This window comes from Bidens hawaiensis, unplaced genomic scaffold (genome assembly GCF_021521415.1).
Source record: "Bidens hawaiensis isolate Kalapana, Puna unplaced genomic scaffold, B.hawaiensis_p1.1 tig00026006_1, whole genome shotgun sequence".
Lineage (NCBI taxonomy): Eukaryota > Viridiplantae > Streptophyta > Magnoliopsida > Asterales > Asteraceae > Bidens > Bidens hawaiensis.
The window spans coordinates 210,878-282,966 of record NW_027494185.1 but is presented as its reverse complement, the minus strand read 5'-3'; the positions used below and the strand labels follow the sequence as shown (position 1 = coordinate 282,966).

Here is a 72,089-nt window from a genome sequence, read left to right as displayed (position 1 = left end):
GAAACATGTATGATTGCATGAATGCAAAAGTACTTCACTTTCATGTTCCTAGGATGTGTGTGTTGCTGGATTATTACTTCGGCTATAACCTCATATAAGATTACCGAATCATTAAACTCATAAAAATTAGCATTACCATGAACCTGAACTATGAATAAAATATCAAAGACAAAATCAAGTGGTTTTGCCATAAATCATACTTATATATGATCTTCATGGTCTATAAAAAGCTAAGTATGCAATTAGAAACTTCGTAAAGAAAATCTAACTGGAACTAGTGTGACATTCGATATTTAGATAATAAGGATGATATGTGATCAAATAATCTTCCACACACAACACAGGACAAGGCATACATATGCAAAGCAAGCAGTTATCCAAGCAAGATGTATTTATACTCGTTATTTGATCAAATCATTCAGCAAATTGCACATTGTGTTTATTATTTATTGTTTAAAGCCCAAAAGTTACAAAATCATTACACTCTTGCAATTACACATATATAATGACTACTATCATACCATGTTCCATGTTTTATTCATCGTTAACGATATGAAAAGAAGCTGATTGTTGGTACACACAGCAATCACCCTTCACTAATTATGGTTCATATTACAAATTTAACACATGCCCTGTTCATCCAACTTTCCCAATCCTTAAATAAACCGGATACGTGAGGCACTTTTCGCCATTATCATCTTCTTTCCAAGCATTTCTAAACTCCTCGATCACACCATCATTCAACAACTCCACACCCTTCTCTTTAGCTGTTTGGTACGCTGACCACGACCTAATATACGTACAGAACTCATTCAAATTCATCACCTGCTTTGTTTCAAACTCAAACGGGCCAGGGTTATCACATCCATCCACCGGTTCAAAAGGAAATTTGACACTGGTATACTTGTCATCCACCAATCCGCGTTCTGGTTCCCAATAAGGTTTAGATTCCGAGTAAAATTTTTGGAACACAGGATCGAACTGGTCGTCTATTTTTGGAATAGTGTAGCACCATGCTGCGATTACACCGTTCGGTTTCTTCAGTATCCATTTGACTTGATTGTAGAAGGCGTCGTTATCAAACCAATGGAGCGCTTGGGCTACTGTAACCAAATCGACACTTGATTCTGTCCCGATCTTTTCTTCTAGCTCAGACCTTGAAATATTGGCGGAAGTACATTCGTAACGAACATTCGGGAGCTTTGGAGCGAAATCTAGTTGCGATTTGCTTGTATCGGTGCCAATTACGGTTTTGAATATGCTCGAAAGCTATGAGGAGCACGCACAATAGATCACAAAATTCAGTTGCTTGTAAATAAATAGGGATGAGCATTTTATTTAACCGAATACTATATAGTGCCATACTCGACTCAACAGTCAACATGAGCTAGTGTCATTCGTTTTTCATGTTTTTGGTTTTGGTATTTTCAATGATAAATGTACGCATTGGTACCGAACTGAAAAATTTGGTACCGTATTCGATTATAAATTCACTCGGGTTGGGTTTCTCTAACTTTTGGTACGATACCGGTTCAGCACCTGTACCGTACCAAACTATGTTCGTTTTCCATCTTTTTACAGTTTTGGTACCATTCGGTTTCAGTTATTTTTGTCATTTTTTATACTGGGACCCACCGATGTCAAGGTGAGAAAATCAATACGCTATTCGATTTATACTCTCGTTTTAATATGGTATTGTGCTGGGGATAAATAGGTGGAGTTTTAGTAATCCAAATTATTAATAATTGCATAGAATACTTTGTGATAGAGTGGGGAAAGTTTCATGTGATAGAGTGGGGAAAGTTTCATAATGGTGAGAATCAAGTAGTATAATTATATTTACAAATAGTGTGTAATTACATCGTACTACACTATGTTGTATATATAATTGCACCACTTGATTCTCAAATTTAACATGTTAATTTTATTTATATTTGATCCAAAGCTCTGATAGAGTAAGGTGCTTGGATCAATACAAAATTGAATTAATGCGGGTGTGTTTATTTTTGAACTATAGTAGTTATAAGTTATAACTATATTAATTTATTTTCTATAACAAAATTACTTCATTTCAAAACTGTAATATAAATTATATTAATTATTTATATGTTTAGTAGGTTAATTTTATTTGTACGGATCTAACCAAAAGTGAGAGAATTAGAAATTAACGGCGGTGAGGTGGTTTTGATTGAATAACTTACGGAGGTGGCGGCCTGACCGCTGCCAGTGCCGACGTCCCAAACGACGTCGTGGGTGGGGGTCTTGGAGGCGATGAAATCAAAGAGTTGTTGTGGATAGCTTGGTCGTGTCTTCCAGTATTGCTTTGCTTGCTTCAAGAACAGATCAGCCATAGTTAATTAGGAAATTGGGTTATCTCCTCGTGTATCTTTGTCAGCCGCCTCAAATTGAATTTTATGATATTTTAGAATTTATAGACACATAAATTATAGTCGTGAAGATACACAAATTGATCTTTTCTTTGATATCGATAAAACAAACATTACCTTGTCGCCATTCAAAAAAGTACTTTGTATATAAAGAAAATATGGGTATATGAGTTGTCGTTCAAAGAAATTTAATATACGTATAAAGAACGGTAATTTTTTATTGCTGACTCAAGTTTAGCTTTTACTTTTTGCAACCGCTTGAAGCCTAGCCTTCACTTGATGATCGGCTAAGAATAATATTTACCCATGGTTTACACATGTGTTATTTTTATTGGTTGTTTTTATAGAACCCATTAGGTTTTTTATGTCTATTGAAACCAATGTTTTAAAAACCGGTATTTTACTTGTATTGGATTAGGCTAAAAAATGGTACAATTGGTTAAACCGGGTTATACCGGAAGTTTCAACCGGTTAAATAGTTTACCTTTTAATTTCTTATAAATGTAACTTAATTCAAAAATAACCTAAAAGTAAATGTGTCCATAACAAAAAATAATCAAAAGTTAATCCATGTTAAAAAAATAATGCAAAAGTATTCAGTTTTTTTAAAAAATAGTCATAAAGTTTACACGTGTGAATGTTAATTGTTGGGTTAAAAGTAATTTTGAAAAAATATGTGCCGCAAATATAAAAAACTTCTCAGACATAAAACCGGTTTTCCGGTAAAAATTGGTATTTTAGACAAAAACCGCTGGTACGTTGTTCTAGAAAACCGGCCAAAATACCGGACTCAAAATACCGGCCTATTGTGCGAAATCCGATTTAACCGGTTCAACCGGTTTTTAAAACACTGGTTGAAAACTAGCTACCTTAGCTTCCATTTTGTATTGTCCAAATGTGCCGGTTTGTATTTGTTTATTATAAACGCGGCTTGAATTCAATATCTATTTTGTTAATTTTATGAGTAAACAATGGTTTTCGTTCCCATTGTTTGTCTAAATCTGCGATTTTAGTTAAATAGTTTCAAATTTGTGATTTTCGTCTCTAAGGTTTCATTTCACTTACAATTAAACACGAATTCATTAACCTCGTTAAGTCTGTTCGTAAAACCCATCAGTGTGCCCCTCACGTGACGCGGCTTTGTCTTTTTTTCTCTCAAATAAACCACAGTCCTAATTAGGAAGCTCACCTGAGGGGCTGGATTGTATTTGAGGAAAAAAATGACAAAACTGCCCCTCACATGAAGGGCACACTGATAGGTTTAACGACCAGACTTAACAGGATTAGTGAATTCAGGTTTAACTGCAAGTGCAATGAAGCCACATGGACGAAAATCGCAAATGTACGTGAAACTATTTGACTAAAACCGTAGATTTAGATAAACCAAATAGACGAAACCACAGTTGACACTAATTTTACATGTAAACTTGTATATTCTTGTGATTTTCCTTTATTTTATCTGCAACCATGTTTAAAAATCCAAAATAACATTGAATGACAAGGAAAAGTATAGAGGTAGGGTACCAGAGAGACCCAAATACCCCTAAACACCACCCGCAGGTAAGAGGGGACTCCCTCATATATCCGCGAGACATATAAATCACCCGCATAACTCAAGACAAAGGAAGAGCAACAATATATCCTAAAGACCATGTGCGGGAGGATCTTGACGCACTCAGAAGTCATCCGCAGGGTACTGTTTCCACTTGCAAGGATGGCCAGAAGGCAACGTCATAGGACAGCTGTAATTAACCAACTCCCTTCTAGAAGATTTACCAAGATCCTTTTTTGAGAGCACGTGACCCAACAGCCAATAGAAGGAGGACAGCTGGCCAGGTTGTTATAACCATGCACATGGCCAAGTTTAGCTCGTCCTATCACATATGGACACGTGTCCAGGTTATTATAACCATGCACATGGACCGTATAGTTCACCCTATCATATGAGGACACGTGTCTAGGCGGTTACGAGAGCATCTTCTGGAAATGGACAACTGAGCCAATCATATTCCCACATCCCTCGGCTATAAATACCTCCACAATTTCCATGAGGTTTTCATTTACTCCCAACTATCTACTCTAAATACTTGAGTACTTTCTCTCTGCCGGAACTATACTTATTCTCATGCCGGAGGGTGGTTACGGGAGGACCTCCCCTCTTGTTCTTCCCGTAACGACCTCACGGTGGTTGTTTTGCAGGTTTCTGTCATTGGACTTTGGGAGATCGGACTCGTATCGTTAGTTGGATAGTATTTGACCCGTACCCCATGGATAAACTGGATCTAAGCCCTTAGGGGAATAAGGCCGTGTTTCTTCATTGGCGCATCCGTGCTTGTGCTAGAATTGTGATATTTTTTTGTTGGTTTAAACGATATGAGTCAATCTTTCGAAGGGCCGACGGAAACTCCGGCAACTGTTAGACGTACTGTCGATGTCGAAGCACCTGGAGGCCCAACTCCGGGTGACTTAGGACGTGTGACGGCGGACACCCGCCGGGCCCGCACGGAATTAGGTCTGGAAGACGGATCTGATAATTCCGAGCCGACGACATTTCACCACCGTAACTCCAGGGCTGGAGGAATTTAATCCCTCGAGGATTGGTTATGCATTCAGCAAGAAAATGCTCTAGCTGAATAAGAGCGCATGGTTCGTGAAGAGCGAATATGTGCCCGTACTTTGTCTTACGACGAGACTCCCAGGAGATCTCAATCTCCTCCCTCAACGGTGTGGAGGAGTCAGATGCGTAATAGCCTTCAGACGGAGAGGTTTCCTGAGGACGATTTGCGAAGGAGGAGGCGTGAGCGTCCTCTCATGGACACGTGCGAGCCCTCCTACAGATATGAATACGAAAGTTATGATCCAACATACCGTCCAAGTGAAGTCATTTATTTCAGCGGAGATAGTAGAATTCATAGACAAGAGGGAACTAGTCGTTCGCGTGCGGTAGTTCGCCATACTGAGTACCACAGTGATGCCGAAGAAGACTTCACAAAACCGTATCGTCCCACAGCCTTTGCTGAGAAGTTAAAATTGATAGCGTGTATTGCAACAGCTCCATTCCCAGTTAATGCGAAAATTCCTACGTCATTAGGAAAGTACAATGGGATGACAAATCCTAGCGATCAACTGTTGAATTTCGTTGTAGTAGGAGGAGTTAGTGGTTGAACTCTTCCCTACTGGTGTCACATGTGCGCGTTGACATTAACTGGAGCGGCACATGAATGGTTCGAGAAATTACCTGATGGGCAAATCAAGAGTTGGGACGACCTGGTGGCCAAATTCTCTCAACACTTTAGTCAACAAAAGAAGCACACCCGCGATCCTTCTGAAATATTGGACGTTGTTAGACGGGACAATGAGTCTATTGAAGACTTCATTTCTCGGTTTAACGAAGAGAGTCTTAACATAGGAGGAATTAGTGAAGACATGTTGAGGGGAGCCTTCCGCAAGAATGTGCGGAGTAACGCCTTGATCCGCACCTTAACTGGTAGAGATGGAATGCCCAAAACTTGGGATGAAATAATGTCTGCCGCGAAACTGTTTGCAAGAACTGAAAAGACCTTGGGGTCTGACAGCCCAAAGCAAACTCCAAAAGTAGAAATTCAGAATCCGCGGCTGAATAGACAAGCCAAGGGATCGATTTGGTCAAGGCTTCAACTTTCTGCGGATACATCAAAGCAATTTAATGCAAGGTCGTTGATTAGTAACAAAAACAAAGTCAGCACCTCAACGCAATTTACCAACAATTGGACTCCATTGACAAAGACTCCCTCAGAAATTTTGACTACTGAGAATGTGAAGTTCAAGAAGCCTCAGCCAATCATGAAAGAAAATTTCTCAACCCAAAGAAACATTGCACGTTTCATGATGACATTGGCCATTACACGGATGAATGTTTGGCCTTGCGGGGTAAAATTGAAGCAGCAGTCAAGTCCGGAAAGCTAGGACACTTAGTAAAAAATGTGAGACAAGGATCTGGCAAAGCTTCCGCACAAGACAATCAAGGCCCGCCTAAAAAGCAGGTAAGAGATTTGAATGTTCACATGATTCAAGGAGGGCGAATATATGGTAACAAGAGGCGAGAAATTGACGAGGAAGAATGGAAGAATGAGCCCGTAATTTTCCCGCCGGTCAAAAGGGGCCCATGCAATAAAAACCCGCTGATAATCACTGCCCTAATAGGTCATTACCGTTCACATTATGTCTTCTTTGATACTAGAGTACGTCAGACATAATGTATTAACAGTGTTTTGAACAACTTGACGAGGAAGACAAGGTGAGGCTGAAGCCAATTCACACACCTGTTTCTAGCTTTGGGGGTGAAGTGATGCACCCGCGAGGGGTAATTTCTTTTCCTGTCACACTCAGTGATGGAACACATTCAAGAACTGAAGACGTCGAATTATTGGTCCTACCGGCTACTTCAAAACACAATATTATTTTAAGGCGTGAAGCGATTGGTGATTTCAATGCTCATCCTTCCACAGCTCATGGTGCGGTAGGGGTTTCGACCCGCACCGGGGTAGCGATCATCCACATAAACCGTCATTGTTTCACGAAGGAAAGTTCCAAGCCAAGTAAGGTACCAAATCAAATTGAAAGAACCGAACCAGAGAAGTGGGTGTTGAACAAGAAATTTCCAGATCAAACGATAACAATTGGGCCTGCTATCTCCGCGATAGTAAGGACATTTCTGAAATAATTGTTAACGAAAAACATGGACATCTTTGCATGGCAACCCGCAGACATGACCGGTATCCCGCGGAGGATCGCAGAACACAAGCTGCGGGTGAATCCGACATTCATGCCAGTGGTCCAAAAGAAGCGCAAGATGGGTCCAAAGCAGACCAAAGTTATGAATGAACAAGTCCAAGACCTGTTAAACACTGGAATCATCCGTGAAATATAGTACCAAACTTGGGTTGCTAATCCGGTCATCGTTCCCAAGAGCAACGGAACATGGCGAATGTGTATAGATTTTAAAGATCTAAACAAAGAATGCCTGAAGGACTGTTACCCATTGCCATAGATTGATCTTAAAGTTGATGCAGTAGCCCCGTTCAAGTTTAAATTCTTCCTTGATGCCTACAAAGGTTATCACCATATCCGCATGGCGGCAGGTGATAAGGAAAAAACAACATTCCGCACAGATCAGGGCACATTTTGCTACAAAATGATGCCCTTTGGATCAAAAAACGCGGGTGCTACATATCAGCGTTTAATGGATAAGGCCTTCAAAGGTCAGATTGGGCGAAATCTAGAAGTTTATATGAATGATTTGGTGATAAAGAGTGTTGAAGAGGATTAGATGTTACGAGACATAGAAGAAGCATTTGATACTCTGAGAAAGATCAATATGAAGCTCAATCCCAGTAAATGTTCCCTTGGGATGGAAGGGGGAAAATTCCTAGGCGTAATTGTAACGGGTGCGGGATTTAAGGCAAACCCAGATAAGGTTCAGGCAGTGGCCCGCATGCCCACACCTTCTTCCCTCAAAGAGGTACAAACACTTAATGGAAGCCTTGTTGCATTAAACAGATTTTTGGCCAGTCACGCGGCCAAGTCTTACCTATTTGTGTCAACTCTAAGGAATTGTCTAAAGAAAGCACATTTCAAATGGACCGCGAAAGTGGAAAAGGCATTTTTAGAAGATAAAAAGTGTTTGATGGAACTGCCTACCCTGACAGCACCGTATGTGGGAGAGCCTTTGACATTATACTTGTCAGCATCGGATATCGCCAATCGGGCCGTGCTACTGACAGATTGGAAAAACCTCCAAACCCCAATTTACTATATCAGTAGAATGATGGCAAGTCCAGAAATCAGATATTCAATGCTTGAGAAACTGGTTCTGACACTGGTATACGCCGCCAGGCGCCTCCGCAGAAACGTACCGAGTAAACCAGAACTGTCCGGACGATTGGAAAAATGGGCCATAAAATTGGGAGAACACGTAATCGAGTACAATCCCAGGCTCGTGATCAAGGGACAAGTGCTAGCGGACTTCGTTACGGAAGTCCCGCAGGACAAAGAAGAAGAGGCCTAATCGAACAACAAACTTCGATACCCCCTGAACGAGACCAGGTTTGGTCACTGTTCACAGATGGAGCTTCAAGTAACGAAGGATCGGGCGCAAGCCTCAGATTGGTTAATCCCGAAGGCCACGAATTCACTTATGCCATAAAATTGGACTTTAAAAGTACCAATAAGGAGGCAGCGTATGAGGCTTTCTTAGCAGGTCTGCGAATAGACAAAGAGCTTGGGGTGAAACATTAGAAGCACGGGTGGACTCAATGCTAATCGCAGGACAGATCAATGGGACATACGAGGTGAAAAACGATGTGATGGCTTAATACCTCTCACAAGCAAAAGATTTAATTTTACAATTTTCATCGTTCAAAGTAATCCACATTAAACGAAGTGAAAACAAGTCAGCAGATTCTCTTAGCAAATTAGCTTCAAAAAACTTTGAACATTTTGCAAAAGACATCCGCGTAGAAGTCCTTGATCGACCTTCTGTCCCGCAATATCAAGTACGAGTCATACAAACCGGTGTTGAATCCTGGATGACACCGACTATGGCTTATCTAATATCAGGAGTTCTCCCGAAAGAAAAAGCTTCAGCCCAGAAGATCAGACACAAAGCCCTAGATTACTAAGTGCAAGATGGTATCCTATACCGCAGATCCTTCCTCGGCCCACTCCTGAGATGTGTGGACGCCGAGGATGCAAATTATCTGTCAAGGGAAGTTCATGAGGGTATTTGTGGTCTTCATGCGGGTCCAAGAATGGTTGTGTCCAAACTCATGAACATGGGCTACTATTGGCCGGGGATGCACATGGACGTAGTGCAAGAAATCAGAAAATGCGATTCATGCCAACGCCCTGCGCCTAATACCCTGTGTCCAAAAAATGAGTTAGTGCGGGTAACATCCGCATGGCCATTCCAAAAATGGGCAATTTATATCATGAGTCCATTAACAGAAGCTCCGGGACGTGTCAAATTTTTGATTATAGCAATTGATTATTTTACCAGGTGGGTAGAAGCTAAACCGGTTGCCTCCATCACCGCATCCAGCATTAAGAAATTTCTGTGGGAGTTCATCATTTTCCGTTTTGGCCTCCCATAGGAATTAAAGTGATAATGGAACCCAGTTCGCGGATAGTGGGCTACAAGCATGGCTGACAGAACTTCAGGTCACCCAAGTATTTACTTCTGTAGCCCACCCATAGGCCAATGGTCAGGTCGAAAAAGCTAATAGATCTATTAAAGAGGGAATCAAAGCACGGTTGGGAACTAAACGAACTGGATGGGTGGATGAATTGTCCCATGTATTTTGGGCTTTTCGCACTCAAAAGAAGTCAAGCAACTCCGAGACGCCGTTCAGTTTGACTTATGGTACTGAAGCCATGATCCCAACTGAAATTGGAGTTCCATTCGCAAGAATGTTGACAGACAATGATAATGAAAAAGAGTTGCAGATGAACTTAGATCTCCTTGAAGAAAGGAGAGAATTGGTCCTGATCCACGAGCATAATTATAAATGCCAGTTACAAAAATATTATGACTCAAGGGTTAAAAAATGCAACTTCAATGTGGAAGACTTTGTCTTCCGCAACAATGAATCATCTGGTCAAGAACCTCCGGGTAAATTGGCCCCAACTTGGGAGGGTCCTTACAAAGTGAAAGAAGTATTATCAAGGGGTGCCTACAAGTTGGAGAAACTAGACGGGACAGAAATCCCTAGAACCTAGAACATTGCACAACTAAAGAGATATTACATTTGAGCAAGACTTGGGTTACGTTTTTTATCTTTTCGGCCTGCGTGCCATGATAGTTAGTAAAAACGATGTCTTATGTCATTACTTGTATTATAAATCAGCTTGCGTGCCTCTCTTATTTAAATACTTGATTAAACCAATGTGCGAGTCTTGTGTAACAAATTTCCTGGCATGCGGGCCAGAAAGGACCCGCATGTTCTTAAATATAAAGTTCCTGGCCAGCGTGCCAGAAGGGACCCGCGTGTCCTTAAAGAAAAGTTCATGGCCTACGTGTCAGATGGGACCCGTGTGTCCTTAATAAAAGTTCCTGGCCTGCGTGCCAGAAGGGACCCGTGTGTCCTTAGAATTAAATTTAGATAATCCTTTATTGATGACTAAGAAGATCATATAATCTAACACTTATATTATATGAATAAGACAAAGTGTAAAGGATAAAACTTCTTATATTGATATCAAAGGAGGATTACAAAAGATACATCTACAAAATTACAAAAAAGTATATATCAACTATCCTACGGAGCTTGGGCAGCTGCGGCTTCAGGACCTTGGGTCTTGGAAGATGGGGTGTCTAGCTTCGGAGATGACGGTGGAGTGGTTGGAGTGTCCTCAGAGGACTCTTGCAGATATTCTTTTAAGCGGTGAACACCATCCCCGCTGCAGCAAATTCAGGGAGAATCGCTTTGATAGGAAATGACAGCTCGTCGTATTCCATGCGATGGCTGTACTCCCTCGCGACGTTCAATCCATGCAGCGGGTGCTCCCCTGCAGTTCGGCCCTTCCTCGCATACTCCAAGCTCTCCTCAAAACCAACCCAGCGGCCAGCTTGAGTGGAGGTGTTGTGTAGGACAGCGAGACTATCCGTCAACTCCGGCCCCTCTTTGATATGCTTGATAACCTATTAACAAGAAGACAAGTAAAGATCATCAAGATAGCCAAAACAAAAAAAAAAGATAAATAGAAGGACAAAAAACATACCAGACCATGGCCTTCCTCCAGCAGCCACTGACGATCCTCATCAGATAGCTTGGCCCTCTTCTGCAACTCTCGATACCCATCGGCAAGCTTCAAATTATCCTTATGTAATTTGGTCATGCGAGCTTCCGAGGTCTCATGAGCCTTCAGGAGGGAATCATATGCGGCCTGCATATCCACCGTCCTCTTCTCCATCACTTCTGCCTACTCCTTCCTCAGCTTGGTTTCCTCTTCAAATGCTTGGATTATGTTACCTTGGTTGGTAACTTGAGACTCCAAGGAAACATTAGCTTCGTGCCTTAGCCAGGTCCGCCTCCTTCCTCTGGGTTTCATCCCGGGCATATTTGAGGACGGCGTTCTGCTTCTTGCACGCCTCCTCCCATTGGCTGACGGTAGCAGCCTGCCTGTCTTTTTCTGCCTGGAGGGCGATTCTAGCGTCTTTCAGCTTCCACTCGGCAGTGTTAGCCCTTAGACGTTGGTCCTCCACGACCTTTTTTGCCTCTTCAGTTGCCCGTGACATCTCACCCCATTTTTCCCCCATTTATTGCCATTCCCGCAAGATTTCTTGTCCGCTAGCCACAGTGTTGGCCAGGACAGTATTAAAGTCCATACCGAGTTCATGGCAGGAGCGACAACACTGAAAGACCCGTTCCGCCGGAGGAACACTGTGATTGATGAACGCAACACATGTGTCCGGGTCCGTGAAACGGGACCCTTACATGTAAACTTTTATATTCTTGTGATTTTCCTTTATTTCATTTGCAACCAATGTTTAAAAATCCAAAATAACATTGAATGACAAGGAAAAGTTTTGGTTGAAGCCTCTCAATCTGTTGTGAATGATCAAACTGTTACTTTATTCACGACCCTAAATTATAGATATAATTTATTATTAGTATGGAATTTATGATTTACAATTTACATCACCAGTTTCTTATCAACAAATCTCTCCAATACGAATTTTATAAGATTTAGCACAATAATATTACGAAAGGATAAAGTCTCCTATTTATTCACCATAATTATTCTAAGTAATAAAAACATAATTAGATGAATTAAAAATTATACTTTGCAACTCAAATGAAAGAACCGAGAAGACTGAATAGGAACAAGACAAAGTAAAATGCATTTTTTTATGTAATGAACAAATCGCAAAAGTGCTTTGTCGGCAGAATATATCACACGTGTCGCGAGGTGGATAGGGTAGCAAGTTTTGTTGGCGTCTAAGTGGGCCAAGTGTTATTATTTAGCTCGGCTACTAGTCTTGTCGGTGTAAAATGACCCACACATGCAAATGATAGATGCGCCACCGGCTCATATCGAAGTTCTTACATTCTTGATTCATTTCTTCAACTAATCTTTTTTATATCTTTTAAGTAGTTTGGACTTTGCTAATTTATGAATAGGTAGACTGTTGTTTTGATTTCTCGAGTCGTGTTTTTGTTGGATCCTATTTAATCCTCATAATCATAACCAACCTCAATTGTCGTTTAGCGTTATTGTTTCAAACAGAATAATCTTCATATTATGCTTTGAATCTTTGATGATACTAACAAATATTTTCATCTTTAATAGACGATTGTGGCATTTGTTGATTATTTGTAGACTTGGATGGTTGCGTTGAGTGTTAGACTTGTTCTTGTTGATTGTTATGACTTTAGATGATTAATCAAGTATTCTAGTAATATTTCAACACACTTTAAGTTAACTAATCATTATCAAAATCATTAAGAGCTGACTAAAAAAATAGAAAAAACACAACCATGGATCAAATTTTAAACCATTGTTTTTCCAATAGTTTACATATCTTTGGTGCGTGTTGTCTATCATTCTAATTGTAGCCACTTTTTTGTCATTTTTGTCCTTTAGTGTTCATGGAATGTAACGTTGCTCAATATTAAGCCTTCTTAGCTCCTTCATCGAACGCTTTTCATTTTGAAACAACCCGATATATCGATATAAAATGAATCTATAAGTTTTGAACAAAAGTATTGAAACCTTTGATGCTTGCCTTCTTTTGTTTGTGACCTAAATTTTAAAGCGAGGGAACTAATTTTACTGAAGAACCACATGTTCAGCTATTGATCTACATTTCAAATTTTGAATAAGACAAATTACATCAATCATCCTTTATGTTCATACACATTTACAGTTTTCATCGTTTATGTTCAAAAACACTATATTCATCCTTTTGCTTACATTTTATTAAAATTTTCATCCTTTAGTCTAACTTCCATTGGTTTTTGTGTTAACTAACAGCACGCTATAATGGCGAAACTATAAATTTAACGATACCCTTATTATTGGTGTATTTAACGTTCATTTATTCGATCGTTCTTCCTGTCGCTACATATCCCCAAATTCGTTTTAATCGACTAAAGAAAATATGATTCGATTTCATAGTTGAGAGGAAGATGATGGCTACAATGTCAACGAACTATAACGAACTAATTTCAATGACTAAGATGCATTGAAGTAAACTTTTATTCTCGTAATGTGATTCATCAAAATCAATTTTGTTGTTTTAGAAAAAATGAGATGCATTGCCAACTGTAATGTGATGCATTGAAAAATTTGATGCATTGCAAAATCAGTTTTGTTGATTTCGGACACATTAGTACGATAATTCTCTCAATACTCAACAAGTGCTATCACAATGGTACTTCATTTGACCCGGTGAAACAAATTTAAAGCACTATGAACAAGGCAACAACAGTTAATCTAAATGCAAAGTTACTGCATGTCACACCCCGAATAAGGCCCAGGCGTGTGACCAATAGTTGGTACATGTTTTGTAAATATATCATAATTGCGGATTATTTAGCGGAATACTTTGTTTAAATTAAACTATTAATCTATTTCAAAAAGTTAGTGGATAATAAATACCCGAGTGTTTGATTTACAAACCTTGTTGGATCTTGTTTGCAATATTTTAATAATTTAAAAACTGGCCATTTCCATATAGCGAGCCTCTAACTCTATGAGTGACTCTAATTCCTTGCTACCCGTGCTAAATCTGTTTCCCTTAAATGTGGGGGAAAAATAAGTCAACGATATGCTGGGGAATCGTTGACTCTAAAAAAACCATTTAATTAATCTTTATCTGACAAGATAGTTTCATGAACCAATTCAGCATAAACATCTCTTATTTCTATAATTTGTATCACTTTCCATGCACACACAATTATGGTTCTCCAGGAACTGATGCCCGCCCATTGGAGAACTTGGTTATGATTGTTAGCATGCGACCACGTATCCTTTCATGATAGGCTATACATATATATGTTTTGATCCAGAAACATGCGTACTCGGTTTGAGTTGCTTTTATTTTCTATCTTGTAAATTAATAGGAATCACGTAATCACTTAAATCTTTATACGTTAGAGATCACGTAATCTCATATAAATATTTGTCTGACTTGGTAAGATAGACGACCCGTTTATCTTAAAGACTGATTGTAAAAGGTTTAACGTATTCACTTGTGATTGCTTGTTTTGAATGGTGTGGTCATCTCATTTGAAAAGCTTTAAGAATGAATGATGTTTAACTTATAATAAAATAGGTTTACATAAATATCCAGATCGTCTCTTGATCTAGCTACAGACATTTAGTCTTGTTTTGATAGCTTTAAACCTTGATTGTTCAACTATTTGAGTAAAATATTTAGACCTATAGTCTTTCTCTTTATTTATCAATCATGTGTTGAGTTTCTTCTTTATGAAGAAACATATATGATAGGTTTCTTCATCAAGAAGAAATGTTAATTTGACTATAATCCTTTTATGTAAAATCTTATGTTTATTTGTCATGAAAAAACACTATTTTGACTATACCCCCTTCTGTATAAAACTTTTACATATCTTAATTATGAAGAAACATTTCAACTATACCCTTTGTATTTAAAAGCTTATAATTCTTAATCATGAAGAAAAAATATTTTCAATTATATCTTCATGTTTGAAAAATTCTATGTTTCTTTTATTTAAACTATACCCTTTGTATATATGAATCTGATCAAGGTCTAGGTTATAGAATAATAACTTATGCAGAACTCCTACCTTACACAGGTATTCGGAGTTTATACGCCTAAGATTGTACGAGCAGTACTTCTACTCTATGTCGTGAATTAGGGCTTAAACCACGGAACCTCGGGGCTTGGCACGTACTACGATACTCGGTACACGAAACGAGATTAAACATGTATGATAAAGTGTGTTTTTGGTGTGAAGAGGAATGTGTCATGAACCCCACTTTTATAGCCAAAGTTGAGTTCCATCGAGTATCGCGATGGTCCCTTCCCTTGGCCTGTCGCGTATCGAGATGGTAGGAGAATGACACCTGTCATGCTGACTCAGCCCTAGTGCCTGCCCTGTGTCACATCGGTGCGACACGTGTTGCTGAGTCACAATGGTCCATTGTGTATCGCGATGGCCTTGTTATGAGCTCATTGCGTAGTGCGATGGGTTAAGTGCAAAGTGTGCCATCAAAGCGCCACATTGCACCCATCGCCCGAGCACGTGCGCGTAGACTTATACGTTGGAAGACTTACCCGCTAGAAAACTATACGCCATAACCATATAATGGGCATAAGAGAAATTTCGGATAAAATAATGATATGCAACGTATAATTACATAAATGGTGAATATGAACTTATGCGACGTATAATTTAAGAATACATAATTTATTTGAAAAAGGGGTAATGTTTATAAACTATAAAGACCTAGAAAGAAAAACCGAGGCTAGATTGGATATGTGAGATCACGCGAGTAGTAGTTAAACTTATGTGCCTTGTTACACAGTTAGTCGTGCTTAGTTGAAGAGAGGTGTTACCATCAATTCCGAAAGAAGCAGGACACGTGTGAGTTTCTAGCCCCTTTTCTCTGTTATATTTTTCGGGGCTGTGAGCATACTCCTGTGTGTTAGGTAATACACTTACCTTAAGTGGTAAGTGTATGCTATTGAATGTCTGATGAAAGATATATGAATGATATTGAAATGATAAAAGAATGTAGAAAAGGTTAGGAGTATATATGTAGATGTTTATGAATATATATATACATATATATATATATATATACATATATATATATATATATATATATAATTCATGTATGGCAAAGAATGTATGGTTGTATTGAACGGGAAGAAGGGACCAAACCCTAACAATATCTGAGATAAAAGGGACCAGACCCTACTAATATCTAAGTATAGAAAAAAGCCTGAGCCCGACGGGTATACCCGAAACCCGTAATAAATGGGACGGGTATGGGATTAGGATTTAAAATTTTTCGCAGGTACGGGTCGGGCATGGGATAAGATAAACCCGACCCAATTACCCGAAAACACATACCCAAACCATATACCCGAAAAATTCTTTGTATTTCGTAGGTAGTGAAGCGCGCGCGCACACACACACACACACATATATTATATATATATATAAATTATAATTATATTTATAATTTGTTGTCACAGATATATATATATGGAGTGTTAATATATTTAAATTTAATAATTGTTATATGAACAAAAGGTATAAAATAATTATAATGAAGAAAAATGTACTTGAAAGTCCCACCGGGTATACCCGATACCAGCGGGTATGCCCGATACCCGACAAATACCCGACGGGTAATTGGCCGGGTATGGGACACGATTTTACAAACGTATGGGTATAGGATTACCAATACCCGGCCCGAACCCAGCCCGTTGCCATCCCTACTAAAATCTGAGATAGAAAAGGAAGGGATCATACCATTATAATATCTAAGATAGAAGGGACCATACCCTAACAATATCTAAAATAGGAGGGACCAAACCCTACTAATATCTGAGATAGAAGGGACCAGACCCTAATAATATATAAGATGGTAAAGATAGTTATTCATGTAGTATGGAGTACGAAGAATATATGTAGACGAGGATTACACGGAGATTATCCAGTTTCTCATGCGCTCACGGATTTTTTATTCTATATCCACCACTCTTCCTATCTCCTTGCCGAATATCAACAATTTTTGGAGAACAACAGAGTACGATTGTCGCGTGGAACCTCCAGTTATGCGTGCTACAGTTAATAAGCAGATTGTACAGTTTTCAGCTGATCAGATACGGCAGCTTTGCAATTTGGGTCTGTTGCCTATGATCAGGGTCCTACTGAGTATCCGGCTAATTTTCGGAATGGTGCTATTCTTTGCATGGGTTACTCAGGTCCTCTGGAAGGCTCTCAACATCGCAAAGGGTTCTTACTTGATAAATGGAGTTTCTTTATGCATGTGTTAATTGTTTGCATGTCTAGTCGCATAGCTGGTTATGATGGTATGGGTGCAACTATGCAATCTGCAATGACCGCTTTGACATTCAATAAACCATTCAGCTTTGGTCAGATGGTGTTTTATGAAATTGATCGTCAACGTAGGGCGGTGGCTAGGGACGGTTCTTGATGTATCCCAGATTTCCGCAGATGATCCTTAATCATGTGGCTCTGAATCTTCCACAACGTCGTCCTATTTCGTTTGTGGACAGTGTGAACAAAAAAATCTTTGCTCAATGTCGTACTTCGAGCGCATGAAGCAATGTCGAGCGTCGTCCGAGACACACTGCTTTATGTGGATATCTTGTGAATCCAGTTTATGTTGCTCCACCAGATGATGGGTTTGATGGGTTTGTTGATCCTACTCCGGCACTGTAACACCCCGTAACCGCAGCGGAAACGTAAACGGGATGCAACAGACACATCTGATATCAACAGCATTGCTTATAAAGAAAACACCACTACAATAATTTAAACGTATTACATTGTTCCGAGTTTCGTTACCGACTAGGCGTTATCACATAAGTTTTACCAATAGTACGTTAACATGTTTAATACAAAATATAGACTCTTAAGCTTCCACAAAATAGCACACATCATCAAGCACGTATCACTCATTCCAATTTGGGTGTACCTAGAAAGCATGTAAAGAAAACGGGTCAACTACGAATAGTTGGTGAGTTTCACTAATTTAAATAAACCATGACAAATCATTTTAATAATCATATATTAACGATGTAATTATGCTGAGCCTACAAGTGAAACCTCTGTTAACCCAGAAACACATTTAATAACTTCTGGGGACACTGTTAACCCAGAAATACATTTAACAACCCCTGGGGACACTGTTAACCCAGAAATACATTTAATAACCTCTGGGGACACTGTTAACCCAGAAACACATATAATAACCTCTGGGGACACTGTTAGCCCAGAAATACATTTAATAACCTCTGGGGACACTGTTAACCCAGAAACACATTTAATAACCTCTGGGGACACTGTTAGCCCAGAAATACATTTAATAACCTCTGGGGACACTGTTAACCCAGAACACTGTTTCGGGCCTTACAATATTAGCAACTCAGACAATTACCATCTTAATACATTACCGTACGATTCCCGTACAACAAACATTATATAAATACATTCATTTCCATGCGATCGGCATGTACTTAAACACTTTGTTAAAAAACATGCTTTCCGCCCCGGGAAAATATTTAAAACAGTTCAATTAAAAGGGGCTCGTGAAACTCACCTTTTTGTGAGCAAAGATGTAATACTGTGCACAGCTACCGGTCCGGATCTGTAATACGATCCCTAAGTCGTTACTACACAATTTCTATTAATATAACTTAAATTCGTGTTAACCGGTACGTCTGGGGACACTGTTAACCCAGTACCGTACACGATCCGGGGACAATGTTAACCCCGAAACACTTCTCAGGACTTAGATTGTGATATCCCTTAGAGTTCTTTAGTCAAAATTACCATTAGTTTGTTTTCTCGTTTTGCGTGCCTAGCACGGTTAACCGTCTTTATGTTTTCAAAAAATGAGTTTGGTCACATACGACCCGAAAATAGTTGTTACTGATATTTTAATTAAAGTGGTGAAATTAGAGCTCGGTTTAGACACCCCGTTTGGCCGCGGGGCCCGTTTCCGTCTTTAGTATACCGGAAACTGCTAAATCGGGTAAAATTACCCAAATCATCCGAATTACTTTCGGATGATTTATTTTTACTTGATTAACTTAGTTTCATGAAAATAGTCCATTTTTTTAGGGTTTTTATACACCAGTCAGCTCGCTTAGGCGAACTTTGCCGGTTTACGCGTTTTAAGATTTAAAAGTTTGTTTTTATGTTCTGTTTAGCACAAATAATTATCCGTTTAGTCTCGGATCTTGAAATTTTGCACAAATCAGTTTTTGACAGTAAGGAATTTTATAAAAATATTTCCAGAATTAATTTTTATATTTAACATTTATTTATCTATTTTAAAACGTCATTTAAACACCAGATATGTCGAAAATACCAAACGACCTTAGAAAAATCCCAAATTTTTCTGGGATGACTCCTGCCATCCACAAAGTTCCCAGTAATTGTTACAGAACCAAAAACTTATTTTTCATGCCATTTTCACCAAAACCGAGCTAGAAAACCCTAGATCTCGTTTTACCAAAAAGCACTACTTAGACTTCTCCAATGGACCTGAAATTTTGTGTGTGACTTTTATATGTTATAAAAAGCTTATCTGAATTTTTCCAGAATTTTTAATGATGTTTAGCTATTTTTCACCATTTTTAGCCAAAACCGAGCATTAAATTCACCAAATATTCATCCTTTATCCAAAAATTACCAAAATTTCACAGATCTCATATTTTCATGTGTAGATCATCTCTGTGAAATTTCATGACCCAACTCTAAGTCTACCACAATCTGTCCAAATCACACAAATCAAACAAAAAACCGAACTACCTTGTGTTTCTAGCTTTAGATCGCAAAGATCTTGCTTTCCAGCCTTTGCTAGCAACTAGATATAACACCTACAAGCACAATAACACCACACCAAGCAAGTTATACCCACAATCAAGCCATTTCTTTCATGGTTTCGGTTAAGACATCAAAACAAAGATTTTAACCGTAAAAATTCGTTTTTGACTCTTTTAACTCCTTTCTTGGACCAAGATCCCTTGTATAACTTGTATACATCACTTGATCATGCAAGAATCGGTTTCATCTCGGGTTTTCACCCATTTTTCACTTGAAACCTCATTTTCTCAAGATTTTGGAGTTAAAAACCAAGATTAAACCATAATAATATGTTTATACCTTATGATTCTTGCTCAAAAACTTGGGTTTTTGGATGAATGTTGAAGAGTGTTGAGAGAAATGTGGAGTTGGAGTGTTAAAAAAAGAAAATGATATGTGTGTGTGCACCCTATGGACCGAGCGGTCCATGTATGGTGTGGGGTGGGGCCCACATCTCAAACCTTGGCCACACATTTGGATTGTGTAATCCGGATAATGTTGTGGATAATCTGGTTCAGTTCGTTTTTCGGTTAAACACTTAATTCGGCTTAAAACGAGGCTAAAACGGTCGTTTTTCGGCTTAAAAATAAAATTTATATAAAACCGATTTAAAAACTTTAAAAACTTAAACCATGACATTTATTGACCCAACACATCATATTGTCGGTCATTGTGCATCTTTTTCGGCTTGATCGATCTTCTCTTGCTTGGTTTGATGTTAATGGTTTCGTTTATCGTACCGACGTACCAATAAATCGAAATCCTTTTTCTGTGCTATAATTCACTTATCCCGTAGCCTTAATACTTCGTAAACCTTACTAAACATCATATATTTCTTCTATAATGTAATCCCCGATTCGATCGGGTTTCAATAATCGTTCATCGGTTAATCGTAATTCCAATACGACTAGCTGTACATTCGATTATAATTCACACTTGTGAATCTTATATACTCGTATAAACACATTATAATTTATATATTCAGTATTAAATAACACATAAATGGTATATTCCGGCTAGGGTATACCTGAATTTGCCGGAATCGTTACATTCTCCCCCCGTTAAAAAAATTTCGTCCTCGAAATTTTACGCGTCAACTACTTCCTTTTGAGGAAATAGTTGGGGGTATTTCTTCCGAAATTCGTCCTTTCGTTCCCATGTATATTCTGGGCCTCGTTGCGAGTTCCATCTAACTTTGACCAACGAGATCTTATTGTGTCTAAGTTGCTTGATTTTCCCGTCCACTATTTCTATGGGTTCCTCTACGAAATTAAGCTTATCGTTTAATTGGACACCCTCTAGTGGTAACACCGATGTCTCATCCGACAGACACCTTTTCAAATTTGACACGTGAAACACGTTGTGAACTGCACTTAATTCATCAGGCAGTTCTAATCGGTATGCTACAGGACCGATTTTTGCAGTAATGTCGAATGGTCCAATGTATCTAGGGGCTAACTTCCCCGCCTTTCCAAATCTGACTACTCCTTTCCAAGGTGATACATTCAAATACACTTTATCACATTTCTCAAATGATAACGGTTTTCTACGGGTATCGGCATAACTCTTCTGCCGATCCCGTGCGGCCTTCAGATTGTTCTTAATTTCAAGGATTTTGCTGGTCGTTTCCTGGACCAGATCTGATCTAATAACCTGTGTGTCGCCCACTTCAGTCCAGCAGAGTGGTGATCGGCACTTCCGTCCATACAATGCTTCGTAAGGTGCTGCCTTTATACTGCTATGGTAACTGTTATTATAGGAAAATTCAACGAGTGGGAGATGTTGATCCCAATTTCCCTTAAAATCCAGTACGCATGCACAAAGCAAATCCTCCAGTGTTTGGATGGTCCTCTCAGACTGACCGTCGGTCTGAGGGTGGTAAGCTGTGCTTAGATCGATACGCATTCCCAGCGCTTCTTGTACAGCTTGCCAAAGATTGGAGGTGAAATGGCTATCTCGATCGGAGATGATTGAGATGGGTATCCCATGACGAAACACAATTTCATTTATATAAATCTGCGCAAGTCTTTCGGTGTTATAATTATTTCTAATCGGAATAAAATGTGCCGACTTGGTTAGTCGATCCACGATTACCCAAATTGCATCGTGTCCACGGGACGTCTTAGGGAGATGTGTCACAAAATCCATCGTGATTTGCTCCCATTTCCATTCGGGAATTTCCGGTTGTTGTAACATCCCCGAGGGTTTCTGGTGCTCCGCCTTAACCCTCGCACACGTCGTACACTTGCTAACGTATGTGGCTATATCCTTTTTCATACCCGGCCACCAGTAGAACTCCTTCACATCCTTGTACATCTTATCCGATCCCGGATGTATGGAATATTTCGATTTATGCGCTTCGTCCATGATTAGTTCTCGAAGGTCATGGAGGGTCGGGATCCAAATCCGATTTTTGAAATAGAGAATTTCGTCCACGCGCTGTTCGAAATTCTTCTCGTTACCGTAAAGTCCCTCTTTTTCCAATTGTTCCTCTTTCAACGCTTCGCGTTGAGCGACTCGAACCAGGTCCGAAAGGTTCGACTGTACTATCATTTCCAGTGCTCGCACTCGCAATGGCTTAACCCGATCCTTCCTACTCAGGGCATCGGCTACGACGTTAGCCTTGCCGGGGTGATAACGGATGTCACAGTCATAGTCGTTTAACAACTCGACCCATCTTCGTTGCCTCATATTCAGTCTTTCTGATCGAATATGTGTTGCAAACTTTTATGATCGGTGAAGATGGTGCACTTTGTACCGTAGAGATAATGTCTCCAGATTTTAAGTGCGAAGATAACTGCTCCCAGTTCTAAGTCATGAGTAGTGTAATTTTTCTCGTGTATTTTTAACTGTCGAGAAGCATAGGCTATAACCTTATTATTTTGCATCAACACGCATCCTAACCCTCTCCGGGATGCGTCACAATACACGACAAAACCATCGTCTCCGTCGGGGAGACTTAAGATCGGCGCTTGGCACAATCTTTGTTTTAGCGTTTGAAACGCCGTTTCCTGCTCTTCACCCCATTCATACTTTCGATCTTTTTGGGTCAGAAGGGTTAAAGGTTGGGCGATGCTGGAAAAGTTCTCTATAAATCGACGATAATATCCAGCTAAGCCTAAGAATTGGCGGATTTCCTTTGGCGATTTAGGCGCTTGCCAATTCTTAACTGCTTCAACCTTACTTGGATCAACGTGTATTCCTTGATGGTTTATAACGTGACCAAGGAATTGCACTTCTTGTAACCAGAAGTTACACTTGGAGAATTTTGCATACAACTTCTCCTGATTTAGAAGCTCTAAAATTAATCTTAAGTGTTGTTCGTGCTCTTCTTTACTCTTCGAGTATATCAAAATATCGTCAATAAACACGATGATGAATTTATCGAGGTAGGGTTTACAGACTCGATTCATGAGATCCATGAACACTGCTGGCGCATTTGTTAGCCCGAAAGGCATAACTAAGAACTCGTAATGGCCGTAGCGAGTCCAGAATGCGGTTTTTGGGATATCCTCCTCCTGAATTCTAACCTGATGGTATCCCGATCTAAGATCAATTTTTGAGAAATAGTTCGCACCTTGCAGTTGGTCGAACAGGTCATCAATTCGGGGGAGAGGAAACCTATTTTTGATTGTCAACTTGTTCAGCTCCCTGTAATCAATGCAAATTCTAAGGCTTCCGTCCTTCTTTTTCACGAATAGTACCGGTGCACCCCACGGGGAATAACTAGGACGTATAAATCCTTTATCCAACAATTCTTGCAATTGGTTGGATAATTCTTGCATCTCTGATGGTGCAAGTCGGTAGGGTGCCTTAGCAACAGGGCCAGCTTGAGGTAATAGATCGATTCTGAATTCGACCTGTCGGGTTGGCGGTAATCCAGGAAGTTCCTCTGGGAAAACTTGTGGAAATTCGCGTACCACTGGGATATCGTCCACCCGTTTTTCCTCAGGATCCGTGGCCGTCAGGCTCGCTAGGTATGCCACGCATCTCTGGCGTATATATTTTAACACCTTGAGGTGGGATATAAACGGTATCATATTGCCCGACTTCTCACCCTGCACTAATATCTCTTCGTCATCCGACACCCGGATCTTGACGATTTTCTTTTCACAGTTTATTTCTACCTTGTTACGTGCTAACCAATCCATTCCCACTATCACGTCGAAACTATCCAATTCTACCGGTAACAAGTCAATCAGAAAGGATTGTTCGTTCAGAATAAAAGGGCAATTCCGAATTATCTGATTAACTATCATGGTTTTCCCGTTAGCGACTTCTACGGTGTAAGGTTCTATGGTTTCACTAATTGGAAGGATTGCAATCGATAGGAACTTAACAGAAACAAAACTTCTATCGGCGCCTGTATCAAATAATACAGAAGCGTAATGATCAGAGACGAGGAATGTACCTGTCACTACGCTGGGGTCCTGGCGTGCTTCGTTCGCCCCCATCACAAATGCTCGGCCTCGCGCCGGATTGGACGACGATGCCTGACCCGTGGGTTGCCTCCCGTTTCCTCCCTGGTTCAGTTTCGGACAGTGTCTTTTGAAGTGATCCGTGCTGCCGCATTCATAGCAAGCACGGCTGGTGGTCACCATTTGGTTTCCTTGCGGGTTTTGTTGTCGGGTTGGTTGGGTCTTAAATGGCTCGCACGGATAGGTTGCGGTTGTCGGTTCAGGTTGTTCAGGTTTGTCCTACAACTTGGTGCGTAGTGCCCAATCTTGCCACACCGGTGGCACACCACCTCTTTGCACACGCCACCATGGTGGTAACCGCATTTCCCACACCTAGGAAACGTTCCCTTCTGCGGTTCTTGTCTTCCGCCTGAACTAGTCATGGCGTAGTTTTGGGCAGTGGGCCTAGCACGTTTATTTTGCTGCTTTTCCTGGATCCTATGGTCATGTGTACCCCGCTTTCCCCCAGCGTATTCTCCTGCCACCTTCAGTGAACCGCTCCTTACGAAATCATATGTGACGATACCAGCCTGCGTCACCGCACCCTCATACGTCTGGTGTCCCCCAGAATTGACTATACTCCTTACAACGGGAGTTAGCCCCCAAATATAACGCTCAACCCTCTTCGACTCTGGGGTGACCAGCCATGGCACCAATCGCGACAAGTCATTAAACCGGTTCGTATAACCCAAATGGTCTGCCCCCTGCATCTCCAGGTTCCACAATTCATTTTCTAATTTCTGCAATTCGTTTTTCGGGCAGAAATGCCCCAGTACAAGAGCCTTAAGCTCTGTCCAGGTCATGCGGTTTGTCGCCGCCTGACCCCGGGTCTGCACTATTGTGTTCCACCATGTCAAGGCATGGTCCGTGAATGTGCAGGTGGCGTACTTTACAACACAGTCCTCGGGGCAGTTGCTGATGTTCACAACTGATTCTATTTTCTCGATCCACTTAACCAACCCATTTGGTCCTTCAGACCCGCTAAACTCTAGAGGTTTGCACAACATAAAGTCTTTGATCGAACATCCCCTGGATGCATGAATCGGTTCAGTACGGTTCGTCTCTACAGTTGGTATAGGGCCATTACTGTCCGTAACGACCACTCTAGGCGGTGCGTCATTACTCGGAATCGTGTTATCATTCTGTGGAGGATTAAGATTTTGTTCCTCGTCATTATTGGTGGTCGTTTGATTGCTCGGAGGGGTTGGATTGGTCGAATTATTAATACTGGCGGCGATGCGCGATACTATATCCGGTATCGCCGCCTCCAACTGTTGAGCAATCAAACGGCTACATCTACTTCCGACATTTGAGCTGATCGTTTTGGTGCCATTCTACACATCATCAGAAAATACATATAATTAATACAAGTTTCAATCATAAAACACAACAAACATTCCATTCATTATTAAACATTAGTACATATTACATCCATGTCAGTTCACATACTTTTCCTGTCATCATTACATAAGTTAAGTTTTCCTACATGGGGCCTATGTCGGCATCATCTCGACATAACCCACAATGGGTCAGTGCTTGAATGATACCCAAAAGTATCTATAACGATATACCCCAAAAGAGACCCCCTAAGGGCCAGTGGTTGTATTATAACTACCCAAGATTCACTCCATGTTAGCATCACCACTAACTGCTTACACAGAGTATCAAAAAGCGGTCCCTGTCTACTCCCATCCTAACACAACTAAACACGGTGGTATACCAACCCCACCAAAACAGCCACCAACACCACCATCACAGCCAGCATAACCCGGATCCGCGTCTCCATCCGGCCGATCATCCACTGGGAGTATGTGCACTCCCTCTTCAGCTGCGAAATCGCATACTGGTGGTCCAATATGCAATCCCCCAGGTACATCCGCCTCTGCACTCCCACTGTCAAGGCGGCAGAGTGCTCATTCACCTGTTCGGTGAGCACTCGGAGCCATGCCGCCGCATCCCTTTCCTGCCTAGGGAGGCCCCACACGGGTGGAGTCACAGGCTCGGGCTGGGAGCGGGAGGACTCGCCCCTGCGGGTAGCAGGTCTGGGTGGGGGCGAGGTAGGTGGGACATGTGGGACACTGATCCGCGCCGTGAGGCGGGGTCCGAATCTGGGCGGGACAGGGATGGCCTGTGGTGCGGGCGGGGTAGGGGATCTGACAATCCTGACTGGGGAGGACTGGCCAGAGCTCCTACGACTAGTCTCGCAAGGCTCAGAGCTGGATGATACGCGTATGCTCCCAGAGTTCCCGGAGCTGACTTCCTCCGGGTCCTCCTCCATCGACAAACTAGGAGTTCTCGACATTCTTTCCTGCACACAAGTTAACAAACATGTAGTTCTTTCCATAGTGTAAATCATAATCAAATTAATATGCACTTACTTATACAACTTGACCACATAACTATATTATCATATATTTGCACATATGTTGCCAATTTTACCTATTATAGTCCCCCGTGACTTCCCCTGAATTCCCTCGTGCGGACAAGTCTGTTATTATGTTCCGGACCATAATAACTCACTTGTCCCTCCAAGTTCATCCAGACCTTGTCACAATAAATTATTAGTTGATATTCATATCCTATAACACTTGAGCTACTGGTTATATTTTAAGTATCTTTTAAAGACATCCTAATTCTTTATAACCAATGGCTCTGATACCAAGTTCTGTAACACCCAGTAACCGCAGCGGAAACGTAAACGGGATGCAACAGACACATCTGATATCAACAGCATTGCTTATAAAGAAAACACCACTACAATAATTTAAACGTATTACATTGTTCCGAGTTTCGTTACCGACTAGGCGTTATCACATAAGTTTTACCAATAGTACGTTAACATGTTTAATACAAAATATAGACTCTTAAGCTTCCACAAAATAGCACACATCATCAAGCACGTATCACTCATTCCAATTTGGGTGTACCTAGAAAGCATGTAAAGAAAACGGGTCAACTACGAATGGTTGGTGAGTTTCACTAATTTAAATAAACCATGACAAATCATTTTAATAATCATATATTAACGATGTAATTATGCTGAGCCTACAAGTGAAACCTCTGTTAACCCAGAAACACATTTAATAACTTCTGGGGACACTGTTAACCCAGAAATACATTTAACAACCCCTGGGGACACTGTTAACCCAGAAATACATTTAATAACCTCTGGGGACACTGTTAACCCAGAAACACATATAATAACCTCTGGGGACACTGTTAGCCCAGAAATACATTTAATAACCTCTGGGGACACTGTTAACCCAGAAACACATTTAATAACCTCTGGGGACACTGTTAGCCCAGAAATACATTTAATAACCTCTGGGGACACTGTTAACCCAGAACACTGTTTCGGGCCTTACAATATTAGCAACTCAGACAATTACCATCTTAATACATTACCGTACGATTCCCGTACAACAAACATTATATAAATACATTCATTTCCATGCGATCGGCATGTACTTAAACACTTTGTTAAAAAACATGCTTTCCGCCCCGGGAAAATATTTAAAACAGTTCAATTAAAAGGGGCTCGTGAAACTCACCTTTTTGTGAGCAAAGATGTAATACTGTGCACAGCTACCGGTCCGGATCTGTAATACGATCCCTAAGTCGTTACTACACAATTTCTATTAATATAACTTAAATTCGTGTTAACCGGTACGTCTGGGGACACTGTTAACCCAGTACCGTACACGATCCGGGGACAATGTTAACCCCGAAACACTTCTCAGGACTTAGATTGTGATATCCCTTAGAGTTCTTTAGTCAAAATTACCATTAGTTTGTTTTCTCGTTTTGCGTGCCTAGCACGGTTAACCGTCTTTATGTTTTCAAAAAATGAGTTTGGTCACATACGACCCGAAAATAGTTGTTACTGATATTTTAATTAAAGTGGTGAAATTAGAGCTCGGTTTAGACACCCCGTTTGGCCGCGGGGCCCGTTTCCGTCTTTAGTATACCGGAAACTGCTAAATCGGGTAAAATTACCCAAATCATCCGAATTACTTTCGGATGATTTATTTTTACTTGATTAACTTAGTTTCATGAAAATAGTCCATTTTTTTAGGGTTTTTATACACCAGTCAGCTCGCTTAGGCGAACTTTGCCGGTTTACGCGTTTTAAGATTTAAAAGTTTGTTTTTATGTTCTGTTTAGCACAAATAATTATCCGTTTAGTCTCGGATCTTGAAATTTTGCACAAATCAGTTTTTGACAGTAAGGAATTTTATAAAAATATTTCCAGAATTAATTTTTATATTTAACATTTATTTATCTATTTTAAAACGTAATTTAAACACCAAATATGTCGAAAATACCAAACGACCTTAGAAACATCCCAAATTTTTCTGGGATGACTCCTGCCATCCACATAGTTCCTAGTAATTTTTACACAACTAAAAACTCATTTTTCATGCCATTTTCACCAAAACCGAGCAAGAAAACCCTAGATCTCGTTTTACCGAAAAGCCTACTTAGACTTCTCCAATGGACCTGAAATTTTGTGTGTGACTTTTATATGTTATAAAAAGCTTATCTGAATTTTTCCAGAATTTTTCATGATTTTTAGCTATTTTTCACCATTTTTAGCCAAAACCGAGCATTAAATTCACCAAATATTCATCCTTTATCCAAAAATTACCAAAATTTCACAGATCTCGTATTTTCATGTGTAGATCATATCTGTGAAATTTAATGACCCAACTCTAAGTCTACCACAATCTGTCCAAATCACACAAATCATACAAAAAACCGAACTACCTTGTGTTTCTAGCTTTAGATCGCAAAGATCTTGCTTTCTAGCCTTTGCTAGCAACTAGATATAACACCTACAAGCACAATAACACCACACCAAGCAAGTTATACCCACAATCAAGCCATTTCTTTCATGGTTTCGGTTAAGACATCAAAACAAAGATTTTAACCGTAAAAATTCGTTTTTGACTCTTTTAACTCCTTTCTTGGACCAAGATCCCTTGTATAACTTGTATACATCACTTGATCATGCAAGAATCGGTTTCATCTCGGGTTTTCACCCATTTTTCACTTGAAACCTCATTTTCTCAAGATTTTGGAATTAAAAACCAAGATTAAACCATAATAATATGTTTATACCTTATGATTCTTGCTCAAAAACTTGGGTTTTTGGATGAATGTTGAAGAGTGTTGAGAGAAATGTGGAGTTGGAGTGTTAAAAAAAGAAAATGATATGTGTGTGTGCACCCTATGGACCGAGCGGTCCATGTATGGTGTGGGGTGGGGCCCACATCTCAAACCTTGGCCACACATTTGGATTGTGTAATCCGGATAATGTTGTGGATAATCTGGTTCAGTTCGTTTTTCGGTTAAACACTTAATTCGGCTTAAAACGAGGCTAAAACGGTCGTTTTTCGGCTTAAAAATAAAATTTATATAAAACCGATTTAAAAACTTTAAAAACTTAAACCATGACATTTATTGACTCAACACATCATATTGTCGGTCATTGTGCATCTTTTTCGGCTTGATCGATCTTCTCTTGCTTGGTTTGATGTTAAAGGTTTCGTTTATCGTACCGACGTACCAATAAATCGAAATCCTTTTACTGTGCTATAATTCACTTATCCCGTAGCCTTAACACTTCGTAAACCTTACTAAACATCATATATTTCGTCTATAATGTAATCCCCGATTCGATCGGGTTTCAATAATCATTCATCGGTTAATCGTAATTCCAATACGACTAGCTGTACATTCGAGTATAATTCATACTTGTGAATCTTATATACTCGTATAAACACATTATAATTTATATATTCAGTATTAAATAACACATAAATGGTATATTCCGGCTAGGGTATACCTGAATTTGCCGGAATCGTTACAGGCACCGGCTGATATTCCACAACCATCTCCTGTGGTTCAAGATGCTCCAGTTAATGCTCCTATTATGTCTGCCGCCGAAGAGGTAGACCTTGATGTTGCTTTTGGGGGACAAAGGTTATTTGATATGTCTTCAGTTGATGCTTTAGAAGTTCAGGTTTTGTTGGTTGATGTGTCTGGGGTTCGTGTGTCCTCAGTTGCTACTTCGGTTGGTCCATCACTTCCCTTAGTTAAGGATTCTAAGGAGACTTTATCTGATTCATCCTCAGATGAGGTTTTGAGACTCAGAGAGTTCTAGCACTTTAAGAAAAGATACAGGGGAAACGTAAGAAGGGTTCTGATAATGATAGTGAATATGATTTTGAAGATGAGATGTATGCCTTGGTTCGTAGATCCAAGAAGGCTCGGGCTAGTGAGAGCTCAAGGGTAGTTCACTTTTCTCCCTCACAGTTATCTGGTACGTCTACTCTTGTACCATCCACTAGTGCCTCTGTGCTAGTGACTTCTAGCGTGTCCACGGTGGCTTTGTTAGCACCATCCATTGTGCGTTTTATGGTGGCTTTGTTAGCACCATCCATTGTGCGTTCTACGGTGGCTTTGTTAGCACCGGAGATTGACTCTTTACCGCCTCGATATGTTACTCCATCTGTGGTGGTTGCTATGTTTGTGGAGTTTACTTTGGTGGCTACTGCTGGGTCCTCAGTTACTGTTCCACCTCCAATTTCTATTTCGTCTTCATCTGAGATTCCAGTAAGTTTGGGTATTCCTCCACCATATGCTCAGGATATTTCTCATATTTCGTTTGCATTTGATACTACTTTGTCGGATTCCGAGTGGATTGTGGCTCTGGAACGGGTAGTTGCTAAGCAATCAAAGATTAATGTCATCCAAACTCAGGCTATTCAGCGCTTGGTGGCTGAGAATCAACTTCAGTCGGCTCTCCTAGTTGGACACGATAAACTTTTTGATGCTTTAAAGAAGTTCTTAGCATCTCAGGGGGAGAGTAGTTGCAAGGAAGACGAGTTGGGAACAAAGAGAGGGAAAACAGAGATAATGATCCTAATGCATCGAAAGATGCAGGTGGTGAGCTACCAAGAACTTCACAATCTCTTGAGGATTCCACATCTCAGGGGGAGTCTACTGCTCCGACTAGTAGTGCAGCTGGTGATGCTATAATAGTTGATAATGAGGTTGACGTTATTGAAGATGTGTTATCATACAATGAGATCAAAAAACTCGGTGAACATATTGAGATTGATACTGGTTTGGAGGAAGGGGAGATACCAGAAGATGGTGATGAACATGATATTCCTGCAGTGGTCATAAACAGGTAATCCAAGGTGATAGTTTAAGTGGTGACACTGAATGGGAAGAACAACCTAGGTGGAAGGAGGAATGTATTCATTGGTTTGTTAAAACAAAGAAACCAGAGGTGCCTCCGATGTTCAAAAGGAGTTATAATATCAAAGGGTATAATGAATCAAAGAAAGGAATCATCTGTTGGATCTATGATGATCAGATCAAAGTGTCTGTGATTAAAAGATTTGATGGGATTCAGTATTTTGCAAAGAAGCTGAGATCGTTCAACACATCGCCCGAGTGTGAGGTAAAAGATTTGGCTCGTCTGAAATTAATTAACAGGAGGGGTGACATGTATGCTGGTTGGATTGGAAAGATTGTGTGGAATGAAGTGGTTAAGGAGAAGAGGTTTGAGTTGCTAAAACCTCAGAAGGGAAAGTTGATTGAGGATGCTGAAAGGGGGATGCGAGCGGATGGTAAACCATGGATGATTATGAAGTTTAAACCCATTCGATGTTTGAAAGAGATTCCGATGAAGATCATGCCTCAGTATGTGATGAAAGATTTGAAATGGTGGTATGTTGATTGTGAGACTGTTGAAGCTGTGATGGAATATCAAGATGAACAAGAGATCCTGAGGGTGTATGATCATATGCACCTGTTTAACTTGTCTCAAGCTGATTTGCAAGTCCTTAATGAAAAGAAGATCTTTTATATTCCAGCATGGAAAGATGAAGGGAGGAAGTATCAAAGAGTGTTCTCGGTTTGTGTGAGACAAGGTGTGCATGCCTGAAGATTGTTGCTACAGCTTTTTGGATTACAAGACAAGACGAAGCTATAAGAGAAATGAAGCTACTGCCAAGGGGGAGTCTGTTGGTGCAGTGTGCCAGTAGTTCACTAGTCTTTAGTTTATCATGTCTATAATCAGAATATTGTTTGTTACGTTTTGGTTTTGGTGAACTTGATGTTTAGCATTTTGATATAGGCGATGTTAGCCTAGTAGCGAAGTTAGGGACAACTTCGCCAAGCATGTTTGGCGAAGTTTTCGAAGTCTATAAAACGTAACTTTGGCCATAGGTTTTTATAGACTTTTGGTCATAACTTCTGGACACCGATTTTCTTATTGGTTACGAGCAGTGAGTTGCTAACAACAATTAACTACCGTGTTTACGTGTTTGTTCTTTATATGTTTCCGATTCGTTCTTTTGTATACACACTCGTACATAGGGGATTTTGCACCATCTGTATACGAGTTACTCCTGTGTAGATCCGATCGGGAACCTACATGGGCTGATGGAGGCACATGGCATGGACTGAGCTGACTGGCATCTGGTGAAGAAATGTTATGATGTTTTATGTTAAGATAATTTGAAAGTTTAAAGATAAGATTTTAATATTGTGCAATGAATGTTTGATGTTTTTGTAATCTGTTAAAAGTTTTAGTTCACTTTGATATTTAGAACTGTGTTTATGAGTAAATCCAACTTCCAAGTAGGGCACCGGGGACTAGGGCCTTACAAGTTGGTATCAGAGCATAAGTTCGAAAGAGATAAGCATCCTACATGTTTAGAATCGAATAGAGAATGAGACTTAAAAAAAGAAAAATAAAAAAGATGTCAGTTCAAGAAAGTCATGTGTCGCTCAATCAAGCTCTATAACAGTAAGGTACATGATTAAATGTTTGATGTTTTTGTAATATGTTAAAAGTTTTAGTTCACTTTGATATTTAGAACTGTGTTTATGAGTAAATCCAACTTCCAAGTAGTGCACCGGGGACTAGGGCCTTACAAGTTGGTATCAGAGCATAAGTTCGAAAGAGATAAGCATCCTACATGTTTAGACTCGAATAGAGAATGAGACTTAAAAAAAGAAAAATAAAGAAGATGTTAGTTCAAGAAAGTCATGTGTCGCTCAAGCAAGCTCTGTAACAGTAAGGTACATGATTAAGTTCATGTAAATATTTAAAAATATATGTATATGCATGCTAAATGAAAGTGGAGAATGTATTAATGTTAGCTTAATTGCTAAAGAAATAATGTTTGTATGCTAGCTTAATTGCTAAGGATAAGAATGTAGATTATACATATGTTTACATGATTTTGTGAGTAGTAGAAACTAGCACAAGTGAAATCATAAAGGGAAGTATGTAGAACTTGAGGAGTAATTAAAAGAGTTAATTACACTTGGCTACTGTCATTAACTACTTACCTTACAATCATGTGCTAAATAATTCCTAGAGTGATAACGTTTGTGTTTCCTTAGATATAAGATAGACGATTGCTACAAAGGGGCGACCACGAAGAGGTTGTACTGGACGCTGTTGTAAGACACGTGTCAACCATACACCTTTTGAAGAAACGTGTGATAGAACGATATACAAAAGTAGTAGGACTTCGACTGTATAAAGTAATGGAGAAGGATCACACATTGGAGTGGAGGCAACATGAAAGAAATGGAGATAAGCCAACTAGAATGAGTCAAGACATGTAGTATGCCTGAAATAGTTAACTCCATAAGGGAACTTGTTGGGATCGTGAGTAACAAAGCGAATGATGATACAGTAGAGATGATTGAGAAGGACGAGTGATTGTCAAGTTATCCTAATTGAAAAGGCATGAAAGAATGGAGCTACATAGTGTAGCGAATATGGAAGGAAGACACTAAGAAGAATGGAGTTGTGTACCTGAGATTTTATGGAAGAGGCCACTAGAGATACTTTCGTTAAAGTATGAGAATGGTGAAGAATTGTAAGGTAGAACTAGAGGGACGTGAGTTCCTTGTTACTCTTTACGCTTGACCTTAAAAGAGTTCGATATCGTTTGGGAATGAATTTGATGTTTGAGTTTGAGGCTCATGTAGCATGTAAGAGTAAGATGATAAGTTTGAAGTCTTTGTATGGCGGTACAGTAACAGTTTATGGTATTAAGAAAAGTTCAGGGCTTTACGTCATTTCGATGATATAAGTCGAAGGTTTTTTAAGGCGAAGGTATAGTGCCTACCATGCGTATGTTTTCAAATCTACGACCAAGACGAAAGAATTGAAAGATGCTCCTGTAGTGCATAACTATCCAGAAGCGTTCCTAGAGAACCTTCCTGGGTTACTACTAGAATGAGGAGTAGAATTATAGATAATATCGGGAGCACTACCCATTGTGAAAGCACATTACCGCATGGCGCTGTCCGAGATGAAAAAGCTAATAACCCAACAACAAGAACTCCTCGATAAAGGTTTTATAATACCGAGTGTTCCCTGCGGGTTGTACCTGTGATGTACATGAAGAAGAAAGACGGAAGTATGAGAATGTGTATAGATTACCGCGAGTTGAACAAGCTTACGGTGATGAATAAATATATGTTTCCATGGATGATGATTTGTTCCATTAACAACAATGTGCTAGTTGGTTCTCGCGAATATAACTCAGAGCAGGCTATCATCATTTGAAAGTAAAAAAAGCAGACATCCCTAAGACAACGTTTCGGGCACGATATGGACACTAAGAGTTTCTCGTGACATCGTTTGGATTGAAGAATTCTCCAGCAGCATATATGGTTATGAAGAATAGGGTATGTCATCCGATGTTGGACAAATCTGAAATTGCTTTTGTTGATGATAATCTTGAAATGTTCAAGGAATAAGTCAGACCATGCTGAACACTTGAGAGAAGTACTAGAGACGCTGAAGAAAGAGTAACTGTATGCTAGGTTTTCAAGGTGTACCATTTATATAGGTCATAAGAGTTTGGATATCTCTTTAAGCATAAAGAACAAAATATGAGGCAAAGATGATGGTTAAGGCAGATAAATGATTACGATTGTGAAATCAAGTATTACCCTGGTGAGGTTAATGTGGTCGCTGACGCACTAAGTCGTAAAGGTGAAGAGGTTATATCGACAATTAAGTTGTATAATTTAGTTAGCCCTTCGGATTTCATGAGCGAGATCTGCGAGGCACAATAGAAGTTATAAAGGAAGAGAGCAAGATGAAAAAAAAAATGAATTTTCTGGTTACACCGAGATTTGGAAGATAATACTTATGATGAGAAAATCATATTTGATCGCCAGAGGATTCCACGTCATGGAGATCTTCGAAGCCATATCCAAGATGAAGCTCATAAGTCCAGATACTCGGTTTACATCGAGGCTTCGAAAGGAAAGATGTCGGTTACAATGAAGACAGATACTGATGAAAGTGAAACCCGTAATTAGAAGTCAAGTAAAAATGAGTTTATGGTATGTGACACTGTGAGAGGACATGATACTTTTCCTACGTGGATAAGAACAACCACAAGTGTTACGAATGTGGAGCTGACATTCACCCCGCAATAGGATGCCAGAAACCAAGGACATAAGACATGCAAGAAAGGCGTAGAGATGGTTTAAACTTGTGTTTATTTGAATTGAGTTTTAACACAAGTGATTAGGGTTGTGATGCGTGCGTGTGGTGTGGTAAAATATTGTAATGGATTGGAGATTTAGCTTTTGCATAAGATCGTGTTTTAAATTTATAAAAGTGATTTCTACTAAGACTAAACACACAAAAAATAGGCAAGTGTACCTATCGTATATGTATGATAGTATTGGTAAGAACCAAGTATCGATCCGTGGACACAAATGTTTCTAATAGTGAATCTTCGTTTTAATTCAATCGGAGAGTTTTAATCATTTTTTGTTGGTTTATAAATTTTACAAAATATAAATATTTATATAATATATAGGTGACAAGAAGAGAACTTCCAAATAGTAGTTCAATTATATGAAGGTTACCATCTAAGATCAAGAATCCACTCCATTCTTCCTTGATGATTTTTAAATAAGCATGTGATAAACTTGTACTAATAATATATGATAGAATAGTCCCTCATTTCTAAGTGAACATATTCTATGACATAAAAGAAAGTAGCATGCGTATTTTCAAGTCCATCCTATGCTTAATATCATGCTACCACAAGAATATCAATTTAAGCAGACAAGTAGTTTGGTAAAGTAGAACGATTAGGATTGACTTCGATTTCTCAAATACTAATCCTAACAACTTCGAGTGGTTGTAGTTAACTCACACAACCTCCGCTTGGTTGATTTAATTAGGTTATAGTTACACACTCCACTAACATATGATTTCTTTAACTAGCATGAAGACCTAAGAAATCGTGTTAACAATGTTATTTTAGAATTATCAAAACTAGAGAAATAGATCATAACTTATGTCTCATCATTTCTAAGTACAACATAAGGATCCATGTTTTATGTTAAATTAGTTATCAAGGTATTCTTTTTACCATTTCTAGTCTCCAAGAACATGAGTGAACATGAATGATTATTAGTCATCAGCCATGATGTATTGAGTTAAAGTGATAAAACATTTCTTCATCAAAGGATAATTGCAAAATAACCATGTACTTTACCAAATTAAATCACATGTTAAACATAATCATCAAGTAAAACAAAGCTTCTTCATATGTTTTAGATGGTAAATGCAGTTTAGCTCATAATGAGCATTGTTATGAACATTAAAAGAGATGATAATAACAAACACATGATTAAACTAGAACAATCTAACCAAATGTGGATGAATCTTCCTTCTTAATGATGATGATGGATGATGATGATGATGATGGATAACAATGGTAACCTCCAAGCCTTCAAACTCTTCACAAGACCTTCAATATGAGTGTAATGTGAGTGTTTTTATAAGAGAAACCCATATGGAACTTTTCTTCAAGCACACTTGATTAATGCAACACTGTCCTCTATTTATAGGCAGTCTGGGGAAGCAGGCATGACCTCGTGCTTCCAGAGGCACGCCCCCGTGTCCAGTTGCATTAAATGCTATGTTAGATCGTACATAATGACTCACCATGGGGGCGTGCTCTCTGAGGCACGGCCCCGTGCTTTTTAGTGACATGTGTTATTTCTTTTGTCTTCTTCTCAAAGGTGACCACAGCACCATGGTTGCTAAAGCACGGCCCCATGCTTCTATGTCCAGTGTTTGTCTTTTCTTGCAGATGTTTGTCTTTTCTTGTGTTCCGAAGCATGGAGGCGTGTTTCGGGGAGCACGGGGGCGTGTCTAAGTGTTTTCTTGGGTTTTCTTTCATTTTTCTTCGTCTTTTCGCTTGTTTTTTTGTCTAAGGCTTGGATTTACCTGAAATTGCATTTTGATGTCATAAGTAGCCTTCTAAGCTATACTATTTGATAGAAGTTGCAGTTTTTAGAGATTATTTGATGCTAAAAAGATGTATATTTTTATGTACATCAGGTTGTCACTGATAATCATGTAATCATGAGAGGGAATTCCTCTAAAACAAAAAGGATAAAATGATATTATAAATGTCCATATGAAGGTCAAGATATGCCCAAAAAGGAAGTCGGTTAAGATAATTAATTATGATATACCAGGCAGCCTGATATGCAGTAGCAGACAACAATGTATTCATAGGAAAATGTGAGACTTGATTAGTAAAGAAAAGGAAGATGCGCCATCATGGACTACATGATCAAGCTACCTTAGGCAACTATAACTCATGAACCCTATGTGTTGATGCAGAGAATGAAAGAAGGTTTAAACAGTGAATTAAAGGAGTTCTCTGACAAGTTATGCAATGGATGTGCTCAATAATTGCAAGAAGTGTTCTATCTTAAGGAATAGACAAAGGGATTTCAAAAAGTAATCCTGAAGGAGAAACTGCAAATGTTTCCTTTTTTTGGAATTAATATGTTTTGAACGTATTGCAAATCATTATATTTGCTAAAGTTGTAATTAGACAGAAGGGTCATTCAATGCTAAGTGTTGTGACGGTAAGTGTAATATTTCTGTTTGAAAGAAAAATATAAAAGCATGCTTAAGGAAATGATGGAGACTTTCTAAGTCTAAATAAGGAAGCGTATCATCGAGGACTTCATGGGGAAGCAATCGTGGACAGCTAAAACTAATGAACATCACTCAATGATTGTGAAACAAGGATAAACTTGTAAGCTAGGAAGCTAAGACGATTCAACAAATGATGTGAATATAGGAAGTATTTCTTTTACAAGAACTAAGTAGCTTTCGAGAACGAAACCTCTTATAATGTGGGTGGACCTGTAACATCCCATGTTTCGTTGGTATTTAAATAAATCGGGTTTTAATTGAATTATAAAAGATAAACGAAATTATCTAAAGTGTGAGGGGTTAAGTGTTATTAGATGAAAAGTTAAACATGAAACCATACACTCTTCCTATAAATGTAGTCACCATCTCATTACAACCCTCTTGGCCTCCAACCTCATTTATACCCTAATTCCCATTTTTGAGAGAGCAACCCACACGAACCGACGATTCTCGGAGATCTAACCGTCAGATTGGTCTCAAATTTTAACTAAGTGTTCATGGCATATATACGGAAATTCTCACTGATCAGATCTTCGATTAGAGGTTGGAAAGTCTGATTTTTATCAGCAAAACCGTAACAACTAAAAATGAAGATTTCCGGATATTGTTTTGGTTTTCCAGAAATTGTAGTGGTGGTTTCCGGAGACGGCGAGCTGATGGGTTCGTATATCGGGGCGAGACGGTTCCATGGTCGCTTGAATCACTCAATTCCAAGTTCGTTTGATATGGTTTTAGTCTATTCGAGTGATTTCAATCATAAACCTCAAATGTACGTTTTTGTTAAAAAAAAAGTTTACTTTTCGTGTAGGATGATAGAACGGGTCACGATTATTGATTAAGTAATGAACTTTCTAGTAGATGGGTTAGTTGGTTTGTTTCGGGTAAAACGAGTAGTGTTCGGTTCGTGAAAAGGACGGGTAAACGAAGTTGGTTTTGCATGAAACTCGGTAGGATATCATTTATCTCAGCTGACCCAACACCATAAAACCTGACACCACAGCCCTGGGGTGTTGTTTTGAGCCATTTGAATCTAGTTCTAGAACGAATCGGGTGATTAAACGAGCTTAAGGGTCACCTTAGCTTGGATATAGATCAACCAAGGCTACCTGGGTAAAAGATAATCAAATTCCGACCAAATGTGGTGGCCAACGGCGGCTGAAGCCGCCGGAAAGACGTAAAAACCCTTAAATCACGTTTGAAAATAATGTTTTGGAAATCAGACCGGACCGGGCAGTCCGAATGGTCGAACCAGGACCCACTATGCATACCGATCTAGTTTGCTGTATTGGTCTGTTTTCTAAAAACCCGACCGGGTTTTGCGGTTAGTGGTCAAACCGGACCCCCGTCTGTCGAACCAACAAATTCATTTATTTTTTAATTTTAATCAGAAAAAATCAATACCCATCAAAAATATAACCCTATACTCGAGATCTTGATCGCCGCTCTCCACTTTCGGCCTGACCCTCTGACCGACCATGGTTCTGTGTTGATGAGACAGAATAGATATAAGAAAAGACAATTTAAAAGAGCTTAAAAAAATGAAATTCGGACAACGATGGCGGCTGGCCGTTGCAACTATAGTGTGAGGTTGCTAGTGTGCGGCTGATGTAGTGAAAGAATGAATTCAAAGGTAGGGTTAAGAAGCAGATAATATGCATTAAGTTAGTTAAGTTGAGCTTATAACCAAAAACCCATATAATATATGTGTAGGTATTACCGGACTACAACCATTATAAACATATAAAAAGAGGATATACCAATTTGCCAAAATAACAAGGAAAACTAACATTTAATATTAAATAGACAAATGTCGTCCAGTAAAAAAACATCAATTCTTATTTATTATTTACTTTTCAATCAATCTAAAATCATATATATTACTTATGATGTCATCTGGGTCAATCTCCGGTCTGACCTGTGACCCGGTAAGCAGTCCGGATCGTTATTCGATCCAGGTCTGGAAAAATTGGTTTAAAATAACCATATCTGCAATTTGGAGCGTAAATGTATATATGACGTATATGATTGTCACATATACGGCACATATGTTGTCCAAACGTATGCAACGCATATCTTGGACAACATATACGACGCATATGTAGACTTATACACGGGAAGACTTATCCGCTGGAAACTTATACGCCATAAACATATATGGGGAATAAGTGAAATTTTGGATAAAAGAAGGATATGCAGCGTATAGTTACATAAATCGTGAATATGAACTTATGCGACGTATAATTTAAGAATAAATGATTTATTTGAAAAAATGTAATGTTTATAAATGATAAAGACCTAGAAAGAAATACCGAGGCTAGAATAGATGCGTAAGAGCATGAGAGTAGCAGTTAAACTTATGTGCCTTGTTACACAGTTAGTCGTGCTTAGTTGAAGAGAGGTGTTACCATCAATTCCAAAAGAAGCAGGACACATGTGAGTTTCTAGCCCCTTTTCTCTATTATGTTTTTGGGGTTGTGTGCATACTCTCGTGTGTTAGTTAATACACCTACCTTAAGTGATAAGTGTATGCTATATGAATGTCTCATAAAAGATATATGAATGATATTGAAATGATAAAAGAATGTAGAAAAGGTTAGGAGTATATAAGTAGATGTTTATGAATATGTATATATATATATATATATATATATATATATATATATATTTAATGCATGTATGGAAAAGAATGTATGGCTGTATGGCAAGGAATGTATGGTTTTATTGAACGGGAAGAAGGGACCAGACCCAAACAATATCCGAGATATAAGGGACCAGACCCTAACAATATCTGAGATAGAAGGGACCAGATCCTAACAATATTTGAGATAGAATGGACCAGAAACTAACAATATCTTAGATAGAAGGGACCAGACCCTACTAATATCTGAGAGAGAAAAGAAAGGGATCAGACCCTAATAATATATGAGATAAAAGGGACCAGACCCTAAAAATATCTAAGATGAAATGGACCAGACCCTACTAATATCTGAGATAGAAATGGAAGGGATCAGACCCTAATAATATCTGAGATAGAATGGACCAGACCCTACTAATACCTAAGATAGTAAAGATAGTTATGCATGCAGTATGAAAGAATGTATGTATGTAAGAAGGAATGTGTGAATGCATGCATGTATGTATGTATGGAAGGAAGGTAAACATGTTAAGTATATAATATGTATCTTCGGATGCATATATGTAAGTATGTTTATGAAATGTAAGTTGCTAGATTAATTAGAACTCACTCAGCGTAGCTGACTTTTGGTATGCACGCTTGCTTGAGGGAGGCACATGCATGGGCTGAGTTGACTAGCATCTAGTGAAGAAAAGTTATGATGTTTTATGTTAATATAATTTGAAAGTTTAAAGGCAATATTTTAATATTGTGTAATGGATGTTTAATATTTTTGTATTCCGCGAGAAGCTTTAATTCACTCTGATATTTAGAACTGTGTTTATGAGTAAATCCAACGTCCCAGTAAGGAATAAGGGACCGGGGCCTTACAATCTTGACATATAAGAATATTACTATGGAAACTCTTTACCTCATGAAAATCTCACAAGTTATATAATTTACCAATGTGGGAGAAAATTCTCTTTCCTATTTATATTTATTTGGAATGTTTCTGTTTTCTTCTTTCTTTCCATCTGAACGAATTTCCTTATTTTATTAACATGGGATGCTGTTATTTCCTTATTTAATTTTCCCATTACTTATCTTGAGAATATTTTTGATCCTTCAACTTTAATAAGTTGTCAAATTTAGATCGAATTTTTGTGGATTTTACACTGCAATTCTCATTTAACAAAAAGGTAACAACAATCAAACAAAACAACAATGTATGATCGATGTCGAAAGGTCAATTAAAAACATTTATAAAATACATATACTATCAAGGGCTAGTATGTTGTTGAATCTACAGGGAATCAGTGGAAAATGCTAATCAAACTCATGATTTATTAGTTAATAAAATAAGCGGACAAACGATGTCAAAACAATTTGAATGATTTATGTAACATTATGAAAATTTCAAGTTCAAATCGTCAACTTTGCAAAGTCAAAGGACCAAAAATACCAAAATTCCAAACCTTAGGGTTTAAAATGAAAAATTTGTTTTCTTGTCCTATCGCGCTACGGGACGGGGCAAAAGACAAGCCCATCGCGTATTGCGATGGGGCTTGGTCAACGCTTCTAGAAGAAGTCAACAGCGATACGCGATCGCTGTTAACTTACGTCATCGCGATACGCGACGACATGGCCTGACACGTCTGGCACCAGTTTCGCCACGTGGCACGCCGTCCGCCACATGGCCACACGTGGCACGCCGTCCGCCACATGTCCACACGTGGCACGCCATCTGCCACGTGAAGACACGTGGCACGCCGTCTGCCATTTGGACTGTGCATGCCTACGTCGCGATACGCGACGGGTGCCAAGGAGGCCGTCGCGTACCGCGACGGGATCCAATTTTTGCCTATAAATAGAAGGCCACGGGATTCATCACAACTCACACCAAAATCAGTTTTCACTCTCTCTCTAGCATCTCTCTAAACTCCGAAAATCCGACCCTCGACCCACCTCGATAAACGTGCCATAATACCTTGACTTCCGTGTCTCGATTCCTCGATTTCCGTGCCAACGTTACCTCGAAATTCGTGCCACCCTCCACCCACATGAAACCAAGAAGGCATTTGTTATCATAGTGATGAGTCTCGAGAAGCGTGCCAACGAGTGTTAAAGATTGGTGGTTTTCGTTTGGCGTACAAAAGGAAGTATTGATCAAGGAGGCAAAAGAAATCAAGCGGCGTGGGAGTGCTGCTCGAATCCTTAGGGTTTCCAAAATGCCAACAAGGTTAGGCGTAATGTCAAATGAATATAATAAAATATTAAATTAAAGGCTTAAGTCGAGGTTATACTCGATACCTCGATAAAAGAAAAGAAAACATAACAAAGAAAGAATAAAAGATATGTTGTGATAGATAAATATATATATATGTGTGTGTGTGTGTGTGTGTGCAAGTATATATATTCTTTGATATGAAAATATTATTTAAGTAATAACAAGTATTCTTAAATAATAAAAGAAAAGAATACGTTTATTTGAGAAGAAGAAACGTCGGGTTTCATAAATAAACTAAAGGTTTATAATTAATTTTAAACTAAATGTTTTCAAGTAAAAGAGATCTATGAACTAAAGGTTCATCGCGGGGTAAAGGATATAAAATAAGACTAAAGGTCTTAAGTCGGATTGTATATCCGACTAACAATTGGTTATACTCATACTATAGGTGCGAGATAACAAGGGAAAGACCCTCGGACGGTGTTGAAGCCGATCCCAAAGCGATAAGGTGAATACGCCCCCAAACTTTTACAAACTTGTTTTCAAACGAGTCCAACATGTTATAAGAAAATTGTTTACAAGGGACTATGTGTTCCTAAAAACGTTATAAATAAGTGTATAAGCCTAGCCCTTAGGCTGTAGTATACGTTTGTCTGGATCCTTACATATGTAGTAGTACGCGGTGGGCACACTGCACCACGCCTGGTCGTAGAACGCTTTCTGCGGGAAGAACGACCATTGTGTATCCGTACGGGTACTTAGAACGCTACGGTGTTTGCTGAGGTGACCTAGAGTAGAGACTCAAGTTATAAATGTGTTGTTTTAACTTTGTATTCCTAAGCCACGATGGGCCGAGGCAGGCGTGGTCTCGAGAGGTAATTAAGTAAAAGAAAATATTTTAGCGTCATCGTGTTCACCGGCATTCGTTGCTGACGTATTTTCTTACATTTTGCAGGTGAACAAGGATAGCGCTCGGAGTGTCGAAGTGCTATAAATATCCGATGGCTCGGATTTGTTTTGAATAAACTCAATATGTTAAAATGATGGTTTGTAATTAAGACAAGTAATCTTTTGAACTTAAACGGGAATCTTTTATAATCCCGTCTTTTATAATAGTGCAACTTTAATCCACAAGTTTTATAAGTCTTTCGTTAATATAACGTAACTCTGATTTATTTACACTTGCTATACCAACTGTTGGGTCACACTCCTAGGCCTAAGGTAGGGGTGTGACAATTTATGTGGTGTTTTTTTTTTCCCAAAAGAGCTTCCTGCCCTCTGCTGTCTGCTCCGCGCAGACCGTGTGCAGAAATTGTCTACCGCAGACTGTTTGTTTTTTCGAAGACGTTTCATTAAAAAACGCCTGCGCGCCCACTTCCTGGTGCAGACATGGTCCAAACACTTCTAGCCTCTTCTCACACATATTTTTCATTAGCTCACTCTCATCTTCTCAAACCGTAATCTCCTCCTCTCCTTTCCTATATCACCTTCACTTCCCAGCCACCTCCACCTACCCTCCACCTCATCTACCCACCACAGCCTCCCCGCCGCACCTCCACCCACCACAGCCCCCGCCGCTTCTCCACCCGCCACAACCTCCCCGCTGCTCCACCACCCACAACAGCCTCCCTGCCGCTACTCCACCCACCACAGCATCCCATTATTCTTTCTTTTAATCTAATCTTTGTTTTAATGAATATTCCCCGTAATATTAAGCTGCCTGCCAATATGGAGGCCATAATACGTATAATAAACTAAGAGAATATAAATCATAGTATTCTAAGTATATATTATACAAGTCTACTCTTTAATCCATCACAAAATATGTAATTCCCATATTTTGAATTGTTTTTTAATTCTCGCTGCATGATTCCCAAACCGAAGGCAACATTAAGTAAATACAACCTATTTATTGATCAAAGAGAAAGAAGCAGAAGAAACTCACAGGAACCACAAAATGATGCAAACGATGTATCACTAATATGTAGTATACCGGCCCCATTTTTATTCTAGGCTGACATTGCGGTGATGACGTGTTTTTGTTAAAGTTTGTAGTATTTTGTTAATTGTTAAAGTTTGTTGTTAATTTCGTTAGATTATTAATAGTTTGTATAAAGCTTAGGTTTGATGAATTATTGTTATTAGTTTGTAGTTGAAAAATGTTTATAGAAAGTTTAGGTTTGATTAATATTGTTACTAGTTTGTAGTTAAAAAAAGCTTGTAGTTTTTTATTAATTTCGTTAGATTGTTATTAGTTTGTAGAAAGTTTAGGTTTGATGAATACTATTATTAGTTTGTAGTTGAAAAAAGTTTGTAAAAAGTTTAGGTTCGATGAATATTGTTATTAATTGGTTGTATTCGTTTGTTAGAAGGTGTTATATGGGTTTTAAATACTAGCAAATGGGTTACGCGAGAAATTTGCACTAACGGGCTAAAACGGGTTGTTTAGTAGGACATTATCATGGTGGATTTTGTTGATGCATATAATTGTGTGTGTTGAATTATTTTTTGTTCATTGGCTTTTGTGTTTATTGAAAGTATGATTTATATAATGTTATTCATGAGTACTAAAATTTGGCTTTATATGTCCTAGGTAAAGCTTGTGCATAAATAAAGATTGATGGTCAAGTGCTTGGGACGGAACACAAACAACTCATGTTGGAAATGATTTATATTAGTGAAGTTGTCAATAGTTGTTTTTGTGTAGACATGAATTTTAAACCTAGCATGTTAGATTGTATATGTATATATATATATATATATATGATGAGATCTAAATGATGAAATTAAGTTGTTTGTAGAAACTAATTTGAATTTGTAGAAATTGATTAGTTTGCATAATAGTTCAATTGTTATTAATGCAATTGTTAGCAGCCTGCAGACGTTAAAAAAAACAGTCTTCCTATTGCAGACTGCAAAGGTTTGGTCCACCTCTTCTGTTGCAGATGCCTGCAGATGTGGTCCGTAGACTGCAGACATTTTACCTCTGAAAAAACAAACGGCACCTTAATTGTTAAGATACTATTACACTTTGATTGTAAAATAGTATTAGAGAGATAACTAAACTCCAGGGTTCAGGTTGTGAAGTGGACTAGACCTATATGATTAAACCTACTTGTAAAACTTGTTTGTTTATAACTATAATCAAATGACTAGATATTTGACCTTACTGATTGACATAATTAAATTCGAACAATTGGTTTGGATGAATAATAACCTAACTGATTATCAATTTTAAGGTTTGTTAAATGCAATTGTCTTAATGGTTAAAGAAAAAATGGTTAATGACTCTAAGAACCTAATCCTAAAAGCTGATGACCGCAAATCAATTAACTGATAAAACTTCAATACATTCAATTGCGAAAAATGGTTCAATCACATAAACAAACATAGATATTTGACTAACGGAATGATTAACCAAATCCAAATACAATAACGAAGGTTAAAGTACCTAAAGTTTAGCCACAAACACAACCCTATGCCCGAAGGTGGTCAAGGAAGCTTTAGCCTAGTATATGCATCTTGAAGATCTTGATTCTTGGTTGAGATGTTGAGAAAATGGATGATTGTGATTATTGGTAGGTGTTAAGCTGGTGTATAATGGCTCCAAAATCGCCCCAATATGATAGGTTATGAAAGATAATCGTTCTAGGGTTTAACCCGACTTAAGTATGGAAGAAAAATAATAAAAAAACGAGTTTCCTTGTCACACCCCAACCTAAGGTGGAAATGTCGGGACGTGAGCTGATTGCTCACAGCTCTTAAGGTACTATCATGCAATAATTAAATTATAATATCTATTAATTCAAATTAAATAAAACCAACAATTTTCAAATACCAAATACATAATCCAAAATTAAGATAAGTAAAGACAAAATAAAAATTTAAGTTCTTGTTTTTTCACTTTAGCATGCAATCCTAAGTTTTCTTCCAAACAAGCTTGAGAATCATATCACATGATGACCTACATATACGTTAAAAATACAAACAGGTTTTGTCAACACTAGGTTGAGTGAGTAAAACACCATATTTTCTGAATATATAATAATAAATAAAAGAGCAAACTGTGTCAAGTGAGATAAACAATTTAACTAAATGAGCAAGTAAATATGTTGTCGGTAAGCTCAATTCCAGATGAATTGGATGATGGCTAACACGACGGGCGTAAGATCATACTAGTATGAGAATATGTTAGACCTCTCTGAAGTGTATTCAAGTAAAGCATATAAGCATATAACACGTTAGACATAAATTGTTAAACACATATGACTAACAGCTGTAAGTTAAGTAATATATAGTAATAAAATATCTACGAACGCATATGTCCCCAAAACAGTAAAAATGAGTAAAAAGGGGGGGAGTGAGATACTCACATGCTCAAATAAACAAAGTGGAAATGAATACAACAAGAAAGCGATAAATCACGCTCTTCAGAAATTACCGACGAGAAATCCTAAGTAACATAAATTGATGAAATAAATATGGATTGAATAACGAAGTTAAAACTAGATAGAGGTTCGAGATTTGATGATAGAGTGTTCTTGTAAAAGTTAAATATTACCTATATTTTTTAGCAACTTTATTATTTTGAAGTATTTGCTCTAATAAATAGTATATTTTAATTATGAAAAATTATAATTATAAATAAAATACTTAAATAAATAATTATAAAATTTTAGATAGATTATAACAAGAGATTTGTTTCAAATGTTTATTTTAAACTAAGGTGCTATTTGTTTTTTAAGAGGTAAAATGTCTGCAGTCTGCGGACCACATCTGCAGGCATCTGTAGCAGAAGATGTGGACCAAACATCTGCAGTCTGCAAGAAAAAGACTGTTTGTTTTTTAACGTCTGCAGACTGCTAAAATAACACATAAATTTTTAAATAAGCTGAAATTTCAATAAAAAAGTCATTCAACATAGAAATTTAAATAATAGTCAAACACTCATAAAACCACAATAACATTTTTTTATAAATAATGTGTTCGGTACTTTTCATGAACAGCTCAACAATTTCATCTCGTAACTGTGTCATATACTCTGATTTGATGCAGTGCCGGGTGCTTGAACCTCATCTTCTTCAGCATCAACAGCACCAACGTGCACATGAGTATTTCCGAATGGCACGTCCTAAGTTGTTCCATGAATATTTTCGCAAACTCAAACATTTTCTACCCACCTTGTTTACCTCTTTAATGGAAGTCTCTAATAAGCATTTTATAGGTCATTGTTGTTTCTTTCCCATTGAACCCCTTAATAAGCTTTTTATATGCTCATTGGATGGACTGAAAATAAAATGAAATGAAATTTCACATCTTTTAATTAGTGTATGTAACGAACTACATTTTCGATGTAACAACCTTCTATTTAGACAACGATAGAGCCATAGACCGCTACAACAGGAAAAAGGTCACTCGTTTAGCAGGCTAGTATACATCAAACAACAAGAAATAAAAATTTTTGTTACATCACATTACTTTAGAATACTTAAATTACACTCATTTTCCCCTGTTGTAGCAGGTTTCGGGTCGGTTAGAACGTTTTGACTTGAAACCCGTGAAAGCTAATTACATAATTAGGTAGGTACTTATCTGCATGAGCAAAAGTGTCCTAAATAGTGTAAGTGCTTCCATCTTCCAACACTTCACCTTTAACCTAACACATAATTAATTAATTAATTAATTAATTGATTAGAAAAAAAAAAAATAATAATAATAACATGAATCAATCAATCAAATACCTCAGAAGTACCAGAACCCGAAAACGAAATCAGCTGGGAGAGGTGGGGTTGTAGTGCGGCAGCCGGAGGTGGTGCCGGAGTGTGTGGCGGCTAGAGATGGGGGTGGAGGGCGGCGCCGGAGGTTGGGAGAGGGGTGACGGGAAGATGGTGGGAGATATTGGGGCTAGGGTTGTGTGGAGATAATGTCTGATGTTTATGTGAAGATGTGAATGAGTTTAGAAGATGTGAGAAGTGAATGTTTCATGTCTGCGCGAAGAAGAGGGCGCTCAGACATTTTTTAATGAATTGTCTTCAGAAAAACAAACAGTCTGTAAGCCTCAATGTCTGCGCGTGGTCTACACGGCGCAGACATAAGAGGTCAGGAAGCTCTTTTGTAAAAAAACAAACACCCCTAAGTATACGTTTAATATATATATATATATATATATATAATACTAATAAAGATTTCTTTCATATTAATATCATAAATAATAGATAAATAATAAATAATAATATATATATAAAATACGATCTCTTATAAAATACTTAAACCATATTTTTAATACATAAATTAACAAGGTAATATTATGCATTTTAAACTAAACCTTATTTAAATTTTTATTAAAACCTTTATTAATCTTTTAATAATAATATACATATACCTACATATGGGATGGTTCAAGAGAGAAATGAAATTACTGCGAGAAATGCAAGAAATGAATATGAGCCACTAGTTTTGTTTTAGGTTTTAAACGTTTAAATATAAATAAAGAAACTATAAATGCATTCTCTTTATTCAATTAATATAACTAATAAACCATAATAGTTATCGATTTAAATAATATAACTAATCAAATTATTATAATTGAAAAATTTTAAGAACTAATTTATTTTTATAACTTATTTTTTATCTCTTGAATTTTTATCCTATGTAAGTACAATTTGTTTATACATTAAAATTTCTTTCTATCAAAACCAATTTCTTCCAACTCAATATATTAATATCCATAAACACGTACTTACATTGTGATGAATAATACAAAAAACTATGTTATACGTGTTTGCATTAAATATCAACAAAAAAGATACAACCTACACAAAAACATATAACCTACACACGAAAAGCATATAACCTACACCCAAAATTCATCATCAATAAAATACACACGCACACGAAAACGTATAACCTACACATGAAAAATATATAACTTGCACATGAAAATTTTATCTTACACAAATACAATTTATTCAAAACCAACTTCTTCCAACTCAACATATCAATATCTATCAACACGTAATTACATTGTGATGAATAATACAAAAAACTATCATACACATGTTTGCATTAAATGCCATAAAAATTATGCAACATACACAAAAACATATAACCTACACTTGTTATAAGAATAAGAAAATATATAACCAAGATATGAAAAACATATAACTTACGCACGTATAAGATATGTGTATCTTTATGTAGTTTATATAATTGTTGATGTCGAATTACATATGTAAGTTGTATGCTTTTTTGTATGTTGTACGTTTTTATTGTTCAAAACAAGTGTAGGTTATATAATTTTGTGTAGGTTGTATATTTATTATTAATATTTAGTGGACACATTTGTATGATATTTTTTTATTAATATTTATGACAATAATTTTTATAGGCATATCAATTGAAAAACATATATATATATATGTATATATATATATATATTGTTTTGATATTTATTGTTAAAAAACACGTTGATATATGCTAATAAATTGAGTGGAAAGAAATTATTTTTTAATATAAATAAATAGTATTATATGAATAAATTATATTTTTGTTGGATAAAATGAATAGGTTGTAAATAAAAAATAATACCAAATTAGTGCTTTTATCTTTTTAATTATTATAGTTAAACTAGTTAGATATATTAATTAGAGAGATTTATTATCATCATATTAGTTGTATTAGTTAAAGAAAGAGAATGCATTTATTGTTGCATTTACATCTTTTTTTATTTATTCTTAAATATTTAAAACCTAAAATAAAACTAGTGGCTTATATTCATTTCTCGCACTAATATCATTTCTCTCCTGAACTTAAGGCTATATATATATATATAGGGAGGGTTATCCTAAAAATAAGTAGTTTCCTAGAAAGACTAAGAATAAATCATAGCCATTGGATCATATCAATCAATGGTTGAGATTTAAAATTACCAAAAACCGTCATAGTTTCCTAGAATTATTCTTTCACCATAGGTTTTAATTCCAAATGTCAAAATTCTATTGGTTCTTACCATTCCTAAAAAACAACTTCTTTTTATTTGAACCCTTTTCTCTCTCTCTCTCTCTCTCTATATATATATATATATATATATATATATATATATATATAATTATTAACCAAGATTCGGAAACAGAATTAATTAACATGTTGGTTTTGCAAAAATATAAATTAATTATGAACTTTGTGATCTTTAAAATATTTATAGAACGAGGATTTAGGCACAAGAAAACTAAACGGGTTAGGGTTAGGGTTAGGGTTAGGGTTAGGGTTTGGATATGGGTTTGGTAATGGGTTTTAGGGTTTGGATAATAGGTTTTATAATAATTGCAAGTTGGTCCTTAAAGTTTAGGCATGGAAACAAAAATAGAGTAAATTATAGTTTAGGGTTATAAATGTATATAAACCAAAGTTATTTTATATATATTAATTAAACATAATATCGAATAATTATAAAAATAATATTAATTCAAATAACGCGATATTTTCTTGGTAAAGATTCCCGAATATAAAAGCGGGTCGGGTTTTGATTAATGAATATTAATTTAGAAAATCCGAGTTGTTACATCCCCGTTAGTGCCCGCCATATGCTACGGCCAAGGCACCATAGCTTACAACGGCTCTGTAGGCTACGATTCTGCTTCTCTGTCTTACGGGTTCCAGCACCACCGTAAGCTACGGTGGTGCCATCGTAGCTTACGGTGACTATAGCAACAAGATTATTCCATTTTCAATTTTGTCTCATTGAGAAACCCAAAATTCATATATTATGGGTCCCGTAACTTATTTTCTAGCCCCGGATATATCCGTTTTACTTTAAACGTGCATGAATTACTTATGACCCCCTGGATTGCTTCTTATTTACTGTCACTGGATTCCTCACCATCCTTAAAGCTCCAAATTAGTATTTTAAGATTCGAGCACATGTAAACATTAAACCACTCAAAGTACTCATGTTCGATAGATATAACAAATTAAAACACACAATATTAAACACTTAAAATACGATTTTTCACCCACACATCAATGTACAACCTTTTTTTTTCATTGAGCAAAAAGGCAGCAACTTAATAAACTGTCATCATTGATTTTTAAGAAATGATCGAACGAGATGGCAATAAAAGGGCAATGATGGCGAGAGTGGCAACAATAAAAGGAGAACAATGATATAATTGAAGGCGTAAATGTAAGGGGATGATAAATTTAATGTTATACTAGCTTTTATCTCCTGTATTACGGGGGTTATTTTTAAATTATTCGTTTCTAATATTTATATATTTTTTGGATTATATTTTTATTTATTGTAAATAATATACTTATGATTTGATGATGAAAGAGTTTCACAAATAAATGAGACGTTATAACTCGGTTTAAAAGCTATCTGGGTTTGATGAGACACATGACCCGCTTATTTTTTTTACTATAAAGTTGTTTCTTAACTATAAATAATATATTTTTTTTATTAAATTGGATATTATTTTTGAGCATATCCTTATTTTATAGGATTCTCATATCAAATATTTTGTTAGACTAATTTTTAATTTAATGAGATGTTATAGCCCATTTAAGAGCTATATGTGTTTGGTGAGACCCATACTCGTGACTTCAGGTCAAATACATAAGAAGACTCCATTTACAAATAAAACAATCTAGTAACTCTCTAAGGATGAGAAGTGACCAAAGCACGACACGTAGGATTTTAAAGGTTTCGTTTATATATATATATGTATATATATATATATGTATATATATATATATGTATATATATATGTGTATATATATATATATACATATATATATATAGATATATGTATTTCACATTCAATAAGCTAACAATGAAAACTAACAAAAGTTAGCCTAGAGAATGAAAAATAAAATAAAAACGATGAATAAAGTGAGTTTAAAATTTAAAACATACATGATGCAAACTGCAATTTTGTATGATCGTAAAGAATTATTATGTTATTTTGTCTTGAAATAATGATATATAAATCCGATTAAAATTGCTTTATTGAAGTACTCTTTAGTCTTTACGTATATCTATCAAATTTAAAAGTATTCATGTCTTTTAACTCCCATTATTCATGTCACTACTTATACTAATTTCTATAGTAATGTAAAAGTGCTCGCAAATTAAACATCCGTGTTGTTAGAAAAGATACGCAAGCCAACGGTCAAGGTGTGATGCATATAAGGGGGTTATTCCAGTTTTAACTCGTGTAATTCACGAATTTCTATCATAGTTCTTATATTAAAGTAAAATTGGTTGTAATGTTATAGGTGCACTTAATTTAATTTTGTTGTATAGTGTTATAGGTGTACTTAATTTTGTTTTATCAAAATATTATTTGATGTGTTTGATAATCGGCAATAAGCTTTACATTGCAACGTGTGAAACGCATGGTGTATTTTATGAAGAATAAGAATCATTTAAAGCAAAAGGATTAAGACTGGAGTGGTGTAGGTTAGCCAACGTTGCAAGCAAATTCTTATTCTCTGAACTAGAATATACACTTTTGACTGCTTTATATTCACCATCTTAGGCACTTCTCCATTTCAAGCAATCAATTCAAGTAACCAGTTTAAGCAATGTCTTCAATTGCACCACAAAGGTAACTCTCTCTCTCTTTCTTTATATTTTTTTTACACACACAATCACACTTATGTCTTCACTCGTTTAGTTGACAAGGTTCTAATCAAAGGTCATGTCATTCGGTTGTTTTCTCTCTAAGGTAACAGCGACTATGTTGTGGTATTAGACCATGAGTAGTCATAACTCTCCACCCCAAGGTATTATGCACCACGTGACGCCCAGTCAGAGTTATTGTTTTTTACAAATACAGGGTGTAGTCATAACTTTCCACCCCAGGCCTTATGTGCCACGTGGCGCCCAGTCACTTTTACACTTTTTGTTTTTTTTTTTTATAATTTTATTAAATTATTTCATTAAAATAAAAAAACTACTTGTCGTCGTTGTCGTCCTCGTCGTCTTCATCCTCGTCATCTTGAAGGCTGACCGTTGGTCCCTTTTGGTCACCTCGTGTGAATTGACCTCGCCATGCAGTTGGACAATTAGCCCATTCCCAGTGCATGCAATCTACACTCCCTATCATGCCGGAGAAACCATGCACCCTTGTATGTGCCTCGTAAAGACGTTGTAGATCGTTACAGTTGGGCCCTCTCAGATAATGTGGTCCATATAGTTTGAATATTCCTATATTTTACACAACTTTTATAAAATAAAGTAAACAAGTGATAAAAATATTTAAAAAAACAAAACAAAACGTACCGTAACAAAAATACTCCACGGTGTCCCGAGTTGTTTTATCGGCAATCTTTAAATACTCGTCGTTGATGTCGCCCGTGTTTCCGTATGCGAGCACGCGTACGGCTGACGTAACCTTCTGAATAGCCAGGAATCCTAGCGTCCCTCGACCGTCCGGCTTTTGCTTAAAGTAATCAAGCTCATGCTCCAAATCATTGGTGATGCGCATAAATAAAATTTTAGACATCCGAAAACGACGCCTAAAGGTCTTCGGGTTCTTGTATCTCGGCGAGTCGCAGAAGTAATCCGCCATCAACCGGTTGTTGGCTTCGGTACGATCTCGTTCGATATATGCTCTTTTTGAAACGGGGGTGGTGGAGAGCTAATCGCACTCGTAACGGAACTCATATAAGTTGTCGCGAGCATAATCGCACTCGTAACCGCCTGTTCCTCCGCTTCGTCGTCGGCTTGTTGGTCGGGCCCGAAAAACTTTTTATATATAGATGGAGGATCCATTTATATAGTGAATTTTGTGTGAGAAAATATAGAGTTGAAAGAGATTTTTAATAAGTTTGATGAGTTTTGATTGGGGATGGGAGGATTTAATATATAGGAAATAATAATAATTTTTTTATTCTCCAACGGTAACAACTAACAGCTATTTTTTGATATTTAAGCCAAAATCTCGCGTTATATATACAACGTTCAAAAAAAGGCCAAAACGCCAGGGGGTGTGCCCCCGACGTTATACTTCAAAACACGGGCCAAAACGCACGAGTACGGATGGTTCAATCATGAAATTCTTATGATTCCAAATGCCATGATGTGATATTAGTTTCCTAAGATAAGATTAGTTTAGCGGAACGTTCAATCATGGAACGTTCAATCATGGAATTCTTATGATTCCAAATGCCATGTAATAAGTCGCTTTAAGAGCATGTTTGGGATTTAGTTTGAAAAGTGCTTATGACTTTTAAAAAGCCATTTTGAAAAGTCAGGATTTGAGGCTTTTGGAAAACTGTTTTTTAACTCTTTTAAAAAGCTAAAATAAAAGGCTTTTTTGTGATTGACAAACACCATTTAACTTATTGTCTTTTTGAAAAAGCCAATAAGCCAATAAGGTATTTTCAAACTCAATCCCAAACATGCCCTAAGATGTAAATTATACGGCGTTAAATGGTCATGTTTACGTGTTGACAAACCGAAGCCCACACGACTCGAAACATGACAAGAACTCAACATCGTGTCACACATGAACCCGTAATACGAAATGACTTTTCACGCGTTGACATGAGCATGATCCTTTGTCTTATAACCCAAAGTTTTACTTTTGTTATTTTTTGCACGTTAATACTCTCAATTACAAGTTACGTGCCAATGCATATAAAAAAACTTAATGCTCAAATTTGTTTAATCTTTTAACTTTTCAGTTAAAAATTTAAAAATTAACGGATGAAAACATGAATCCGTTAAGTCTACTTGAAAATAACCTATTTAGCTAGGCACGTTCGACTCTACCCAAACCCAAACTAACAACGCATTTAACTAAACTCAAGAATACGAATTCCGTCGTACACTCATATTAGAAATTCATTTTACACATGCAAATGACTTATTTATATTGATGCAATCTTTGGAATCCGATGGAGCACTCCTCAGAGTTTGGATCCGATGAATTAACCTCTCGTGATTAATCAACTGTAACTATATGATCAATGTGTGCCTCAGTGGTCGGTTGCTTTCTATTTCAAACTTTATAACTTAGTGTGTTAATGTGTTATATTTTCTATATTTAACTATTAATGTGTGTATGCTAGAGGACTGCTTACTCAAATGAGCGATCATGTATATGTGTCCGCAGAAATATAAAATAGGAGTGAAATTTATGTTCCTTTTAAAACTCTTTTTTTCAATATTTACACTGGTGAGTCCATCATTCAAGTAATCAGTCACTTATCAATAACTTATAAATTTATGGACTATTTGGTAGTCTTTTAATGATTCCATCAAAAGACTACTTTTAAATTGGTAAGTATACTATGTTTGATTCGCTAAAAAATATTTTTGAGTGATTCATGAAACCTCTTAATAATTAGATTTTAAAGACATGTTGAACGATTAAGATGCTACCTCTTAGTCAGGTCTCTACATGATTTAGCACAAGATTTACCAAACATCACCATAATTATTTGATGCTAACTCTTTAATCTACCTTGTACCATTTGGGCAACAGAAACACGTACACAAACTCAACTTAGATGATGGAGATGTCCGAAAATGAGGACGTAATGATTGAAATCCGTGATAATAATCCGGCCAGCACCAACATCGGCTTAGTAAAGGAGTGGGAAGGCTTCATAAGAGGCAAAGAGGTCACCAACCGCGAACGACGCATCGAACGAGTGCCACCACTTCTCAAAAAAGGCGAAAAAGGTTGGAAAAACAAAGAGTACTATGACCCCGCAGTCGTTTCACTTGGCCCATACCACCATAACCAACCCTAGCTCGTCCAAGCCGAGAAGTACAAACTCATTACCCTAGAGGAATTTCGCATTGGCTGCGGGAAAACCATTGGTCACTTATATAACAAGGTGTTTGAAGTGGTTAAAGATGCCCGAAAATGTTATATTGATGGTTCTACGGATGGTTACAATGATGAGGAGTTTACTCGAATGATGTTACGCGATGCTTGCTTTGTTTTATTCTTCATAGATTGCATATCTCGTGTGAACATTAAGTTGTTGTTGAATAACGAGTATTTAGGCGCATTAGGGTTCGCAAACGTGGCTCGTGACATATTCTTGTTAGAGAACCAAATCCCGTTTGTTGTACTTGAAGTTCTACTGGATATAAGATTCAGTGACAAAGGTGAAGACGCTCTTAATCGGTTCTTTAACTACTTGAACTATGGTGAGGTGATGAACAGGAGCGAAAAGGTTCTTGAAGACAAGAAGCCACTTCATCTTCTTGAGCTTTACAGGTATTATAGACAATATATTATTTTGGGTTTATTGTATGTTGTGTTATTTTACATAATTAGAAAGATATTAGATGATTAGTAGTTCAAGCCTCAAACTAAAAATAAATGAAAATGTGATGATGATATAACAATGCCCTTGAATGATTTTAGTTTAAATGTGTTTTTGTTTTGTTTTTTTTTAACGTGGCAATTGTCTCATAATGAATACTACGGAACATAATCACGTACTATATATATTCTAATTGTTTTAATAATGTGACGATAGATACTAACTGATATATTGTCTCTAATAATTATAGGACTTATTTCATCTCACTGCCAGCTTCTCTTGGCCTCGGTTCCACCCAAAATTCTACCGGTTCGACCATGCGCCGAATATGGAATAAAGAGCCTAAACACTCAGACGACGATTACAATTATGTGAAACGAAATCCATCGTTTGCTTCGGTTATGGAACTCAAAGCTAAAGGGATATTCTTGAAACGGATCGACAACGAGTCTTCAAACGAAGACATTAAGTTTGTGTCACATTGTTGCTACGGTGAGCTTGAGCTTGTACGTAGAGCAGTGTCCGCAAATACCAAAGCCATTTACTTAAACATGATTGCGTACGAGATGTGCGCACATAACCCAAACGACTTCAGGATTTCGACTTACATTCGAGTAATGAAGTCGTTGGTTATTCAGCGCGATGATGTGAAGGAGTTGAGGAATAATAATATATTGCTTCATAGTCTAGGACGTGATGAAGAAGTGGTGAAGATGTACGATGAGATTGAAGCACCCGCGGTTAATCTTTACATGTTTAGCCATCTTCGAAGAGAGATCGAGAAGCACTGCAAGAGTAAGTATAAGACATGGGCGGCGGAGCTGATTAACGTGTACTTTAGTAGCACGTGGAAGACGATGGCTTTGTTGGTGGCTTCGGCTATTTTGTTCACTAGTTTTCTGCAGACTTACTTCACCATCAGGCCACTTCCGGATGTCTCAAATGCGGATACGATTAAGCTTCTTAAACAATGCATATATCACTTGAAGCCTCCCACAAAGCCTGCTTGATTTCAAGTACGATTTATGCACTTGCACTTATGCTAAATCTCTTTTATTGATCATCCCTAACGTAGATATTATAATAATAAATGCCTTCAACTTTTGTATTTGGTATGGATCCATTTTTGTATTATTAAAAGGTGAAAACTACCAAATTTGGTAGTGTTTGTATTATAGCGTGTAACAAATCTAGAATTTGTTTGTAATGTTTTAAGTAATTAATATTATTTTATTCTTTATGGGAAATTTTCAGTTTTTCTACCTATTTTTCTTCTGTCCTCTATGCCAAAGTTATGATTTTGTATGTAAATTGTATTTTAATAAATTGATTCGGTTCATTGCATGATAATGCATACGATGTTGGTAATACAAACTTAAATTTTTATTACTTTTGAGGTTCTATTAAAGAAGGATATCATTGATAGAGAATCAAACTTTATTAAATTGTTCGACTAGGAACTCGTTTATATCCATTTATTTTTTGAGAAAACAAACTCTTATTCATTTATTTATGTTCATGAACATGATTACTATTATTTATGGTTGTTCATTTAGATTCATTCTTTCATATATTCGTTTAAAAATTAGTAATTTAGTCACGTCATGTATGATGTATCAACTAATCTTCCTACTCAAATTTTGAAACCAAGACTTCGTAACTGACTAATGACTACAAACAAGAACACCTTCACTTTCCTTGTTTATATTCATTCACTAGGTTATTGACCCGTGTGTTACAGGGGTTGGATAAGTGTTTCGGTCAAAAATTAACAAAGTAACTTTTGATCAAATTAGTACGTGAGGTAGAGTACTTGATGGTAAAATGAGTGAACACAATGATTTGATTACGAGGGAAAAAGCGCTTGTTTGTGATAATCTCCGGCACAAAAACCCCCGGACGGTGAAAACTATCACCGTCAATATTATTAATAGTAAAAAGGTGATTACAAGTGGTGGAGCTGATAGAAAATCGAATGCTAAGTGTTACAGTGATTGCTAGAAGCTAAGTAGTGAGGTGTGTGTTCTAATCGTATCTACCAGCTTGTTTAAATAAGAAAAAGTTACAACAGAAATTCCGAATAATCCGGAAACCCTAGACTAATTCTTCCATTATCCGTTGCTTGCCCACGTTCGAGTTGACGAAGTTCAAATAATATCCGTTGCAATCCCACGTTCTTATAGTCACATTAATCACGTGGTCTTATCTGCAAAACAAACAAATAAAAATAATATAGAACAATTGAATTAGTCAAACATCATCCTCGGAATATTAGCGTCGGCAGTATAGCTTGGAATCCTTGAATCGTAGCCAATCCTGAGGATAAAAAATCGACACCCAACAATTGCCCCCAATTTTTATAGCAAGTGACAGCTGTAAAAATTTCAAATTTCAAAAACAATAATATCTCCTGCTGCTTGAAAGGACGTGCACGCGGATTGAGGAAAAAATATAACCGTCTTTGTGGCTTATAATTAACCGTTAATCAATTTTTTAATTCATATACTCTTTTCTTCGCTCTGTTATCCAGGTCAGTTTCTCTCTCTCTTGTCTTCTTAATTTTCTGAAACTTTTCTTCCAATTCGGACAATAATGAGGAAAAGAACCCCTCGAACGCCCAATCCTTACTCCTTCGTAACCTCGGAAGATTTCGTTGACCAGACTCACATCCCTGCTACTGACGAAGACCAGTGTCTTTTTAAAGATCTCGACATTAGGTTTCTGAATGATTCAGGTTTGTTACCCGCTGAGGCCATTATTAGACCATATGACCCTAAAGTCAAGGCTGACTTCTCTTCTAAAACCTGGGTTTGCTTTTTCCATTACCCCTTTTCGATCGGCCTTTCATATCCATTTTCTCCGCTTATCAAAGAGTTCTTTGATGTCACCGGGTTACTCCCAAGTCATGCCAATGGTGTGGAGAGTCTTGGCCACAGTAGATCGATTAAATAGAACCCACGAGCTGTCCATAGGTGTGCCTGAGATAGCAGCAACCTATAACCTCCGTACACACGGATCTTACCGCTATTGCCTTCAATCCAAATCTAGCCACCTATACATGGTTCCCAAGGTGTCCGGTAGTGACCCCGATTGGAAGAAAAAATTCTTTTTCGTTCGTCGTGACTCTATTCCCGACGGAATAAGCTTGCCTGTTAAATGGGTTCACAAGGGTAGGAAATACTTAGGATAGAATTTCTTTTTGCAAATGATTTATATTAATACAGTTTCTTTTTTGCAGTTGTGTTTGAGGATTTGATAAGGTACAAGAAGGATACGAATCGAAGGCTCAAGGCGTTGTTCAAAATTTCGGCAGAAGATAGGGAATTCTGGTTAGAAGAAGAAACAGGGGAAACAAGCGTGACCGCTGCAAAGTCTCTTGAAAGTATGTATTCTGGTAAGTATCTTGGGTATTTCATAAAATTCTTAGGATTTGACTTTCTTGAGAATAACTTGATAAATCAATGTGTAGAGATGCCAAAGCCAAAATCTTCCTTCAGCTTAGTTGACCTGGACGATCTCATCGAGGATAGGACCGTGGTGAAATATGAACACTCCAAGACCCTCTCTCCGAAAGTAAGGCTTCCAACAACTCGTCAGAAGAGCGCTGCCCAGAAGAAAAGGAAGGCCACCACTTCAGCTGAAACTGAGCCCTTTGTCGAGATGAGCACTACCGATGCTGTAGAGAAGTTGCAAGCTCTCGCCAACTTTCTCGGAACAGTAAGTATCTTTGTTTATCCTGAAAATAGTAATATGCAGAAAAACTTATGTTAATTTGGGGATAACAGAAAACTGAAGGTTACCATCAGAGATCCTAAGACGCTGAATTGGATCTGAAAGAGGCTGAGGTCAAGATTGCCGATCTTCTACATGCTGCTGACATAAAGAACAAGCTTCTCAAAAAGAAGGACAAAGAGATTGTGGATCTCAGAACTTCATTTGAGTTGGAGAAGACTGAGTTCATTGAAGAGGCCAAGAAACCTGCAGCCACCATTATTCTGGAGTCAATGCTCAAGATGTCAGAGGAGGTGCAAGCGAAGGGCTATGTGATGGATTCCTGAAATTCTGCGGCTTGGAAGAAGAAGCTGAAGATGCTGACGGGTGAGAAGGTTGAAGAAGCAGATGTGGCAGGTACCTCTGAGGTGATTAAGGAGACGGGTGCTAGTGAGGAGATGAAGGAAACTAAGGCTGGTGAGGTGATAGAGTCGGAGAAGGAGGGTGATCATGGTGAAGGTAACAAGGTTTGAACCTGGTGTTCAGGTTGTTTTGATGTGTTTCTGATGGTTGTCTGAACAATTCTTATTTTGGTTGTGTAAGGATAATATAACATGCTTAGAATAGTTGATTGGGTGGAGGGATCCTGGTTCAGGACGAAGCCCAAACTAACTTTAATTTCCTGTTTTTGAACAATATGATGGTTCGGATGTATGGGATCTGTTTTGAGTATAACAACTTTTTATGACTCGTGTTGGTATTTTATCTTTGTTTACGTTACTAAATCCTCAGAAAAAAGAAATTGATTTCATTAGGATGTAAAAATCTAGGTGAAGTTTCTTAACAAATTAGGTCTAATTCAATAAACCAACACTAAGTCATAAAATTCATCTTATAAATAAGACAAGTAATACGAAATATAAGATATTGACAAATATGAAATCATACCATCATCGTATAGCAACTAACTCTGATAATTTATAGACCATTTCATCCTAGTAATAAGATTACTTTTCAGGATGCTCCTCTAATCATAAGGATACATTGATAGACCTGCAACATTATCCTGAAAATAATTTCAGAAATTCTGGCGACAAGGCCCAAACAAACTGGCGACAAGGCCCTTTGAAGAGGTGAAAACCCATTAAACCTTAGGAATAAACCGGCGATAAGGCCCTTAGAAGAGGTGAAAACCCCTTAAAACTTAGGAAATGGTACGTCTACCATAAACTTGAGATTCAAACCAATAGCTGAGGATAACGAGGTAACAAGTCACTGTATTTCATGTGCTGGCCCCTTCTCTCGAACTACGGCCGAATAAACGTGTGCTACTGGCGATCTTAAGAAGAGGTGAAAACCCCTTAAACCTTAGAAGGCATTGAATAATACCTTAACTGGCGGCAAGGCCCTTAGAAGCTGTCGACAAGGCCCAAATAGACTGGCGACAAGGCCCAAATTAACTTCATTCCATGTGGGGATACCACATATCTTCAGGCTACAAAACACTAAAATCTAGGTGAGGGGTGGGTGTTAGCCTTTCTAACTCCCCTCCGATGCTTAAGTCAGTAACATGATAAAAGAATAATAATATTGAAAATGAATAAAAATGTAGATTTGAATACATACCTTAGTTATTTAACACCACTGTTTTTTGAGGTGGATAGCGTTCCAAGCTCTGGGTAATAAGTCACCATCCAAACTAGACAATCTGTATGCCCCCTTTCTTGCTTCCGAGTCAATCAAGTAAGGACCTTCCCACTTTGGTGCAAGCTTTCCATCCGTAGGATTTGTAGTATTTTGAAAGGCTTTTCGGAGAACCAAAACCCCTCCTGAAATCTACGAACCCTGATATTCTTGTTGTAGGACTTTGATATCTTCTGCTGATAAGAGGCCATTCTGATCTTCGCTAAATCTCTGAGTTCTTCTACTGCATCTAGATCTTCAAGTAGACTCTGAGTATTATCTTCGGGATTCTGATGACTGACTCTAGCTGTAAGGATAACTATCTCCGTCGGGATAACTGCTTCAGCTCCAAATACTAATGAGAAAGGAGTCTAACCAGTAGAATTCTTTGAAGAGGTCCTTTCTGCCCAAAGATCAAAAGGTAGTTCCTTGGCCCACTTTCCCTTCTTAGACCCCAACTTTTTCTTCAGGTTATTGATAATGATTTTGTTGCTTGATTCAGCCTGTCCGTTAGCCTGAGGATGGACAGGTGTTGAGGTGATCATCTTGATTCCCCAACTGGCACAGAAGTTGGTGGTTCTTTTGCCAATGAACTGCGAGCCATTGTCACACACTATTTCTGCTGGGATTCCAAATCTTGTCAGGATGTTGCGCTTGATTAATGAGATAACTTCTTTCTCTCTGACTTGAACAAAAGCTTCTACTTCAATCCACTTCGAGAAATAATCCGTCATAGCCAGCATAAAGACTTTTCCTCCTGGAGCTCTTGGTAGTTTCCCCACAATATCCATACCCCACTTCATGAAAGGCCAAGGGGATATAATAGGATACAAGGGTTCTGCTGGCTGGTGAAAATGTTGCTATTTCTCTGGTATGCATCACATTTCTGGGAATAACTCATAGCATCTCTCTTCATCGTTGGCCAAAAGTATCCGGTCCTCAGGATTTTGGAGAATAGTGCTCTGCCCCAGTGTGATTCCCACAACCTCCTTCATTGATATCCTGAAGAACTTCTTGAGCTTTTGTCTTCTCCAAGCACCTAAGATATAGTCCTGCAAGAGATTTCCTGTATAATATATCATTCATTATAGTATATGGGATTACCTTTATGCGAAAAGCCCTTGGGTTTTCATCCTTGGGGATAACAGCATCCTGAATATATCTCCTGATTAGGATAATCCAAGAATTTTCATTATCTTCAGGATTTTTGACTCCCATATCTTCATCATCTTCTGATATTTCATTGATATCTTGCTCTCCTATTGCTGGACTTAGGATATGTATGATAGGAATCTTGACACCTTCCGGTATCCTGAAGGATGAACTCCTCTCTAGGTACCTGTGAAATATCAAACATTTCGAAACACTTTGCTAGTTTTTTTACTAGCTTTAGATATTTCATTAGTTTTTCTCCTCTAACAGTATATGAACCATTAAAATGATTAGTTAATAATAATGAATCAACATGTACTTGAATAAACCTGATTTTCATGTCGATTGCTAGTTGTAATCCTGCTATCAAAGCTTTATATTCTGCCTCATTATTTGTGGCTTGAAATCCGCAGGATATGGATTGAGGTATAATGTCCCCCTGTGGCTATTTCAGCAGGATCCCGAGACTTGTTCCTCTAACATTTGAAGCACCATCAGTGTATAGAGTCCACTTATCTTTGGTTTCTTCAAGTTGTTGGACTTCTAAGTCTGCTTCTTCTTTAAGTTCACTGGTGAAATCAGCCACAAAGTCTGTTAATGCCTGGGATTTGATGGCAGTCCTAGGTTCATATGCTATATCATATGCACTCAGCTTTACAGCCCATTTTGCCATCCTACATGACATTTCTGGTTTTCTCAAAACAGACTTAATAGGGTAATTAGTTTTAACAAGGATAGGATGAGTTTCAAAATAATGTCTAAGTTTAGTAGATGCCATAATAAGTGCTAAAATTAATTTCTCAAGATAAGAGTAGCTGGTTTCAGCATCCGATAGACTTTTACTTACAAAATAGATGGGATCTTGTTGACATTCTAGATCCTTGGCTAAAACTGCACTCACAGCATTATTTGATACAACTAGATATAGAGATAGAGGTTCACCTTCTTCGGGTTTTACCAGTAGAGGAGCAGAAGAAAGATAAGCTTTTAAGGACATCAAAGCTTCCTCATGCATACTCGTCCATTCGAACTTCTTATTTTTCTTCAGGATATCATAAAATTCCTTGCACTTTTCTGAGGATTTGGATATGAATCTGTTGAGTGTCGCTATCCTGCCAGTTAGCCTTTGAAGATCTTTGACCGATGATGGGGATTTCAGATTCAGGATCACTTGTATTTGCTCTGGACTCGCGTCTATCCCCCTTTTGGTGACCATATATCCCAAGAATTTGCCAGCCTTCACCCCGAAATGGCACTTTGCAGGATTCAGCTTCATGTTATATTTGTCGAGGATATCAAATGCAGTCTTGAGATCCTGGAGGTGATCCTCGGCTTTCTTGGACTTTACCACCATATCATCGATGTAAACTTCCACGTGTCCCCCAGTTTCTATTTGAACATCATATTAACTAACCTCTGATAGGTTGCACCTGCATTTTTAGTCGAAAGGGCATAGCAATATAACAATAGATACCTGTGGGAATCATGAAGGCTGTGTCTTCTTGATCTGAGGGCTCCATTTGGATTTGCTAAAATCCTGAGGATGCGTCCATAAATGTCAGCATCTCGTGGCCGGCTGTAACATCTACCATTGAATCGATGTGTGGTAGAGGGAATGGATCTTTAGGACACTTATTCAAGTCTGTGAAGTCCACACAAACCCTCCATTTTCCATTCTTTTTCTGTACAACCACCACATTTGCTAACCATCGGGGATATTGAACTTTCCTAATCATTTTTGCCTTCAAGAGTCTTTCAACTTCTTCTTGGATGATTATGTTTCTCTCAGGTGCAAACTTTCTTCTTTTTTAACAGATTGGCCTGTCATATCTTCATGTTTCCATGCAAATGTTGACAGTCTCGACTGGAGGAAATCGAGCAGCTTTGACTTAATATCCTCAGGAATGCTCGTTCCTATCAACACTTTGACTTCAGGATCCTCGGGATAAGGAAGTACTTCTTTAATTTCTTGTTCCCTGACCTCCATTACATCTTGTGCTGGCTTCTGTAATTGCTACGCCTGTTGGGGTTTGGCAGTACACTACATAGAAGAGGTGTAGCAATTCTTTGGATCCTGTTGATCACTGATGATTTTGATAACTCCCCACGGACTTGGGAGTTTCACACATTGGTGATAAGTGGAGGGGATTTCTTACATGTTGTGTATCCAGGGCCTGCCTAATATAATGTTGCAACAAGACAAACAGTCAATAACACAATTTTTTTGTATTTTATTTACCCCTTCGACGTATACAGGGAGTTTTATTTCCCCAATAGTGCTCTTAGTCTCTCCGCTGAATCCAACCAATACTGAGGAACTGGGAATGATCTCATCCTCGGGAATATTCATCTTTCTCAGCACATCTAGTTGAATAATGTTGACAGAGCTTCCACCATCTATGAGGATCCTGCGCACATAATGGTTAGCCACATATAATGTTATTACCAAACTATCATGGTGAGGATCCTGAATGTCGACTATATCGCTTTCATCGAAGGTCATGGTCTTTGCTTGAGTGAGAATGGATGTCTTTGTTGGTCTGTCAGCCACTTCTAATTTTCTTTGATCAGCATTTCTTTTTGCAGCAGAATAAGAGGTTCCACATATTTCAGATCCTCCTGATAAGAACATGATTGTTCTTGTATCTATTGGTGGCGAAATCGCCTTTTCAGGAATATTTTCAGGATTTTGCTCCTTTCCCTTCTTCCGGCCAAGTAGCTCTTTCAAGTGGCCTTTGCTGAGAAGATAGCTAATCTCCCTTCTGAGTGCAATGCAATCCTCAGTCAAGTGCCCAAAATCTTCGTGGAATGCGCACCATTTTGATTTGTCTTTGTAGGTTCCTTGTTTCTCCAACTTCCTTGGCCACCTGGCTTTTGCACCTAAATCCTTCATGGCACACATTAATCCACCAATATCAATAGAAAAAAAATATTCATATATTTTAGGATATTCTTTATCATCTTCGTCATCTACCGCATTAATCCTGGGGTTTTTAGGCTTATAGTAAAGTTTTGATCGATACGATTTTCCCGGGGATTCGGCTTTTCTGTTCGTCTGGTCATACTTCGGGATATTGACCTTTTTAAAATTTTTCTTATCATCTTCTAGCCTGATAAACCTCAGAGCTCTGCTTCTTGTTTCATCTAATGACCTGCATGGAGTCATAACAAGATCATCATAGAAAGTGGAGTTTTTCTCTAACCTCAACTTAGAAGCTTCCACTGCTAAAGCCGGGTTTAGATTTGGAATCTCCAGCGACTCCTTACTAAACCTGGTAATAAAATCTCTCAAGGATTCCCCAGGATTCTGGGTAACCATGTAAAGATCACCTGTCATTTTTTCAAATGTTCTACTGCAAGAAAACTGGTTATTGAACAAGTTAATTAACTGAGAAAAGGAAGTGATAGTATTAGGAGGAATACTCAGTAGCCATTTCATGGCTACTCCAGTCAAGGTAGACCCAAACCCCTTGAAAAGACATGCTTCTTTGATTTTCATAGGGATTGGGTTGATCTCCAAACGCTCTCTATATTGTGCAACGTTCTCCTCAGAATCCGTCTAAACCATCATATAGTTTCATATTTGGGGTTTGAAACCGTTTAGGGATCTGTACGTCACCAATTGATGGCACAAATCGGGATATTCTGTGATTATCAGTGGGAACTTCATCTATGGGACGGATTACACCAGGAACATTTGATATCATGTCCTTAAGTTTCTGTAATTCCTGGGCTAAACTTGAAATTATGCTTGCATCCTACAAAAATCCTTGGTTAGCATTAAATGGAATCATATTGAAAGTGTTACCTTGATTAATATTCTGAGGAACGGTCTGGGTGTTGTAGCTGGCTTTCCCAAACATAGTGTTTCCCGGAGTGGCAAATGGAGTGGTAGAAGGATTAGCCTGTATCGGGATAAAGTCTCCCTGGTGCACTTCAGAGGATCCTGCAAGCTGCTGAGTCTGAGCAAATGGCTGTTGAGGGTTGAAGAACCCTGATGGAGGCACTCCCGAGAATCCTGCCTGTTGTTGAAATCTTGAGGATACCGCTGGCTGATAAGAACATGAGGGTCCCGTCTGATGGGACAATCCAAAGGATCCGGACTGCTAAAACGGTCCTGAAGATCCTCCCTGCTGTGATAATCCTGAGGATTCTGCATGCTAAAATGGCCCGGCAAAGGCTGCATGCAAATATCCTTGGGATCCGGATGAGTACAATCTTGTAGACCCTGAGTGCTGGAAGAGCGAGGATCCAGGGTTGTACCCCGTGGTTAACTCCGGACACACCAACCCTGAGGATCCTGGAGGAGTGAAATCCAGAGATCTTGGGATTAATGGTGTGAATTCTTCCGCCGAATTCTTGGCTTTTCTGATATCTTCCGTTTCCTTCACCAGCATCTGGTTGGTCTTGTTCTGGCGATCCATTTGTTCCTGTAATCGGTTATATATGGACAAAAGTTCATTATTAGATACCATAATGGGATCTTGGGGAGACGGTCTCTATCCCAAGAACACTGGAGTAGCAACTTTCTTCTGAGTGTTGTCTGGTTTCTTCGGAATAACACCATCAGAAGGAGGAGGCATGGGCGGTATCATAGAGGGATCTGAAGCTGCGGCAGAAGAGGAAACATTCTTCGGTTGGGAAGACATGTCGTGGATGTTGGAATTAGGGTTTAATTTGAGGGTTAATAATGATCAAAGCACTGTTTGCCCCACGGTGGGCGCCAAATTGTTTCGGTCAAAAATTAACAAAGTAACTTTTGATCAAATTAGTACGTGAGGTAGAGTAATTGATGGTAAAATGAGTGAACACAATGATTTGATTACGAGGGAAAAAGCCCTTGATTGTGATAATCTCCGGCACAAAAAACCCCCGGACGGTGAAAACTATCACCGTCAATATTATTAATAGTAAAAAGGTGATTACAAGTGGTGGATCTGATAGAAAATCGAATGTTAAGTATTACAGTGATTGCTAGAAGCTAAGTAGTGAGGTGTGTGTTCTAATCGTATCTATCAGCTCGTTCAAATAAGAAAAAGTTACAACTGAAATTCCGAATAATCCGGAAACCCTAGACTAATTCTTCCATGATCCGTTGCTTGCCCACGTTCGAGTTGACGAAGTTCAAATAATATCCGTTGCAATCCCACGTTCTTATAATCACATTAATCACGTGGTCTTATCTGCAAAACAAACAAATAAAAATAATATAGGACATTGAATTAGTCAAACATCATCCTCGGAATATTAGCGTTGGCAGGATAGCTCGGAATCCTTAATCGTAGCCAATCCCGAGGATAAAAATCGACACCTAACAATAAGTAATAGTTTTGCTTTTAATGAATGAATAGAATAAATTACAAAAGACAAAAAAAAGTGCATGATAAAGTTATCATAAAAAAATGTATTTATTATTGGGAGCAGATTTTTATCCTCGGAATTGAGCTTAGTTCAAGGATTGTGACTTATCCTGCCGATACGAACATTCTGAGGAAGGTACTTTGACTAATTCAATTGTCCTTTATTATTTCTTGTTTGTTTGCAGATAAGATCACGTGTTTATTATGCTAATGTGAACGTGGGCTTGCAACGGAATAATATTTGAACTTCGTCAACACGAACGTGGGCAGCAACGGATTATGGAAGAATTAGTCTAGGGTTTCCGGATTATTCGGAATTTCTGTTGTACTCCTTTTCTTATATAAACGAGCTGATAATATCATTAGAACACACACCTTCACTTACCTAGCTACTAGCATACACTGTAACACATAGTTTACGATCACTTATCAGCTCCACCACTTGTAACCACAATTTTACTATTAATAAAAGTGACGGTGATAGTTTTCACCGTCCGGGGGTTTTTTGTGCCGGAGATTATCATAATCAAGGGCTTTTTCCCTCGTAATCAAATCGTTGTGTTCATTCATTTTACCATCAAGCACTCTACCTCACGTACTAATTTGATCAAAAATTACTTTGTTGATTTTTTAACGAAACACTTTGGCGCCCACCGTGGGGCAAGCGATGCTTTGATCATTATCAACTCTCAAAATAAACCCTACTTTCAATATCTACAACATGTATTCCTAACCGAAAATTATTTCTTCTTCTGTCGCGGCTTCGGATTACTCTGTTTGGCCTTCTATGCCTCCTCCTTCTGCTGGTGGTATCCCAAAGAAACCTGACAATACTCAGAAGAAAGCCGCCAACCCGGTGTTCGCGGGAACAAGACCATCTCCCCAGGATCCCATTATGGTATCTAATAATGAACTTTTGTCCATATATAAGTGTTTACAGGAACAGATGGATCGCCAGAACAAGACCAACCAGATGCTGGTGAAGGAACTGGAAGATATCAGAAAAGCCAAAAAGCCAGCGGAAGAATTCACACCATTAATCCCGAGATCTCTGGATTTCACTCCTCCAGGATCCTCAGGATTGGTGCGTCCGGAGTCAACCACGGCGTACAACCCCGGATCCTCGCTCTTCCAGCACTCAGGGTCTGCAGGATTGTACTCATCCGGATCCCAAGGATACTTTCATGCATCCTTTGCTGGGCCGTTTCAACATGCAGGATCCTCAGGATTATCAAAGCAGGGAGGATCCTCAGGTCCTTATCAGCAGGCGTTATCCTCAGGATTGTCGCAGCAGGGAGGACCCACAGGATCGTTCCAGCATTCAGGATTCTCAGGATTGTCCCACCAAACAGGATCCTTAGGTCCTTATCAGCAGGTGGTATCCTCATGATTCCCGCAACAGGCAGGATTCTCAAGATTGCCTCCATCAGGGTTCTTCAATCCTCAGCAGCCGTTTGCTAAGACTCAACAGTTTGCAGGGTCCTCTGAGGTGCACCAGGGAGACTTTATCCCGATGCAGGCTAACACTTCTACCGCTCCATTTGTTACTCCAGGAAATACTATGTTCGGGAATGCAAGCTACAACCCCCAGACTGCTCCTCATAATCCTAATCAGGGTAACACTTTCAATACAATTCCCTTTAACGCTAATCAAGGATTTTTGCAGGATGCAGGCATAAGTTCAATCTTAGCCCGGGAATTACAGAAGCTTAAGGACATGATATTAAATGTTCCTGGTGTAATCTGTCCCATAGCTGAAGTAACCACCGATAGTCACAGAATATCTCGATTTCTGCCATCGATCGGTGATGTACAGATTCCAAAACGGTTTCAACCCAAAATATGAAACTGTATGATGGTTCAACGGATGTCGAGGAACACGTTGCACAGTATAGAGAGCGTATGGAGATCAACCCAATCCCTGTGGAAATAAAAGAAGCATGTCTTTGCAAGGGGTTTGGATCTACCTTGACCGGAGCAGCCATGAAATGGCTACTGAGTATTCCTCCTAATACTATCACTTCCTTTTCTCATTTAATTAACTTGTTCAATAACCAGTTTTCTTGCAGTAGAACATTTGAGAAAATGACAGGTGATCTTTACAGGGTTACCCAGAATCCTGGGAAATCCTTGAGAGATTTTATTACCAGGTTTAGCAAGGAGTCACTGGAAATTCCAAATCTAAACCCGGCTTTGGCAGTGGAAGCTCTTAAGTTGGGGTTAGAAAAAGGCTCCTTTTTCTATGATGATCTTGTTTTGACTCCATGCAAGTCATTAGACGAAGCAAGAAGTAGAGTTCTAAGGTTTATCAGGCTAGAAGATGATAAGAAAAACTATAAGATCGGTATCCCGAAATACGATCAGACTAACAGGAAGGCCGAATCCCCGGGAAAATCATATCGATCAAAGCCTTACTATAAGCCTGATAACCCAAGGATCAATGCAGTAGATGATGATGATGATGATGATGATGATGATGATGATGATAATGATGATGATGATGATGATGAATATCCTAAGGTCTCTGAATATTGTTTTTCTATTGATATTGGTGGATTAATGTGCGCCTTGCAGGATTTA

The 72,089-nt window shown here is 38.1% G+C and overlaps 2 protein-coding genes and 1 pseudogene across 3 annotated transcripts; 2 read left to right on the top strand and 1 right to left on the bottom strand.

The window, feature by feature from the left end:
* Positions 1-467: 467 nt before the first annotated feature.
* LOC143572764 (uncharacterized) lies at positions 468-2,352 on the bottom strand. The gene is made up of 2 exons (XM_077057828.1): positions 2,202-2,352; positions 468-1,269 (listed from the first exon to the last, which is right to left on the bottom strand). The coding sequence occupies exons 1-2, from the start codon at positions 2,349-2,351 to the stop codon at positions 637-639; spliced, it is 783 nt and encodes a 260-aa protein (XP_076913943.1). The 5' UTR covers position 2,352; the 3' UTR covers positions 468-636.
* A 7,445-nt stretch (positions 2,353-9,797) lies between these two features.
* LOC143572762 (uncharacterized) lies at positions 9,798-10,142 on the top strand. The gene has a single exon (XM_077057824.1). The coding sequence runs from the start codon at positions 9,798-9,800 to the stop codon at positions 10,140-10,142; it is 345 nt and encodes a 114-aa protein (XP_076913939.1).
* A 43,756-nt stretch (positions 10,143-53,898) lies between these two features.
* LOC143572757 (UPF0481 protein At3g47200-like) lies at positions 53,899-58,658 on the top strand (annotated as a pseudogene). Its single transcript, XR_013142318.1, has 3 exons — positions 53,899-53,921; positions 56,808-57,554; positions 57,854-58,658. The product of XR_013142318.1 is annotated as a UPF0481 protein At3g47200-like (transcript).
* The last annotated feature ends 13,431 nt before the right edge of the window (positions 58,659-72,089 follow it).

Bases quoted from the DNA above. Each gene is read 5' to 3' on its own strand.
- LOC143572764 (XM_077057828.1), bottom strand. From the start codon at position 2,351: ATGGCTGATCTGTTCTTGAAGCAAGCAAAGCAATACTGGAAGACACGA. The intron at 1,270-2,201 runs GTAAGTTATTCA...TGCTCCTCATAG, and splicing joins GCGGTCAGGCCGCCACCTCC to CTTTCGAGCATATTCAAAAC.
- LOC143572762 (XM_077057824.1), top strand. From the start codon at position 9,798: ATGATCCCAACTGAAATTGGAGTTCCATTCGCAAGAATGTTGACAGAC.